Raw genomic sequence first — 70,419 nt, forward strand, 5'->3', positions numbered from 1 at the left:
GCCGGGGGGGCCAAAGCAGGGTGGGCAGGAACGAGTCCCCTGGGAGCAGGCTGGCGAGGGGGACGCCACCCAGCCCTGCGCGTGTGGGAAAGACAGAGAAGTAGAGACAGAGAAGCTGACCTCAGGCTCACAGGCCGCAGAGACTGGCGGGCAGGGTTGGGGTGCAGGGCAGCGGAAGGAGAGGGGTACAATCTTTCTCTGAGACAGTCTGCGGATCGAATGTCCCACACTGTGTTGTGTAACCGAAGGTGCTGACCGTGCAACTTAAATCTTCGCTTACACCCGCACCCAGGAAATACGGGCGCTGGTGGGGGTGTGGACTTCCCGGAGGGGCGGGATTCTTTCAGTGTAGAAGGACACCAGATCATCCCACTGCACCCTGTACGGTCTTCGGTTTGGTCCATTATACCTCCGAAAAGCAGAAGGTCAAAAGGACAAGCCAAGTGAGAAGCACCCTTGAAGAAGCAGCTTGAACCAGCCTCTGGTGGGTTTGTTGGCTACACACCAAGGTCGGAGTCCGTGTCGTGCAGTGAAATGCAGAAGGGGCTCAGGAGAGGAGGTGAAATGCCAGGCCCACCCTGGCCGGTGTGGCTCCGCGGTTAGAGCATGGGCCCCGCGGACCAGAGAGGCCCGGGTTCGGTTCCCGCTGAGGGCACGGACCTCAGTAGCACTTTGTTCCCGGCCCCGGGTTGGGGTCATGTGGGTGGCAGCCGGTCCATGTGTCTCCCTCCCATAGATGTTTCTCTCTCTCTTCCTCCCTCTCTCCCTCCCGCTCTATCTGAAGATAAATGCAAAAATGTCCTTGGATGAGGATTAAAAAAAAGCCAGACCCGCCCTGCAGCCTGCGGTAAGGTATTCTGATTGAAGTCAACGCCAGGGAGAGTCCGCACAGAGCAGGTGCCCTGCACAGACGGTGCTCCGGTGGGTGCTGGGAGGGGGCACGAAGGGCGGGGAGGAGGCCTGGGGTGCACAGGGGTCCAGAGGCAGCAGAGCCGCAGCACCGAGCCCACGGCCCTCGGGCCGCTGCGCCGAGCATGGACACCCGCCCTGACGGAGTGAGTCACACACCCTGGACGCTTGGAAGAGGAGACAGAAAGCCGCCTCCGCCCAGTCTGGGAACCTGGCCTCCCAGGACCTGCCGCCCTCCCTCTGCTTTGGCTGCGGCGGGCTCAGATCTGCATTTGAATCCACGGAGGAGGCTGAGCGGGGCCAGCTCTCTTTCTCACTTCAAGGGGAAATTCAAGTTGGCAACACTATTCAAACTGTGGGTCTTTCCAAGGGGACCGGCTCCAAGGATTTCAGGCAAAGGATCGAGCTCCTAAATCCGGGGAGGTGCTGCAGACAGGACCGCCGGCCAAGGTGGTCCCCTTCCAGCGGACCGAGACAGGCCTGGGCGGAGGGGGTGGGGCTGGGGGTGCTGCTGGAACCCCAGAGGGATCACGGATGTCTGCAGGTCCCACACAGCTCGGGGGTCTTCCCCTGGAGACTACAATCCAGCTACACGCAGAAAAACGCGCCACACCTGGGGCGGGTGGGTTTTGTGATAATAACAATAGTAGTAGGATTGAAAATAAACTCCAGAAGGCTAAGGCATTGCTTTAACACTTGGATGCCCTTCAAAACACCTGTACTAAACACGAGCAATGGAGGTTCAACAGCAAAAGTTCCAACTATATAGACTTTTCTAAAGTAAAGGAGCAAGAGGAGTTGTTAGCCAGTGTGACCGGGAACAAGGGGCTGTTTGTGGAAAATGCACTTTTCAAACCTTGCATCAAGCTTAGGGTCCAAGCAGCGGGCAGCGCTAAGGGACGCATGCTGCACAGACAGGCCCCTTACACTGTAGGACAGTGCCCCCTGCAGGACAGGCAGAGGCTCTGCATGTCACAGGAAGTTCTTGCACAATCTTTGCTTTGCTTTATATAGATACATATTTAAATCCTCACCCCAGGATATTTTTCCATTTATCTTCAGATAGAGTGGGAGGAACAGGGAGGCAGAGAGCGAGTGAGAGAGGGGGAGGGAGGGAGAGAGAGAGAGAGAGAGAGAGAGAGAGACAGAAATCGATGTGAGAGACACATCGACTGGCTGCGTCCCGCACGACCCTGACCAGAGCCGGGGACCGAACTGCAACCGAGGTACGTGCCCTTGATGGGAACTGAACCCGTGACTCTTTGGTCCACGGGCCGACGCACTCATCATGGAGCCTAACTGGCCAGGGCGACAATGTTTAATTTTCTTATGTGACCTTTGGTTACTGATAAACAACAGAAGTCTGTTGGGAGAGTTCATACTGAAACCACAGTATGTTGGCAGCACTAACTCGGATGGCTGACAAGTGCAAAAGGCATCTTCCGTTTCGTCCTAAGGAGAAAACGTTAACCCACGTTATAAAAGTATCTGCCGAGGGGAACTGCTTGCCCACTGTGTGCAACACACGGCCCATGTCGCTTGCAAAGGAACAAAGGCACAGCGAAGGGGCAGCCGTGCAGGTGGCTGCTGTCCCTGGGGCCGTCGGAAAGGAGGCCCATGGCCCAGGGCTGACTAACCTACGTCACGGTGTTTGCGCACGTGGGTTCTCGCTTCAAAGTAGCACCTCCGTCCTGGCCGGGTGCGCAGCTGGCTCAGCATCGTCCTGCACCGAGGTTGCCAGTTCGCTCTGTGGTCAGGGCCCCGACCTGGGTGCGGGGTTCAATGCCTGGTCGGGGAAGGGACAGGAGGCAACGGATTGATGCTTCTCTCTCATCGCTGTTTCTCTCTCTCATCGCTGTTTCTCTCTCCCTCTCTCAAATCAATAAAAACATATTCTTGCATGAGGATTTTGAAAAATAATAAAATAATAGCACTTTAGTTAGGCTATCAGTGAATTACCCATATACTGTGTTGATTTTAGATCAAATCTGCACGTCAACGCCCCCTCGGTAGGTACAGGGACGTCCTCAACGCCACCCTCGGTAGGTACGGGGACGTCGTCAACGCCACCCTCGGTAGGCACAGGGACGTTCTCATCGCCACCCTGGGTAGGTACAGGGACGTCCTCAACGCCACCCTCGGTAGGTACGGGGACGTCGTCAACGCCACCCTCGGTAGGTACGGGGACGTTCTCATCGCCACCCTGGGTAGGTACAGGGACGTCCTCAACGCCACCCTCGGTAGGTACGGGGACGTCGTCAACGCCACCCTCGGTAGGTACGGGGACGTTCTCATCGCCACCCTGGGTAGGTACAGGGACGTCCTCATCGCCACCCTCGGTAGGTACGGGGACGTCCTCAACGCCACCCTCGGTAGGTATAGGGACGTCGTCAACGCCACCCTCGGTAGGTACAGGGACGTCGTCAACGCCACCCTCGGTAGGTACAGGGACGTTGTCAACGCCACCCTCGGTAGGTACAGGGACGTTCTCATCGCCACCCTCGGTAGGTACAGGGACGTCGTCAACGCCACCCTCGGTAGGTACAGGGACGTCGTCAACGCCACCCTCGGTAGGCACAGGGACGTTCTCATCGCCACCCTGGGTAGGTACAGGGACGTCCTCAACGCCACCCTCGGTAGGTACGGGGACGTCGTCAACGCCACCCTCGGTAGGTACGGGGACGTTCTCATCGCCACCCTGGGTAGGTACGGGGACGTCCTCATCGCCACCCTCGGTAGGTACGGGGACGTCCTCAACGCCACCCTCGGTAGGTACGGGGACGTCGTCAACGCCACCCTCGGTAGGTACAGGGACGTCGTCAACGCCACCCTCGGTAGGTACAGGGACGTTCTCATCGCCGCCCTCGGTAGGGACGGGGACGTTCTCATCGCCACCCTCGGTAGGTACAGGGACGTCGTCAACGCCACCCTCGGTAGGTACAGGGACGTCGTCAACACCACCCTCGGTAGGTATGGGGATGTCCTCATCGCCACCCTGGGTAGGTACGGGGACGTCGTCAACGCCACCCTCGGTAGGTACGGGGACGTTCTCATCGCCACCCTGGGTAGGTACGGGGACGTCCTCAACGCCACCCTCGGTAGGTACGGGGACGTTCTCATCGCCACCCTGGGTAGGTACGGGGACGTCCTCAACGCCACCCTCGGTAGGTACGGGGACGTCCTCAACGCCACCCTCGGTAGGTACGGGGACGTCGTCAACGCCACCCTCGGTAGGTACAGGGACGTCGTCAACGCCACCCTTGGTAGGCACAGGGACGTCCTCAACGCCGCCCTCGGTAGGTACGGGGACGTCCTCATCGCCCCCTCGGTAGGTACGGGGACGTCCTCATCGCCCCCTCGGTAGGTACAGGGACGTCCTCAACGCCACCCTCGGTAGGCACAGGGACGTTCTCATCGCCCCCTCGGTAGGTACGGGGACGTCCTCATCGCCCCCTCGGTAGGTACAGGGACGTCCTCAACGCCACCCTCGGTAGGCACAGGGACGTTCTGAAAGGGAAGCCCTGTCCAGAGGGCAGATCTCTCAACGGGGGAGGAGCGGATGCTCGTTTTTATTTTAGAATGGTTTGTTATGAATCAAAGGTCCGCAAAACAATATATTACTTCATTCTCTAGAAGAGAAAAACACACAGAAATTGATAACACAAGGGCGGTGATCATGCCGACGCCCTCCTTCTGAGACGGAGTTCTGGGTGAGGGTGCCCGTGGCTCTGCTGGAAGCAGATGCTGGCAGGGCCCTGGGGCGAGGTCTGCTGTGGATCCCTCAATGCCTGGGACAGGGTGTAGGGCGGGGGCTGGACCACGATGCAGCCCCACAAAGCCTGGGCCACCCCACGGGGGCTCGGGAGCAAAGACGCCCAGCAGACGCGTCCTTGCTGGATTGCAAGGACTCAGCTTCCTAACCCCTCCTCCCGTGTGCCTGTGGTGTGGTCACCCTGGGAAAGCTGGCTGCGGCCCAGGGGCGGAAGGCACCGCCTCCTGACCCACCCCCGCTGGGCCCGGCGTCCTGGAAGGAGGGTCTGGGTGGCATGTCGGGAACCCAGCCCCGTCCTCCTCTTCTGCTGTGTTAGGGACCATGTTCCTCTAGGATGTGCACTTCCCTTCTGGGGGGATGTCGTCCCAGAAGGTGAGCAGGACCAGCTGCCACCCCTCTAGGGACCCGCAGGCTGGCTCGGGTCTCCTGAGCTGGCCGCTGGCTTTCCTGAGAGGACACGAGTCCTCCCCCCGAGGGTCTGAGCCCACGGGCCACGCTCCCCCGGGCCACGCTCCCCCGGGGACACTCTCCCCCGGGGACACTCTCCCCCGGGCCACGCTCCCGTGAATGCTGGGCTGCTGCTGTCTGGGGAAAGCACATCGCTTCCGGACGCACCTCTTCCTGTCCACCCTCACTGCTCGGCAGCACCCTCTTCTGTGATGCAGGTCAGCGTGCGGACCCTGCTTTTCCTGCCTACCCGCAACAAAGCCCTGCAGTGCCCAGGCAGCAGATGTAGCCTGTAGTCTCCTGGGACCGGTCTTGTCACCTGGCAACTGTGCGCGGCCTGTGTGGACCAGGACCTGTGATGCTGCGGTGCAGGGACAGGAAGCAGGAGGTCGGACGGGGGCGGGGTGGGGGCGCGATGGAGCGTGGGGACCTTCCTGCCCTCCCTTGGTCTCAGGACCCTGGCGATGCTCACTGGAGGCGGACCCTGTGCACCCCCAGTACTGAAGGATGCCGCTGTCTCCCGGGCTGCTGGCTGACCTGACCCGTCCATTTACTGTGTCCTTGGACAGCTGTGCGTGGTCCGGCTTCTCTCGGCCCAGTTTCTGTGCTTGGACAGCTGTGCGTGGTCCGGCTTCTCTCGGCCCAGTTTCTGTGCTTGGACAGCTGTGCGTGGTCCGGCTTCTCTCGGCCCAGTTTCTGTGCCTGGACAGCTGTGCGTGGTCCGGCTTCTCTCGGCCCAGTTTCTGTGCCTGGACAGCTGTGCGTGGTGCGGCTTCTCTCGGCCCAGTTTCTGTGCCTGGACAGCTGTGCGTGGTCCGGCTTCTCTCGGCCCAGTTTCTGTGCCTGGACAGCTGTGCGTGGTCCGGCTTCTCTCGGCCCAGTTTCTGTGCCTGGACAGCTGTGCGTGGTCCGGCTTCTCTCGGCCCAGTTTCTGTGCTTGGACAGCTGTGCATTGTCCGGCTTCTCTCTGCCCAGTTTCTGTGCTTGGACAGCTGTGCGTGGTCCAGCTTCTCTGATACAGGTCGGTGTTTAGCTTCTGACTCCCGAGCTGGGCCACCCTCAGACTCCCGCCCTGGCATGGGGTTTTGCTCCAGTCGCCCACAGCGGGAAGCTGTGCCCGCCGCCCAGCCCACCGCCAGGGGGCGCCTCACATGGACCACTTGGAACACGGTGCATCCCTCTCAGGACGGCCCAAAGCCATCCCTGCCGAATAAAGGGACACTGCTTCGTTCAGGAGCGCGGCTCAAAGACGCCGTTTTACATGGCGAGGCAGATGCGTGGAGAGGAAGAGATCGACGACGTCGCTGAGTTTTATCAGGGCGAACTGCTCCCGGGTCTGTGCCTTCTGGACATGCTGCATGGCTTCTGTATCGCGTGCACACAGCCACGAGCATTCATTCTCGTCATCTGCACGCCACCGTCAAAATCGCGCTGTCGCCTGATGTGAAGAAAAGGGTTTTTCTGCAGGCCCCTTCTTTGGCAGTGACGGGCCTACTTTCTAAACAGAAAAGATGACCAACTGCCCGTGTTTCAAGTTGCCTGGTTTCCACGTCACGTGCTCGGTGTCTCTGACCTCAGTGAAATACCGAGGTGCCTCTTCTGAGAAAAGCGGAGTTATGGCCATGCCTGTGTCGTTGGCAGGTGATCACGGCCTCCCCAGAACCACCGGCAGGTTCTGGAACTTTCCACGGGCTTTCGCGTTGGGTGGCCAGGGTCAAACAGAACACGCCTCGGTTTGGATGCAGATGCAGGGACGAGGCTGGGTCGCTGCAGGCTAACAGTGTGTCCTCCAGCAAGGGTCCCAGGGACGCAGGGTCGGCGGCGGTGTGCTAAGTACTTCATGTGACTGCATCTCACACGGTGCGTATGGGCACCGCAGGAGGACACCAGGGGGAGACCTCTACCCAAACAAAGCTAGGTGCCTCCTCTCCCTAAAAGCGGGATGAATAATCGTGTGCGCCTTCCACCATCACGACGATGCTCTGCAAATACCCGCCTGGCTGCCACCTCTCCTGGGCTTGTTGGACACACTCATTTCTCTGAACAGTGTCAGCTTGCTAAGAAACAGCGCGGGTGTGCCTTCCGAATTCCCCCGTGAAATCTGGTATAAATCCCAGTAATACCCACGCCACACTCGGCAGCCGTGGGCCTAAAATGACAAGTCTGACCGAGGGTGCTCGGATGGGTCACTCCAGGGCCCGCGCGTGTCTAAGGCATGCCGTGCAAAGGGTGAAAAAAGAGACCCAAACTGCAGGCGAGCCCCAGATGCCCACACTCGGCGAGGCCTTGGTGGGACAGACGCCGATGATTGACGGGAAGGGGACCCTGCCTCGGGCTCCTTCGGCTGGTTGTGCTCATTCCTGCACCAGCTGTAGACGAACACCTGCTAGACCCGAGGTATCGTCACAGCTCAGCTACGACGGCGCATTCAAGGGTGAGACGCAGACCGGCCCTCGCAGTGTGCAACAAGCCCCTTTCCGGAGATGCCCTGTGCAGTCACCCTGACCGCCTGTGGGCTGGGGAGCAGTGAGGAGGGGAGCAGCGACACCCCCACCACACACTGCATGCCCACAGGAAGCTGCCAGTAGTCGCTGGACGGAGGCTGGAGGGAGAAGCAGGAAGCCCAGCGGAAGGAGCTGGCTCATCCCTGGCCCAGAGGACCAGAGGAGGGGCGGAGGGAAGGCGGGACGTTGGGCAAAGGGACGGCCTCTTGGGGGTCTGTCTCACTGCTCTGTACATTAGCAATTAGCACTTCATGACGATGCACACGGCCCTGGACTCCGGCAGGAAAGGGCTGTGTTTCTGCGGTGAGACAGGCCGTGTCACTGCCGGGGACGAGGTGACGAACGCCTGGTGTCACCTCGCCGCCGTGACTCACTCCAAGGTGACCCCTACCCTTTCTGCACCTGCTCTCTGAACCTCTACGGGCACAACAGGCCTCTGCATGGCTAGCGGCTGCCCTGGTGGAAAAAGGGGGGCGAGACAGTATCTGGAGTTGAGAGATGTCTGCAGAAATGTCTGCAGTCTGAAAGGGAGGTGGGGGGCGGGAAGGAGGGAGACCGGCGGAGAGAGAGGTTGCACAGGAAGTTCCCAAACCTGAGAGTATTTTACACCTGGACCCAGGAGAACGCACTGCGGTAGTTACTGCCTCCTTGCTGTCCCCTCGTTGGCCAAACCCTGTCCCCGGAGCGAGGTCATCTGCACCCCAGCCCAGAGCTGCGTGTCATCTGATCTGCAACAGGAGTTCGGAAATGAGGTGTCCCCAAAGTGCCATGCCCTGACGCTACCCTCCTGGTACTTGGTGACCCGTCATTGCAAGGACAGTGGCCAGGCCCCGCAATGGGTTCCTGGCTCCAGAGGACTGTCCCTGCCAGCCAGGCCCCCGGGGGCGCCATGCTGTCAGCGGGGTGACCCGGTCAGGGCAGTCCTTCCTCGACGACCCTCTCGGGCACCAGAACCCAGGGTGGTGGACACAGAGTCCCATGACTGCCAGGAAGCGACGGCTCAGAGGATCGGGCTTGTTGGTTTTAACCCTTAAGCAACAGGCCTGAGCACCGTGCAAGAGGTAAGGGGCCGGAGAGGACCGTTTGCTACGTCTGGGCTGCAGGAACGTGCACGTACTGGAGCACCCCGTCCAGCCCGTGGGGCTGCACTGGCCGCCCAGCAGTCAGCACCCACAGTCCAGCACGCACTGTACTCGCTCGTCGCTTCCAGCGTCCCCTCGACGGCGGCAGATTCCGCCGGCCGGGCGCCCCCCCCTCGGGTGCAGGCCGAGGCTGGCAATATGTCAACGCACACTCCTGCCCCTCGCTGTGAACCACGAGCGAGCCCAGAATGCCCTCGGTGAAAACGACGTTTCAAGAGGCGGTACGGGGAATTCCCCACCGCCGCCAGCCGTGCCTTGCGGGAGGAAAGTATGGATAATTTGCACGCCGCTCCGTCCTACGCCTGAAGTTTAACTAAATGATCGTTAGAGCGTGGATCTCAGACAAAGGCAAGAAGACAGCAGTGGTTTGCAGAGCTCCCGAAATCCTTTTTGCAAAAACAGAGACAGCAGCTGAGAATACACGGGCTACTGTATCGGTTTCGCACGGCTGTGTGCCGACCACCGACCACAGATCCCGTGGCTGGAAACTGGAATCGACTGTCTTCCTGTTCTGCTCCGAACAGCAGAGCGTGTCCTGCCAGGGCCGTGCTCCCTGCTGGACGCTCGGGGGAGGACGATGTTCTTCAGTTTCTTTGAAGTCTCATCATTTGGGGAGAACATATCGCTCTTTATCATGAGGCGCTGCCTTCTCCAGCGCGGTGTGTGCCACACCGATGTGGAGATCCACTCCATCTCTTATTTCGAGGAAACATTTCAAACGACCGTTTTTAGTACTGATCGATTCCAGCGCTGTGTGCTTCCTCTCTCGACGGTGATCAGTAAGGCTATGCATCGCCTTCAACAATGGTTTCCTCTCTTGGAGACGAGATACATGGCAGTAGAATGGAATTGATGCTAAAGAGCATGAAAATCATACACGGGAAGAAAGAGACTTAGTAAACAGTAGCCGTCATCGGAACACGGACGAGTAGCTGAGGGAAGTTACAATCCAGCAGCACCTTCGACCTGAGCCAATTCTGTGGCCCTCTGGTGCCAGCCACCAGGAAGCCCAGAGACTGGGTCACGTGTCCTGTGGTGGAGGAGCAGAGAGGACGCCCCTGGAATGACTTCCGGCTCCCGTGTGCAAGTGTGCAGGTCAAGCGGCATCTGAAGCATGCACACGTCCTATTGCAGGGCGCGTGCAGGAGACTCCGCCATTACCACTGACACCAGCAGGGAATGGGGCAGAAGGCGCCCCACTTTACTGCTGCCCTGGGGGCCGGGCACAGATGGGTGAACTTGACCTGAGCCCGGGAGAAGCACTGAGAGTGGGCACAGCGGTCTGCTGCACTCCCTGTAGTGGAGCTGGTCCCCGCAGGAGCCACAGGCTGTGCCAGGAGCTCAGAGCTGCGCAGACCCTCCCTCAAACCCTGCAGCTGGCCCAGGACTCAGAGCTGCACAGACCCTCCCTCCCACCCTGCAGCTGGCCCAGGGCTCAGAGCTGCACAGACCCTCCCTCAAACCCTGCAGCTGGCCCAGGGCTCAGAGCTGTTCAGACCCTCCCTCTCACCCTGCAGCTGGCCCAGGGCTCAGAGCTGCGGGGACCCTCCCTCTCACCCTGCAGCTGGCCCAGGGCTCAGAGCTGCACAGACCCTCCCTCCCACCCTGCAGCTGGCCCAGGGCTCAGATCTGCACAGACCCTCCTCTCACCCTGCAGCTGGCCCAGGGCTGCACAGACCCTCCCTCCCACCCTGCAGCTGGTCCAGGGCTCAGAGCTGCAGGGACCCTCCCTCAAACCCTGCAGCTGGCCCAGGGCTCAGAGCTGCACGGACCCTCCCTCAAACCCTGCAGCTGGCCCAGGGCTCAGAGCTGCACAGACCCTCCCTCTCACCCTGCAGCTGGCCCAGGTCTCAGAGCTGCGCAGACCCTCCCTCTCACCCTGCAGCTGGCCCAGGGCTCAGAGCTGCACGGACCCTCCCTCCCACCCTGCAGCTGGCCCAGGGCTCAGGGCTGAGTGCACAGACCCTCCCTCAAACCCTGCAGCTGGCCCAGGTCTCAGAGCTGCCCAGACCCTCCCTCTCACCCTGCAGCTGGCCCAGATGTGCAAAGCTGCACAGACCCTCCCTCCCACCCTGCAGCTGGCCCAGGGCTCAGGGCTGAGTGCACAGACCCTCCCTCCCACCCTACAGCTGGCCAAGCCAGGTGGCAGAGTGTTGCCATCTCTCTGTCCTAGTTTCTCATTCGCTTGTCAGGTGTAAGCCTTTTGCACCTGGGAACCCCAGTAACTGAGCGCAGGAGTCGGCCAGCTGCTGAGAAACCGCTATGGCTGCCTCCCAGGTAGAAGACCAGGACACTCAGGAGGGGCCTGACCACCAGATGGGGCGGGCTGCTGTGGGTTCAGAGAGTGAGCACCCACTCCGTGTCCCTGTGTCCTCCCTGGGCCCTGAGCCACACTCCTCCTGAGAGTGCCCGCAGAGGCCTGGCCCCGAGGGGAGCCCCCGAGGCCGCCCGCGTTTGTAACACACCTGGGGTCTGACGGGCGTGCGTCCGAGACAGTGGGAGCCGTTCTCGCTCCAGGCAACAGCTCCTGCCTTCCGGACGCTGGAAAGACGCCCTATAACACAGGGCACACCCCTGCCACCCCTCCTGCGCTGGCTGCCTCCCCTCCCCGCCCGCCCCCACGAGCTCTAGGTGCCGGTTACCCCATCCCTGCCTCTCCCGTTCTTGTTTAAAAAAATATTTTTATTGACTCGTACAGAGAGAGGGAGAGAGAAGGAGAAACATCGATGTAAGAGCAGAACATGGACTGGCCGCCTCCTGCACACCCCCTCGTGGGGATCAAACCCACAACGAGGGCATGTGCCCTGACCGGGAATCGAACTGGCGACCTCTTGGTGCACAGGATGACACCCAGCCACCGAGCCACACCGGCCCAGCTCCTCTCGCATTCTTACATCTAAACAGTGTGGGAGAGAATCGAACCGGCAACGTAATTGTACATGGGATCTGAATAACACCGGTGGATTCTCCGGTCCCAGCTCCCCACCGCTGACGTGGGGCACACCCTTAACAACCACCCTCAACAGGCCTGCCATCCACTGCCCCTCCTCCGTGTCCCAGCGCCGGGGGTCTCTGTCCCGGTGTGCCCATGGGCATTTTCTAGTGCTAACCTGGCGGCTGGAGACGGTGTCTGTCCACAGTCACTCTGGCTGTCCTCTGCACGAATCCCTGTGCTGTGAGTACACCACAGATGTGGGAGTGGGGGAGGGGCTCCCCCGTGCTCGCTCTCCAAGGTCCTTCCCAGGCCGGCCCTCAGCCTCTCGGGGGTCTGCACAACAGCTCCTCTGGGCACATCCTTCCTCTCCAGGGTCTCCAGCTGAGGCCAGGCTTAAAGGCCGCGGGCACCCTCCAGCCCCCGGCCACATCGCGCAGTCGTCATGACGGAGCCGAGGCCGCAGGCAGCTTCTCCTCCTGTGTTCCCCCAGCCCATGGAGCATTTCAGGTTCTGCAGGATAAAAGGATCAGGGGAGGCTGAGAGGAAGGAAGGACGTGAAGGAGAGAGAGCCCTGCTGGACGGTGCGTGGACAGACAAGCAACTCGGAAGGGGCGGACTCACGGCCCTGGGCTCGGGCCTTGAGCTCCGTAAATGTGTCCTGCTCTCTTCTGAGCGTGATTCTTCAGCCCAACCTCCACGTGGTCCCCGAAGCGCTCGGTGTAACGTGCGGGTGGGTCTGGCCCAGCGAGGCCCTCTGCCCACAGCCAACCAATCAGCCACCCCTGATTCTGGCAGGCCGACCGTCCCCGCCAGAAAATGTCCCTGCTGGTGATGCTGAATGACGCAACAGGGAGCCCCCGGGCTGTCTTGTTTCTTGGCAGATGCACAAAACATCCCACGAGCCTTCACAGGATGAAAATGCACGCAACTCTAAAAGGGTGCCAGACTTCAAACACAGACAAGCGTGAGTCACACAAATGCTGCTGAATCAGATGCGACTGCTGCGCATGGTGGTTTAAGAAGATTTTTGCCAACTGACCAGGAACTCCCATTTAGGCGTCGGACCCTCAGGACCATGGAGTTTGGACCCGTAACAAACGATCTCAGGAACAAGGCCTCGGGTGTGCTGACCAGAGACAGTGGTCACACCCCAGACACATCCGAGCCTCTGTTGTGCTTCAGGCCCAGGCCCAGAAAAGCAGCCACGCCGGACAACATGACAACCAGCTGCTATGACTAGTGACCCCTCCCTGGCACCCGCTCATCACTAGAGACCACCATCCTGAGAGGACACACCTGGAAGCTGATGAATATTCTAATAAGATTCTCCCAGACCTGCAGAAAGACACCCTCAAGACCAAGGACCTAGCACACACTCTCTGTTTTTAAATCATTTTTTGTTTTTCAATTACGGTTAACATGGAATATTGTATTCGTTTCAGGGGTACAACCTAGTGATTAGACGAAACTTACTAAGTGATCATCCTGATAAATCTCACACCCATCTGACACCATATATAATTAATATAATTTTGTCCACTATTTTCCTATACTGGACTTTACATCCCATGACTGTTCTGTAACATGCCTGTGCCTTTCCCAGCCCCTGTTCCCCCAAGGCAGTATCTTTGCTTCCTTCTCGTCAACTCCAAGGGCCCCTGTTCTGCCTCTATAACTTGCTTCCTGAGCCCATGCAGCCCGGCTGGCTCACTGGTCCATGGCTCACTTCTCCCACCCCTGTTCTGCCTCTATAACTTGCTGCCTGAGCCCATGCAGCCCGGCTGGCTCACTCGTCCATGGCTCGCTTCTCCCACCCCTGTTCTGCCTCTATAACTTGCTGCCTGAGCCCACACAGCCCCGCTGGCTCACTGGTCCATGGCTCGCTTCTCCCACCCCTGTTCTGCCTCTATAACTTGCTGCCTGAGCCCATGCAGCCCGGCTGGCTCACTGGTCCATGGCTCGCTTCTCCCACCCCTGTTCTGCCTCTATAACTTGCTGCCTGAGCCCACACAGCCCGGCTGGCTCACTGGTCCATGGCTCACTTCTCCCACCCCTGTTCTGCCTCTATAACTTGCTGCCTGAGCCCATGCAGCCCGGCTGGCTCACTGGTCCATGGCTCACTTCTCCCACCCCTGTTCTGCCTCTATAACTTGCTGCCTGAGCCCACACAGCCCGGCTGGCTCACTGGTCCATGGCTCACTTCTCCCACCCCTGTTCTGCCTCTATAACTTGCTGCCTGAGCCCACACAGCCCGGCTGGCTCACTGGTCCATGGCTCACTTCTCCCACCCCTGTTCTGCCTCTATAACTTGCTGCCTGAGCCCATGCAGCCCGGCTGGCTCACTCGTCCATGGCTCACTTCTCCCACCCCTGTTCTGCCTCTATAACTTGCTGCCTGAGCCCACACAGCCCCGCTGGCTCACTGGTCCATGGCTCGCTTCTCCCACCCCTGTTCTGCCTCTATAACTTGCTTCCTGAGCCCATGCAGCCCGGCTGGCTCACTGGTCCATGGCTCACTTCTCCCACCCCTGTTCTGCCTCTATAACTTGCTGCCTGAGCCCACACAGCCCCGCTGGCTCACTGGTCCATGGCTCGCTTCTCCCACCCGTTCTGCCTCTATAACTTGCTTCCTGAGCCCATGCAGCCCGGCTGGCTCACAGGTCCATGGCTCACTTCTTCCACCCCTGTTCTGCCTCTATAACTTGCTTCCTGAGCCCATGCAGCCTGGCTGGCTCACTGGTCCATGGCTCACTTCTTCCACCCGTTCTGCCTCTATAACTTGCTCCCTGAGCCCACACAGCCCGGCTGGCTCACTGGTCCATGGCTCACTTCATCCACCCCTGTGACTTTCTAAATAGACTTGTGCTGGTATTTGAGTCTTGACTCTGAATTCTTTCACAGACAGACTCAAGGACTGAGGTCGCCCATCTGGTCCTGTCCCCTGCTAACGTTTCCAGCCGGGAGCAGTGGAAGCAAGGTGACCACCACTGTGCTTTGCTTCCCATCAGCCTCTGTGATGTCCTTTCTCACCATGGTGACTCCCAAGGAGGGGCAGCGTCCCCAGTGCACCATTTAACCGCTAGCCCCTTTCTTGCCTCTGGTACATGCCTAAAGTTGGCTGGGGAGCGGCGTGGAGAGAAACTTCCTGGAAGTCAGGGGTCTGAAAACTACAATCGGGGGAGGACAAATCCACCTCTGTCCGGTCGTTTGGTATTTTGAATGGCCAAAGAGCTAGAATGTTGTTATTTCTCACCCAAGGATATGTTATAGATTTTAGAGACAGAGGAAAGCAGGCTGGAGAGAGAGAGAGAAAGAGAGAGGAGGGAAGGACAGAGAGAAACACTGATGTGAGAGAGAAACATCCCTTGCATGCCTCCCAGAACCCAGCTACGCTCCCAGACCAGGAATCGAACCATCAACCTTTTGGTGTGTGTGACGATGCTCCACCCAGCTGACCCACCTGGCCAGGGCAGAGCTAGAATGTTTTTTAAAATATATTTTTTAATATATGTTTTCATTGATTTTTATACAGAGAAAGGAAGGGAGAGATAGAAACGTTGATGTGATAGAGAAATATCCATCAGCTGCTTCCTACACACCCTCTAGTGAGGATCAAACCCACAACCCCGGCGTGTGCCCTGATCGGGAATCGAACCGGCACCTGAGAGAGATGTTTGTCTCTCATCAACATTTCTCTCTCTCCCTTCCTCTCTTTCTAACGCATCAATTTTAAAACACCATAAAATATTTTTAATTGTTAAAAAAAAAAAATCAAAAGATTCTGTGACCCGGGAAGATTATTTAAATTCAGGTTTCGGCATCCTAAAACACGAAGCATCGCAAAGCAGCCAGGCTGGCTGGTTTAAGGGCTGCCTGTGGCGGGGGGAGGCTGCAGAGCCTAAAATGCTTACTTGGGGGGGGGGCTGCTGAGCCCTGGGGGCCCTTCCTTCCGCCCTCCCTTCTGGGGCGCGGGAAGACTTGACATTCTGGCCGCCCAGCCTCCCTTTTGATATGTAAAGCTCGCGATAAATCCCCTCTCTCTGGATAAAGCCTGACTTTCCAGATTGGCCGCTTCTCAGAAAGGAGCGGGCTTTGGAAGTGGAGGGGAACAATGACCTCATTATTGCTCCTTGGAACCCTTAAAGGCATTTCGGATAATGGATGGCTCTGCTTCGGTGGGGGAGGGGAGGTGTGCCCAAGGGCACCCAAGAGCACAGGAACACTTGTTAAAAGCACCACCTCCAGGGCAAACACGCATCCCATCGGTGAGGGTGGACAGAGGTGCCGCCACAAGCAGCTGCGGGGAGGTGGGGAACAAGGTGGCCGAGGGCATGACTGGGTCCCTGAAGGGCAGGCTGAGGGTCAGAGGCTGGTGAGAAGAGACAGGAAGAAAGGCTAAGGTCGCCGAGTATCACGTGGGCGAAGCCCGAGAGCCCAGGGGCTCAGCCGGTTTCTCCATCGGCCTGATGTGGGGACCGGGGACCCTGGACAGGAGGGGAACACAGACGTCAGTGGTAACTGCTGTGGCAGCCAGCCGAGGTCCCGCCGTCCACAACGTGACTACAGGACACACGACACATCGTGCGGCCAAGGGGCGCAGATCTAACTTCCCGGAGACAAAAACCAAGGGGCAGGGACAAAGAGAAAGGTCCGGAAGAGGGACCGTGGACGCGGAGCGCAGGTGGATCACAGCGCGTTATAACCCTCCCCCACTCCGTCTTCCCACCGGGCTCCGGCTCCCTCTCCCCTCCGCAGCTCGGAGTGGGCATCCGCCACAGCCTGGCTCATTTCGGTACCTCCCCAACACCTGCGTAAGTACTGGATAAATAGCACGGAAATTACGGGGCCACAATAGGCCCTTCCTAGAAACCTTCAAGGAATGAAAAGCAAGTCCACACTGTTGGGCGACCCCATGAAACAGGAACCCACACGGCGTCCTGTTGACCTGAACGTCTGAACAGACGGGCCCCGAGTTCCGGAGCTGACGCGTATGGTCAGCGATGGCACGTGCCTTCAGCAGGGGCCTGTGCAGAAGGGAAGGCAGCCTCCTGAGGACTGTGTGTGAGCACCAGCACACAAAACAGGGCTGAGGTGGAGAAAACATCCCTTTCTTCTTCCTCAACACGGAACGCGAGATGTTGACGGTGCTACCTGAACACAGAAAACAGTCAAGTCACAGAGCGTGAGTGACGAAGGGGGCCTCCGGGGGCGGCCCAGCCTGAGGGTAAGAAGGTTGCTGTTGTTGTTAATCCTCACCCCACGGGGGATATTTTTCCACTGAGCTCCTAGAGAGAAGGCAGGGTGGGGACATGACACACACCCACACCCACACACACACACACACACACATCATCATGGATGTGAGACACACACATGAATTAGCTGCCTCCACATGACCCCGACGGGGGCTGGGAATCAAACCCCCAACCTTCCAGTCCTCAGGCCAACGCTAACCACTGGGCCCACCGGCCAGGGCAACAATGGGGTTTTCATCCCTCGATGTGTTTGCCTTTTCATGGATGAGGTGTCCCCTCCCTGCACCCAGAAGAAGTGGGCAGAGGTAACCCTAAGGACAGGGGCCAGAGAGGAATGGGAACACGCAGCCTGGCTGAGGTCCCCCCACATTGCATGTGGCCCACTTTCAGCCACCCCCCACGGCCGGCACCCCTCATCCACCCCAGGTGAAAACACCGGGCTCCCGTGTTCCCTCCGCCCCCCTTCCTGAGGCAGGCTCCGTGGCCCGTGAAACGGTCCCTGAGGACACGTGGACACTGCTCCCTTGTTCGGATGTGTGGCTACAGGGGTCCCAGCTGTGACCCGAGGGCAGGAGACAGGGGTTCATCCTCCGGGTCCGAGGACAGGGATGAGAGTGACAGGTGCGCAGCCTCGGGAAGCCGCAGCGGTCATGTCCCGGGACAGACTCCGTGGGGTCAGACCACGCTGCGCATTCTCTAAGCAACGTCCGGGGATCTGGGTCGGATCGAGACGAACTGGGCCCTCTAACGGCCTCCTTCAGCTTCTGTCTGGGTGTCCTCCTCCTTTCTAGTTACGCTACCCCGAGCCGTGGGTGTGGTCGTGACGGGACCCACGCCCAGCCACCGAGAAGACGTCACTAAGAAACGCGTCTCCAGTTTCCTTCCGCTGTTCATTCTGCGGAGCGCCGTCCGGCTTCCTCGAGCACGGTATTGTTAGGTCGTCTCGGGGGACAGCGTGGTGCGGGAGACCGAGACATCTCTGTCTGAGCTCCTGCGGTATGAGTGCCGCTGCCTGGGGACCTCCGTCACAGCCGTTCGGTGGCACGTGCGATGTCCGCCTCCCCGTGGTCCCCTGCACTTGGCTGGGGTCACCAAGCTGTCAAAGCAGACCCAGGTGAGGCCCCGCCCCGCTGGTCGACCTTGGTGCTCCTGGCCGGAAGGCAGGATTTCATTCCACCTACCAGCAGCTTGTGTGATCGGCGTGGCACCGCCTGTGGTCCCGGGCGGCATCTCCGAATCACATGCTCTTAGACTTGCTCCCCAGTATTACAGTCACAGACGACCACCCCCTCCTTTGAATCTGAGACACAGGATTTAGCGGAGTTTCAGCCACGGCTTAAATGGCAGGACCATTCAGTGTATACCTGCAACCCTTCGGGAATGATTCCACCCACGGAACCTGGCCTCTGCTACTGTACCTTCCGCCACGCACCCCACCGAGGACAGTCCAATTTGCGGTGCATTGTGAAATCCAAGAACTTTCGGGTCCAGGAATACACAGTCCACGGGGAGCACAGTGTGCCGTGTGCCCTAAATCCGGCCGATCCAGGTGCAAAGACCTCATTCTCTCATTTAAGACCTTAACACCTGCAAAGAGTTGAGGTACAGGCATGTCCGGCCCCAGGGACAGGGACACCTCACTCATGTGCTCCTTCTGCACACTCACGACGTGTATCGTATGGAGCTCACATCATTCATTGTCCACTGCATCCTCGATGCTGACGTAGGAGCGGTTTCTACACTGCTTGTGAGAAGGGGGAGCATCCAGAGTGGGCGGGCACACTGGGGGAAGGGGGAGTGGAACCCCAAAGCCCCGCTCGGCGGTGCGCAGTCCTGCAGGGGTGAGCTCACCTTCCTGGCGTGCGTGTCTGCGCCTCACGCACGCTGGGTGTCCCTGACATTCCTAAACTATACTTGAAACAGAGTCATTACCAGACTTCACGCCGCACTGGGGTGAGCAGCCAGCTGCGTCACGGAAGAACACCCGTGCGTGCCGATGAGCAGGACACTGCTGTCTTCCGTGCACCTTCTCTGGGCCAGTAAGCGACGTGCCCCTGAGCACTGTAACCGCTCCTTCCTCCTACGTCCACTCACACGCCGCGCTGAGCACCTCTCCAGGGGCTTGTTAGTGACCCGTCCGACACGCTGCCTGTCCACGTGCAGAGTGGAGGGACGGAGGCACAAGCAAGGGGAAGGACTGCATTGTGCACGTCTCCCAACCGCCTCACCCTGTGCGTTGTCTCTCCGTAGCTGACACATACAGGTTGACACTCAGGGTTGCAGGAACAGAACAGGAGTCTGCCTAGTGAACTGTGACCCGAGCGGAGCCCGCGTGACCTTCTGCAACGGGCCGCTCAGCTTGGCTCCAGCCGCCAACTGTCGGCTCGGCTGTGATCGGTGGGACTCCTGCTTTCTGGGGCCGGACAAGCCCGAGGTCCGCCGAGCCCAGAAGGGCTCCTGCCAGTGACGTCCTGGAGGCCACACAGTCCCGAGGTCAGGTAGGAATTCTGGCAAACAGGTGGAGCAGAGAAGCAGGCTGATGGGAACTGCAGGACGAGCTTCCGGGAGGTGCCCGCTCCATGGCCGCAGGGCGCTGGGCGGTGCTGCCGGGAGACGGTCTTCTTCTCTGCTGACAGGTGCGCGGGACTCCTGGCCGCAGCGGGTGTGACGTGGCCGAGACCCGGTCCTCCCCTGGGCTTTCCCAAGGCGCTGGGCACAACCAGCAACAGGGCACGCCTCCCTCCAGCCCGTGGACAACCGTCCGGCACACTGACGAGTTCATGAAGAGCACTCTTGTTCAGCTGAGACTTCAGTTTCATTTCCTCTAAGCGTCTGGGGAAGACACTGCGTGTCATCACAGATCCATGGTTCCCCGGCCACCAGAGCTGTACGCGGCGGGTGAGGGGTGCTGCCTGCACGTGTTACTGATCCGCGAGCTCAGATGCGATAACCACCCTCATGTCATCTGCGTGCTTCCCCTTCGAGTGGGGGGATGACAGGGTAGGAAGGGCCAGGGGCTGGCGGGGAGGGCGGGAGAAGCAACCTCGTTCTCCTCTCTCAGTCTCTCCCGAACTACAGCGCTGGACAGGACGCACGGTGGACGCTCCCCCAAGCCATGGTGCTGGACAGGACGCACGGTGGACACTCCCCCGAGCCACGGCACTGGAGAGGACGTACACTGGACGCTCTCCCGAGCCACGGCACTGGACAGGACGCACAGTGGACGCTCTCCTGAGCTGCGGCACTGGAGAGGACACATGGTGGACGCTCTCCCGAGCCACGGCACTGGACAGGACGCACAGTGGACGCTCTCCTGAGCCGCGGCACTGGAGAGGACACACGGTGGACGCTCTCCCGAGCCGCAGCACTGGACAGGATGCACAGTGGACACTCCCCCAAGCCATGACGCTGGACGGACGCACAGTGGACACTTCACCCCTTGCCCCTTCCCCTTGGGTCTGTCCAGATGCACCCTTTGCCCAGGAGGGCAGCCTAATCCTGCAGGACGGTGTCCGCTGTGGATGGGGAAGCTGTCATCGTGCTCCAGGGAGGGGACCGCAGTGCTCACACCAGCCGTGTCCCGGGACACAGGGCAGCTCCTGCATCTCTACCTGCCGGGTGCGGCCCTGCAGCCCCAGGAGGGCGGCTGCTTCCTGGAAGCCTGGGCCCAGGAACAGCTGCTCCTGTTTCCTTCCAAAGCCCTCACCAGGGACGGCGGGTGAGCCTCAGGGGTCTGCTGTTCCCACACCCCCCATTGCTGAGGGCTCCTTCCTGTGGGCCTCAGGGGCTACGCTGTCCTCCGCCGGGATCTGGCCCCTGCAGGGGTCTCAGCCCTTCTCTCCCGCCTCTTCCATCCCAACCCTTGTGCTCAGCCCAGCGGACAGGCACCCGTTGACCATCCCCGCGGACCGGCACCCGCCGACCGTCCCCGCGGACCGGCACCTGTCTACCGTCCCCGCGGACAGGCATCTACCTACCGTCATTGCGGATGCTGTTTGAGGCTTCCTGTCCTGCCTGATGTGTCACAGGCCCCCAAACCACGGCTCAGACAAGTGAAGTCAACGTGGCCGAGAGGGCCAAGCTTTACCACAGTCCCCACCAAGTCCCGTCCTAGGCCCCTCAGAACCCCTCTCATGTCATCTTTTCTAGATAATCCGCACACCACACCTACTCGCTCAATATTGCTGACTTTTTTTAATTTATAAAGTAGAATTCCTCTCTAGACATAATTTTGTGAATTTCAAAGGGCCGGCCAGTAGTCACCGATTCGTTAGGAAACAGCAGAGAAGGTTGGGATCACACAAGCCACCTGAATACTAGCTCCACGGCAGTGTCTTTTTACTCCAGGACAAATGTGACCCTTGTGCAAGGAGCTCTGGTCTCCATTCGTCAAACTCACGGAAGCCTTACACATGACTGTCCTGCTGTCCCCTGGCACTGCCGGGAAAGAAATCACACTTCATTTCACTGCTCAAGGAATCATAGTCACTATTCGAGGAGCGCTTAATCGCTGAGGAATAAAGTCCTGGAAGAAAATGTATGTGTATATATATACTGCTATTGAAAGGAAGGACTGCCCGACTGGTGTGGCTCAGTAGTGGTTGAGCATCAACCCTGCACCAAGAGGTCGCCGGTTCGATTCCCAGTCAGGGCACATGCCCAGGTTGTGGGCCTGATCCCCAGTGGGGGACGTGCAGGAGGCAGCCCATCGATGTTCTCTCTCATCCATGTTTCCCTCTCCCTCCCTCTCCCTTCCTCTCTCTCTAAAATCAATAAAGGTAGAAAAATAAATAAATAAATAAAGCAAGGACCACATGATGACATCTGTAAATGGGCAGTAAACGCCGCAGCGGACGACGCTGTCCCACACGCGAGCTCGGGGGTGGGGGTGGGGGGCTCTTCACAGGCACCCAGTGTGGGGCAGTTAGTCCCACCTCTGCACAGACACGGGGCTGGAAGTCCCGCGTGGAAATGGGCTTGCTGACGCTGACAGGTTCAGTGGTCAACCCAGGCCCACACCGGACACTCCTAAATCATATGTTCTTTCACACGATATTATAAAATTAATTTATAAAAACGGTCTCTTACGGGAAAATATGTGACAGCAAATTATCTGTCATTATAAATACTGCTTTATAACCTTCAGGGTCATAAAACGTCAATCTGAATTAGCTATAAAATGGGATCTCTGGTACGCTTATATGCTAATGCTAAGAACACAACGATTTGAAGTGGCTTCCGTACGGGAGTCTACCGACGACCCACCTTACAACCAGTTATCGGTTCTCCCATCACTGGGATCAAACAGGTCTTTAGAAATCTAGGCTGGTATTACGTTTGCCCAGAAGTTGCGACTCTGCTATTTGAGGGTGGAGCACTGTCTAGGACCACGGCTGGACCGTGTCCTCTCGTGGGCGGAGTAGGAGCAGGCTGAATGAAGAGGTCGCTCAGAAGCCCGGGGCAACGGCACAGTGAGGGGATACAGACAAGGGCTGACCCGCAGGAGCTGTGGTCAGTTCTCTGCTATCGCCATGCTTGATGGTGGGGACGCTGACCCGTCGTGATGCAACGGGGCTCACCGCAGTGCCCAGACACCCGCACAGCACAGCGGAAAACGAGGAGGCCCTCCCTCGCTCTCTGCCTCCTGGGCCGGCGCTCACTCCGAGTGCCCCTGCAGACGCCCTGCGGAGCGAGCCTTCGCGTCACGGTGCAGGGCACGGTCGACCCTCTCCACGCTCTCTGCCTCCTTCGGCAGCGCCCACTGGCTCGCGTGCCCAGTCTGTCCATGCAGGTGCCATGCCAGCTGTCACCGGTCACACGCCCACAGGAGAGTCCGCCCTGAGCAACCTGACCCGACAGAGACGGCAGAGGGACCCAGGACAAGGCGCGGCACCTGGGCGTTGGTCAGTCATCGGGTGCCCCGGCCTCCTGTGATCATGGACAACAGGGGAAAGGCAGCATCAGTACCTGCCGGAGCTCAGGCTCCAGGCTCCCTCCCTGAGGCCATTTCCAAAGGCAGCGCGTTGCTTATCCAGGCTGCGTCGGCCCCATCTGTCCCCTTCCCCAAGAGTGCCAGGCACTGAGCTCCGTGATGGCCTCTGTGCCAAACCCACGTGGATGGCATCAGCTTCTCCAAGTCGTGGTCATGGGGACAAGAACACACTCTCTCAACACCTGTTCATCACCCACCAGGTCTCCTCACCGCCACACTGTCCATCCACAGCCCGAGAGGCCTCGTGTCCTCTCCACGTCCACCTTCAAGCTCCGTCTGCACAGGCTCTGAGCAACTCAACCACCAGCTCCCCAGTCACAAGCCCCCAGCCACAAGCTCCCCGCCCAATGCACTAACACAGTCCCCCCAGGCTGGGTGCTGTCCGAGTCCCACCCCCTGCACTAACACAGTCCCCCCAGGCCGGGTGCTGTCCGAGTCCCACCCCCTGCACTAACACAGTCCCCCCAGGCTGGGTGCTGTCCGAGTCCCACCCCCTGCACTAACACAGTCCCCCCAGGCTGGGTGCTGTCCGAGTCCCACCCCCTGCACTAACACAGTCCCCCCAGGCCGGGTGCTGTCCGAGTCCCACCCCCTGCACTAACACAGTCCCCCCAGGCTGGGTGCTGTCCGAGTCCCACCCCCTGCACTAACACAGTCCCCCCAGGCTGGGTGCTGTCCGAGTCCCACCCCCTGCACTAACACAGTCCCCCCAGGCTGGGTGCTGTCCGAGTCCCACCCCCTGCACTAACACAGTCCCCCCAGGCCGGGTGCTGTCCGAGTCCCACCCCCTGCACTAACACAGTCCCCCAGGCCGGTGCTGTCCAAGTCCCACCCCCTGCACTAACACAGTCCCCCAGGCCGGGTGCTGTCCGAGTCCCACCCCCTGCACTAACACAGTCCCCCAGGCCGGGTGCTGTCCGAGTCCCGATTCCCACCCCCTGCACTAACACAGTCCCCCAGGCCGGGTGCTGTCCGAGTCCCGATTCCCACCCACCGCACTAACACAGTCCCCCCAGGCCGGGTGCTGTCCGAGTCCCACCCCCTGCACTAACACAGTCCCCCCAGGCTGGGTGCTGTCCGAGTCCCACCCCCTGCACTAACACAGTCCCCCCAGGCTGGGTGCTGTCCGAGTCCCACCCCCTGCACTAACACAGTCCCCCCAGGCCGGGTGCTGTCCGAGTCCCACCCCCTGCACTAACACAGTCCCCCCAGGCCGGGTGCTGTCCGAGTCCCACCCCCTGCACTAACACAGTCCCCCAGGCCGGTGCTGTCCAAGTCCCACCCACCGCACTAACACAGTCCCCCCAGGCTGGGTGCTGTCCGAGTCCCGAGTCCCACCCACCGCACTAACACAGTCCCCCCAGGCCGGGTGCTGTCCGAGTCCCACCCCCTGCACTAACACAGTCCCCCCAGGCCGGGTGCTGACCGACTCCCGTGTCCCACCCACCGCACTAACACAGTCCCCCAGGCTGGGTGCTGTCCGAGTCCCACCCCCTGCACTAACACAGTCCCCCCAGGCCGGGTACTGTCCGAGTCCCACCCCCTGCACTAACACAGTCCCCCAGGCCGGGTGCTGTCCGAGTCCCACCCCCTGCACTAACACAGTCCCCCAGGCCGGGTGCTGTCCGAGTCCCACCCACCGCACTAACACAGTCCCCCCAGGCTGGGTGCTGTCCGAGTCCCGAGTCCCACCCACCGCACTAACACAGTCCCCCCAGGCCGGGTGCTGTCCGAGTCCCACCCCCTGCACTAACACAGTCCCCCCAGGCCGGGTGCTGACCGACTCCCGTGTCCCACCCACCGCACTAACACAGTCCCCCAGGCTGGGTGCTGTCCGAGTCCCACCCCTGCACTAACACAGTCCCCCCAGGCCGGGTGCTGTCCGAGTCCCACCCCCTGCACTAACACAGTCCCCCAGGCCGGGTGCTGTCCGAGTCCCACCCCCTGCACTAACACAGTCCCCCAGGCCGGGTGCTGTCCGAGTCCCACCCCCTGCACTAACACAGTCCCCCCAGGCCGGGTGCTGTCCGAGGCCCACCCCCTGCACTAACACAGTCCCCCAGGCCGGGTGCTGTCCGAGTCCCACCCCCTGCACTAACACAGTCCCCCAGGCCGGGTGCTGTCCGAGTCCCACCCCCTGCACTAACACAGTCCCCCAGGCCGGGTGCTGTCCGAGTCCCGATTCCCACCCACCGCACTAACACAGTCCCCCAGGCCGGGTGCTGTCCGAGTCCCACCCCCTGCACTAACACAGTCCCCCAGGCCGGGTGCTGTCCGAGTCCCACCCCCTGCACTAACACAGTCCCCCAGGCCGGGTGCTGTCCGAGTCCCGTTTCCCACCCACCGCACTAACACAGTCCCCCCAGGCCGGGTGCTGTCCGAGTCCCACCCCCCTGCACTAACACAGTCCCCCCAGGCTGGGTGCTGTCCGAGTCCCACCCCCTGCACTAACACAGTCCCCCCAGGCCGGGTGCTGTCCGAGTCCCACCCCCTGCACTAACACAGTCCCCCCAGGCTGGGTGCTGTCCGAGTCCCACCCCCTGCACTAACACAGTCCCCCCAGGCCGGGTGCTGTCCGAGTCCCACCCCCTGCACTAACACAGTCCCCCAGGCCGGTGCTGTCCAAGTCCCACCCCCTGCACTAACACAGTCCCCCAGGCCGGGTGCTGTCCGAGTCCCACCCCCTGCACTAACACAGTCCCCCAGGCCGGGTGCTGTCCGAGTCCCGATTCCCACCCACCGCACTAACACAGTCCCCCCAGGCCGGGTGCTGTCCGAGTCCCACCCCCTGCACTAACACAGTCCCCCCAGGCTGGGTGCTGTCCGAGTCCCACCCCCTGCACTAACACAGTCCCCCCAGGCTGGGTGCTGTCCGAGTCCCACCCCCTGCACTAACACAGTCCCCCCAGGCCGGGTGCTGTCCGAGTCCCACCCCCTGCACTAACACAGTCCCCCCAGGCCGGGTGCTGTCCGAGTCCCACCCCCTGCACTAACACAGTCCCCCAGGCCGGTGCTGTCCAAGTCCCACCCACCGCACTAACACAGTCCCCCCAGGCTGGGTGCTGTCCGAGTCCCGAGTCCCACCCACCGCACTAACACAGTCCCCCCAGGCCGGGTGCTGTCCGAGTCCCACCCCCTGCACTAACACAGTCCCCCCAGGCCGGGTGCTGACCGACTCCCGTGTCCCACCCACCTCACTAACACAGTCCCCCAGGCTGGGTGCTGTCCGAGTCCCACCCCCTGCACTAACACAGTCCCCCCAGGCCGGGTACTGTCCGAGTCCCACCCCCTGCACTAACACAGTCCCCCAGGCCGGGTGCTGTCCGAGTCCCACCCCCTGCACTAACACAGTCCCCCAGGCCGGGTGCTGTCCGAGTCCCACCCACCGCACTAACACAGTCCCCCCAGGCTGGGTGCTGTCCGAGTCCCGAGTCCCACCCACCGCACTAACACAGTCCCCCCAGGCCGGGTGCTGTCCGAGTCCCACCCCCTGCACTAACACAGTCCCCCCAGGCCGGGTGCTGACCGACTCCCGTGTCCCACCCACCGCACTAACACAGTCCCCCAGGCTGGGTGCTGTCCGAGTCCCACCCCTGCACTAACACAGTCCCCCCAGGCCGGGTGCTGTCCGAGTCCCACCCCCTGCACTAACACAGTCCCCCAGGCCGGGTGCTGTCCGAGTCCCACCCCCTGCACTAACACAGTCCCCCAGGCCGGGTGCTGTCCGAGTCCCACCCCCTGCACTAACACAGTCCCCCAGGCCGGGTGCTGTCCGAGTCCCACCCCCTGCACTAACACAGTCCCCCCAGGCCGGGTGCTGTCCGAGGCCCACCCCCTGCACTAACACAGTCCCCCAGGCCGGGTGCTGTCCGAGTCCCACCCCCTGCACTAACACAGTCCCCCAGGCCGGGTGCTGTCCGAGTCCCACCCCCTGCACTAACACAGTCCCCCAGGCCGGGTGCTGTCCGAGTCCCGATTCCCACCCACCGCACTAACACAGTCCCCCAGGCCGGGTGCTGTCCGAGTCCCACCCCCTGCACTAACACAGTCCCCCAGGCCGGGTGCTGTCCGAGTCCCACCCCCTGCACTAACCCAGTCCCCCAGGCCGGGTGCTGTCCGAGTCCCACCCCCTGCACTAACACAGTCCCCCAGGCCGGGTGCTGTCCGAGTCCCACCCCCTGCACTAACACAGTCCCCCAGGCCGGGTGCTGTCCGAGTCCCACCCACCGCACTAACACAGTCCCCCAGGCCGGGTGCTGTCCGAGTCCCACCCACCGCACTAACACAGTCCCCCAGGCCGGGTGCTGTCCGAGGCCCACCCCCTGCACTAACACAGTCCCCCAGGCCGGGTGCTGTCCGAGGCCCACCCCCCTGCACTAACACAGTCCCCCAGGCCGGGTGCTGTCCGAGTCCCACCCCCTGCACTAACACAGTCCCCCAGGCCGGGTGCTGTCCGAGTCCCACCCACCGCACTAACACAGTCCCCCAGGCCGGGTGCTGTCCGAGGCCCACCCCCTGCACTAACACAGTCCCCCAGGCCGGGTGCTGTCCGAGTCCCACCCCCTGCACTAACACAGTCCCCCCAGGCCGGGTGCTGTCCGAGTCCCACCCCCTGCACTAACACAGTCCCCCCAGGCCGGGTGCTGTCCCAGTCCCACCCCCTGCACTAACACAGTCCCCCAGGCCGGGTGCTGTCCGAGTCCCACCCCTACACTAACACAGTCCCCCCAGGCCGGGTGCTGACCGACTCCCGTGTCCCACCCCCTGCACTAACACAGTCCCCCAGGCCGGGTGCTGACCAACTCCCGTGTCCCACCCCCTGCACTAACACAGTCCCCCAGGCCGGGTGCTGTCCGAGTCCCACCCCCTGCACTAACACAGTCCCCCAGGCCGGGTGCTGTCCAAGTCCCACCCCCTGCACTAACACAGTCCCCCAGGCCGGGTGCTGTCCGATTCCCACCCCTGCACTAACACAGTCCCCCAGGCCGGGTGCTGTCCGAGTCCCACCCCCTGCACTAACACAGTCCCCCAGGCCGGGTGCTGTCCGAGTCCCACCCCCTGCACTAACACAGTCCCCCAGGCCGGGTGCTGTCCGAGTCCCACCCCCTGCACTAACACAGTCCCCCCAGGCCGGGTGCTGTCCGAGTCCCACCCCCTGCACTAACACAGTCCCCCCAGGCCGGGTGCTGTCCCAGTCCCACCCCCTGCACTAACACAGTCCCCCAGGCCGGGTGCTGTCCGAGTCCCACCCCTACACTAACACAGTCCCCCCAGGCCGGGTGCTGACCGACTCCCGTGTCCCACCCCCTGCACTAACACAGTCCCCCAGGCCGGGTGCTGACCAACTCCCGTGTCCCACCCCCTGCACTAACACAGTCCCCCAGGCCGGGTGCTGTCCGAGTCCCACCCCCTGCACTAACACAGTCCCCCAGGCCGGGTGCTGTCCAAGTCCCACCCCCTGCACTAACACAGTCCCCCAGGCCGGGTGCTGTCCGAGTCCCACCCACCGCACTAACACAGTCCCCCAGGCCGGGTGCTGTCCGATTCCCACCCACCGCACTAACACAGTCCCCCAGGCCGGGTGCTGTCCGAGTCCCGATTCCCATCCCCTGCACTAACACAGTCCCCCAGGCCGGGTGCTGTCCGAGTCCCACCCCCCTGCACTAACACAGTCCCCCAGGCCGGGTGCTGTCCGAGTCCCACCCCCTGCACTAACACAGTCCCCCAGGCCGGGTGCTGTCCGAGTCCCACCCCCTGCACTAACACAGTCCCCCAGGCCGGGTGCTGTCCGAGTCCCGTTTCCCACCCCCTGCACTAACACAGTCCCCCAGGCCGGGTGCTGTCCGATTCCCACCCCTGCACTAACACAGTCTCCCCAGGCCGGGTGCTGTCCGAGTCCCGATTCCCATCCCCTGCACTAACACAGTCTCCCCAGGCCGGGTGCTGTCCGAGTCCCGATTCCCATCCCCTGCACTAACACTTGTGCAGCGGTGGTTGATCTTGTTTTCACTTGCACGCCCTCGACACCATGAGACGGTGGCATCTTTTCCTGAGCTGTGGGCCCCCGCACTCGGCCAGATGTCCCTGAGGGAGATCCATCCCACAGTAACAGAAATGTCGCCAGGTAGGACAGATGAGCTGGGTTCAGTACCGAGGTTCTGCTCTCCGTCTGACCCTGCGTTGAACAGGACATGCGCGGGGGGCTTCTTCCCAGGGAAGGTCAGCCACACACTCAGCCTGGGCAGAACCGAATCGTAAGCACCCCGATGGGGTTACCCCTCCTGCTGGTTCCTTCGAGGCGGGATGAGGACACACCAACAGCCCTGGTTGGCACCTGCAATTTCCGCGTTAGCAGAACACCGGTGCATGCCGGGAGAAACACGCGCTGTGGGAGAAAGCAGTGTTCGGGAACGGGAGGCCACAGCCTACCGCCGTCTTACTGGAAGGCTGAAGAAATGAACGCGTTCTCCGGTCTTGCACTCCCCACAGACGCTGTACCGAGCCTTTTCAAAGTCGCCTCTAATAAGTTCTCCCGCAGAAAGGCAGATGCTCTTCACGTTGCTAGAGCGGGAGGCAGGGCTGAAAGGAACCACCTCCAAATGTACTTAACATACTGATCTCCTCCTCGGGCTGAATTCCGGTGTCCTGCCTATGACACTGCTAGTTTCCTTGTATGTACAATGTTTTATTTCCGGGACGTGTCATTCAATGGCTTGTGCCAACGCCACACTGTACGCCTTTTTCCCCATCATCTCGGAAACCTCTCTTCAGAACATTAGCACGGGCCCAAGCAGAAGCACCTCCCTCGAACACACGACGTCCTTGGGATGAACACGCGGGAAGAAAGACGGAGTGTGGAAATAATGGAGCCAATCGCACGCAGAGGGATGGGTTTGCAAATCAAAAGCAAAACCCCTTTATCCGAGTCCCACGGCAGAGTTTCTGCTCTTGGTAAACCCTGCAGTGGGTTCTTGGCAGGATTTTCTACAAAGGGGATGATGGCGAGGCACAGACAAGCCCCCTTCCTCGGGCAGAAAGGCAAAAGAAAGGTCTCGAAGGACGCGGAGGCGGAGGGTGACCCCTGCCACCTCGCCGCCGCTAATTTCAGGGCAATTTCCCCTCGGGTGTGGTTTGGAACAGCAACTTCGCTCCAACTGCCTACTGGTTCGACAGGCCAACAAACATCTCATGGCTCGGGGGTCAGAGCTCGTGTGCTGCGGGCCCAGGACGCGGGGGCCCCGAGGGGGTCCCGAGTGCTTCTCGCGTCACACGCTGGTCCGTTTTGGTCCTCCTGTAAACAGGTAAAACCACAAAGGACTTCAGGGATGTATCACCCATTACACAAGAAGGGGACTGGTGTACCCGTGGAGGAAAAGCCCCCCAGCACCCTGTCGGCATCAGGAACTGCCAAGGCGCAGGTGCGGGCCTGGGTACGGAACGTCCCCGGCGCCACGGTAGGTGCCCGGCCGGACCAGGGTGCGCACGACCCTGCCACAGCGTGACTGCGCAGCAGGAAGGGCTGGAATCTGCGCCACGGGGCGTGCGTGGACAGACACGTGCGTGGACAGACACGTGCGCGGACAGACACGTGCGTGGACAGACACGTGCGTGGACAGACACATGCGTGGACAGACACGTGCGTGGACAGACACGTGCGTGGACAGACACGTGCGTGGACGGACACGGGTGGGCGCAGCAGGTGGCGTGTGCTCCTCGGAACACACCGGGGACATCACAGCCTCCTCGCAACCCCAACAAGCACCTCCCTGTTCCGGAGCCAGAGTCTACGCACCGCTCTCCCCGTCTGCCCGGAAGGTGGGACGAACAGCTCAGAAACAAGCCTCTGTGACTTCAGGGAGTCACGCTAGATGGCTACCGGGCTCCCTGGGCTCGGCGTCCCCACGCGCGGAGCTGACAGACCAACGCTCGCTCCAGGAAGGGCTGTCACAGGTCAGACCCTGCACGCAGCTCACGGTGGCGTGAGCAATTCCGTTCCCTCTTCTACGCTGTGATTCTCCCCCGGCAGTGAGACCGGCTTTTCTAGGACTCCCTGGAATCTTGGCATTGGCTCACCTTGGCCGGTCGCATCATCACATGATTTCAGAAAGTGTGGCCGTGAAGCTCGGGCCATTTGACGGTGGAAAGACACTCCACGCCGACTGGATTCACGCGCGAGGAGCTGAAGAGCATCCCAGTCGGGCCATTAGAACATGGATCAGTCCGAGCAAAACCGGACTTCGGTAAGGTCTCCCCACCTCCCCCATCCTCCCCAGCAGGTCCGGAAGGAGCTGCCTGTCTGCAAACCGGAGTCAGAGTGCCTTGCTCCCACGCAACGTCTGTTTTCCATGATGCGTCCACGGGCATCTCCACTTCAGCCTAAATGTCACAGCGCAGGGACGACGGGCCCTTTGTAAGGACACCAATTCCGGCTCCACGCTCAGCGCCCTCAGGCTGTCCCCGTTACTCATTCACGCAAGGGGCTTCGCAGAGCCAGGGGGCGTCCTTCCTCGCTAAGCGCCAGGGAGGCAGATGTAAGCATGACGTGGTTTCCGCTCTGTCCAGGACCCGCCAGCAAGGACCGGCAGCGCAGCGGGTACGGGTCACGGTGCAGGGTCGCTGAGAACGGGCGGAGGGACGCCAGCGGGTCCTGGGAGAAGCGGGGTAAGCTCCTGCTACGGCGTTCCGTGTCCCTGTGAACTGTCCCTTTCTGCACGCAGCCTCTGGGGGAATCTGCTGCCCTGACTCCGTCAAACGAGGTTTTTGTGAGAATGCACAGGCCTTGGACTCGAACCCTCGCAAGAGCGACCCTTCCCGTTTCTGAACGCGGCAGCCGGGCGACGGCCTGCAGAGGGTCTTGGTCTTCCTGGGCCAGCAGACTGCGGTTACGCCAACCTCGGCGCCGAGGAATCCAACGCTGGCTGAGGTCTCCCCAGGAAGCCTGCCTCCCTGGCTGCAGCAGAGACTGCGGGCCGGGGCTCTCGGTCAACGGCGAAGTCAGAGGTTCCATAAATGCCGTCACTGGGCACCTCATCTCCAGCAGGGTGCACACTGCACGCACGGGACCGGAACACCAGTATGGAGACCGTTGATAAAGCTGCGACTCGTCAGCGAGATCTGACTTCCTTAGTAACAGCTGACAGCATTCACGAGAAGGTGCTTTCAGCCACTATATTTACGTATTTGGTATGGATTTTAGGGATGGAGGAAGGGAGAGAGAGAGAGAGAGAAACAAAAGTGTGAGAGAGAGACATCAATCAGTTATCTCCTGGACACATAGCTGGGATCGAACCCGCAACTTTCTGGGTCACACCGGCCAGGGCTCAGCAATGATAAACAACGATCGAAAGGTCATCCCATCGGCGAAGGACGTGGGTGAGAGACCCCAGTGTTGCAAGATGTAGCTGGGTGCATGCTTCTATTTTAAAGAGCCCTTATTTTGACAAAAAACAAAGAAATGCTACTTCTCAGCTTAAAACTCCGCTGCCTGGTGCTCTGGTGTTTACCACGGTCCAAAGCAGGCCCTGGAGACCAGGGGAGACACTGTCCCCCTCCTCTCAGCAGAACACACCCTCCCAGAGCCTCCCTCCGTCATCAGCACGAGGCCACACAACACATCATGCAACCCCAGCACTGAGAGGGAAAGGGGGTCGTCGGATGGGGCACCGCGTGACAAGTGTCAACGGGAAGGGGCACAGGTGACCACAGTCCCCAATCAGCAGAAAGAATCTGTTGGTGCAAGTCAGTCATTTTCACCCCCGACTACACATTGGGAGCACACACGCACACACAGAGAGACACACACGCACACACACAAAAACACGCACACAGAGACACACATACACACACGCACACACGGACACAAATACACGCACAAAGAGACGCACACACACAGAGACAAAGACACACAGACACACACACACAAACATGCACACACAGACACACGCATACAGACACACATACACACACACTCAAAGAGACACACAGACACACACACACATGCACACAGAGACACAGAGACAGCATACATATACACTCATATGCACACACACTTACCTGTACAAATACACGTGCACACAGGTATGTGTATCTATTTCGGTGTCTGAGCCCCCTGCAGACCAATGAGATATGACTTCTGAGAGCAGAGTCAGTCTTGGGCATCAACAGTGTCCCAGAGCTCCCCCAGGGGCGTGCAGCTGGGTGGGGAGCCAGGGACGGGAACCCCAACGCCCTGTCCCGCGCACATGCGGCCGGCGTTCCTGACGCGCCCCCCAGCACTCCCTGCTGCTCGGCCCTACAGCGGCTCCCTCCTCTCCCTCCGAGAACCCAGAACGTTTCATAGCAGTAGGACCGTCGCCCACGTTCATTGATGAAGAGTGGACAGTTCACAAAACACTTTCTCAACATCGACTTTTTTTCCTCCTCACAGCGACCCCGCGAGAAAGTGAGGTTGGTGATGACTCCTGTTAACGTCCCACCGGTGAGGACACTGAGGCTTAACAGAGTCAAAACATAGTTCCAAGCACTGTCACAGGACGAGCCTCTGAAATAACGGAGCCCGCGTCACGACCCCGGGCGGGACGCCTACTGCACGGCTCTGCATTCCTGGCGACCGGGTATGAGCCCGATCAGCGGCGACAAGTGACTGACCTTCTCTACGCACCGTCTCTACGACTCGAGGACGCCTGACATTGCTTCCTAAGTGTTGCCAGTCCTGCCTGGGAGCGTCCCCGGCAGGTCCCGGCACGACGCCCCACAAACACGAACAATTGTTCTTCCTCTTCTTGTTGCTGCTACTCCGTCCCTTCCCCTTCCCCTCCTACTGGAATGACGACTGTCACCACGACTAGCACTCACAAGCCCTGCCGGCCACAGCGGGAATGGTCCTACGCGCTCAAACACAACCTGAGACGCCAGTGTCCTCTCCCAGTGAGACACCACGTGGCCAGACGCCCCAGAAATGTGCACAGAATGAACTCTACTAGCCCCTGGCATCGCCAGCAAGTACTCAGACTCTAGGTAGATGCTAAGGTGGATTTAAAAGCCGGGCTGACCAGCAGCCTTGCAGACGAGCTGCTGGGATGGGCCTGAGACGGAGAACTTCCCGGTCAGCCTCCAGGAGCGGGGGCTGGCGGCCTCCAGGTGCTGCAGCGGGACCTGCTGCCGTGGTCACATCGCGGCCACCCTCTTCCTGGGGAAGCTGCCGGCCGGGGGTGCCGATGAGCCTCAGAACTGGTCTGGCCGCTGCTCCCGGCAGTCCCTGTGCTGGGCTCCCCAGGGACCAGCCCACCCTTTCTGGAGCTGCAGTGCATCTGGGCTCGTCCTACCCAGCCTACCAGACTGCACTGTGGTGTCAAGTCCCCCCGCTCACAACAGCTGCAAGTACCCCTAATCATCTCAAACAACGGACCAGGGCAGTGGGGTTGTACCCCAGTCCACTCAGAAACAGGGAAGAAGATATATTCTGAGCAAACATTTTGCATGGAAATTCTATTACTTTATGATCTTTTTCTTAGGGTTTATTTATTTGGAAGGTTCCATGGTGTTCTTTGACTGACGAGTCTGTCGTTCTAATGGAGCGTCTACTGCATGAGGCTTAGGGGGGGGGAAAGTGATTATGGATCATGTCCTATTCATGTCATCTTTGCTGTGAAAATTAAGTTTGGGATGCCACATTAGCTCAGAGAGATGAATATTTTAATAATGCCAGATCAATAAATTGCAAGAAAAATGAATTAGAATTCTAAAATGGATTCAGTTCCAAGGATTTGAATTTCTTGGAGACATAGTTTTCATCTAAAGAGAGAAAATGTATTCTATATTATTGCATTTCCATTTTAACCGTATAACTGCATTGCCATTTTAATAATTTGTTTTCAATATACTTAAAAAACTGAAAAATAATCAAATGCTTCATGCCAATGTTAAAGTGTTTGAAAATATTAGTTTGATGTAGTAATCTCGATGTTTTTGACATAAATATGATTGTGGTTAAAGATAATAACAATAATATAGTTAAGTATGGGACAAACATCATTCTATGCTCTTTGCATATATTAATTCATTTGGACTCAGAAACATTTAAAATTTTAAATATAATCATTATCCCCTTGCATAGGTTAACAAGCATTTTACAATTATTTTGAGCTGGTAAACGAAATGCATTTAATGTTAATATGGTCATGGTTCAGGATAATAACAGTCCCACAGTTACACAGTTCTTAGCATGTGACATACAGCATTCTATGCTCCTTACATACATTAACTCATGTGACCTCATACACATGCTACAATTTAGGCGCATTATCCACAATGTGTAAATTAATGAACGGAGGAACAGAGAGGTTAAGTAACCTTCTCAGGGTCACACAGCCGTAAGTGGCGGAGTCCGGTTCTGAATCAGACTCGGCATGAACCAGCAAACATAACTGCTGACTTACCTCCAGTGCCATCGAGTGAGCTTGCAGTCTGTGACTGTGCCAGTATGTAATGTGTCCACAGCCACACCAAGTGAGGGACTGTAACTCGAGCGGCTTGGATTCAGACGGAGGTGTGTGAATTCTAAAACCCAGATAGACACGGCCCTTGTCCACGCACTCACCGGAGACCCCTGAGGCATGTGCAACACGCCTGGCAGCCCGGCCTCTCTTGCACGTGAGTGTCCATCGCTCCAGGGCTCCTGGAGGTGATGCCAACACCCCCCAAAACCCCCCTGGGCTCACACCCACCTGGTTGCAGATGGAACGAGAATCCTGCAGCCCTGCGCCAGTCATTCTGCCGGAGTCCTCGCAGTCGATTCGCGATGAGCGCTCACCGAGCACCGACTGCATGCCTTCCCTCTGCTCCACTTGGGGCTTTGCAGGGTTCAGTGAGAGTCTATTGCTTCCCGGCCCAGCAGGTGTCCACAGTCTTGACTTGGGCCTGGATAGAAAGAAACCAATTTACATCGTGTTTATCATTTGCCTCTCCCTGGGGTATTTAGCCAAATACCCTAACCTTCTGGAGACAATGCCAAGAGAGCCAGTGCCTTTTTCTGCGGCTACGGTGCAGCCCCAAATGATGCGCTTGGCAAACCCCTGCCCTACTCCCTGGACTCCACTGGCCAGTCTTCAGCCTAGAGGTCCTGTGGTGTCCACAGGGGGCCTGACGCCAGGGGCCGGGCTGCGTAGGGGCCTGTATGACCTGGTGTCACCTTCCACTTAAGGCTTAAACTCCTGTCCTGCAAGGCGAGCTGTCTCGTTCTGACCAGCCCCCAGGGTTGGGGCAACGCTAGCGCGCAGCGCACTTCTAGGGGAGACCGCTGGATGAGCACATGCGCAGACACGCACACGGGGATCACGGAGACTGTGAGCTCGCGACAGGACTGTGTGGATGAAACCCTCGCTCGGAAGCCTACGTTCTGATAGGGGCGCCGAAAGCTCCATGACTTTCTACGCATCCTTGCTCTTCATGCATTTGGTGCCTGTAGCACCGAGACACGTGGCGAGTCAGAACGTGTCCACTTCCTGAGCGACCCTTTCAAACAGTGGGCGACAACGACATCGTGAGTCAGACAGGTCCGAAACACGCAGCCTGGAGACTCCTCGCTCTTCCCCACGCTGGGGACACCGCGGGCTGCAGGAGCTCCCTGCTCCAGAGGAAGCCCACCCCGGCCCAAAGGGCAGGGCCCAGGAGCCACGCGGGACAACGGAGAGGCTGTGGTCAGCCCCCACAGCCGGTGGCTGAGTGTGTTCCCAAAGCGCCTGGAAGGCAGTGGGGCCCCCTGTCCGCCTTGGGAAGGAAGCGGGACCTCACGGAACGGAAAACTGAGCAAAGCCATTCCAGCAAGAACAGTACTGAGTTAAACGTGGAGTTCATCTTAAGATTAAAAAAAAAAAAAAATTTTTCTAGGGCTTAGTGCCATCCTTGTCGTATATTAAACACTAAATAGGCCAGCCAGAGTGGCTCAGGGGACAGAGGGCCAGCCTAGAGGTCCGGTTCAACCCCCTCAGGGCATAGGCTCAGTCCCCAGTAGGGGACGTGCAGGAGGCAGCCAATCCGTTTCTCCCATCGGTGTTTCTACCTCTCTCTCCCTTCCTCTCTCTTAAAAATCAATGAAAACATATTAAACACTACATCAAGTTCATTTAAATTGTGAGCAAAAATATGAAGATAGGTGATTAGGCACATGATTTATTTAGACTTCAGGCCTTGGACAGGGAAATGATCCCCTTTTATATCTTTTATATCTTTGCTCCTAATGGAAATGACGATCTCTTTCCAATAACCTGCGTTATGACAGCTTCCAGGAACAGGCGTGATCAGGCAGACTTGCTGCTGTAACTGACACACGGACAAACGGTAGCTTTAAAGTTATTTGAAGGATAACAAGGATGAGTTCGGCCCCTCTGTACAAACGGAGGTCCAGGGACACCCAGGTCAAGCGCACAGCTATTTTGCAACAAAGTATACAGGGTGCAAAACAAAGACATCTTTTATCAGGGCTGCTAAAAACATTTAGGAGTCTGTAATGCATTTGGTATGGCCACCCCACAACACCAGCACCTGGCTACCAAGGATCTGAACCCCTCTTCTCTATTAAAGATATTGTGGAAGGATGAAAACTTTGCAAGCTTATGCGCTCTTACAATTGTACAGAACATCAATGGCAAACACAGTAATTCTAATACCATAACAGAAACACAGAAAACCTTTACCATCTCTATTTTTCAACTCCATGTACAATATTATATCGGGAACCTCTCACACGTTAAATTAAAATAAGGCTTATAAGTAAATGCTACATTTTATTTATTTAAAATTTTTTTTTTTTTTTTGCATTTATCTTCAGATAGAGGGGGAGGGACAGAGGGGGGAAGAGAGAGAGAGAGAAACATCGATGAGAGAGAACACTGATTGGCTACCTCCTGCACGCCCCCCATTGGGGATCAGGCCCACAACCTGGGCATGTGCCCTGACTGGGAATCGAACCAACGACCTCTTGGTACAGGGGTCCACGCTCAACCACTGAGCCACACCAGTCCCGGGAGCAAATGCTACATTTTAAAACTGTTTCTCATTAATAGAGATGACTTGATATTTAGTTTCCATGCCATGTGTGTCAGACCTACAGATTAGTGTATACTCTCGGATGTATCTAATTATAAAAGTCAGTTGTAAGGAGTTTAAGACAAGAGGGTGGGTGCAGAGAGGGAGGGAGTCAGGGATGATCCCAGTTGCATTCACAGGCTCAAGAAATGCCAGCAGGCCTAAGACCTAGCAGGTCTCTCCCTCTCCCTCTCCCTGTCTCCCTCTCCCTCCCTTCTTCCCTTCCTCTCTCTTTCCCTCCCTCTCTCTAAGAGCCTTTATTTGGGGCTGCTTCCCTCTACCTGGCGGGGTTCGTGGAAAACAGCTTGTGCTTTGCCCTGAGGTGGGAAGGGGTGCAGCCTCGTTCTCTGGGTTCAGAGGCACGTTCTACTGCATGACTGCAATAGAATTCCCTGGATTCTGGTCTCAAATGAAGGGAATGGTTCCACTAGGTGCAGAGGGCACGCCAACACGTGTGATACCTTCATGCCCCCAAGGAAAGGGCACGGGCGTGTGCTCCAACAGCGTGGTGGCCACGTTCCCCTGAAATTAAAGTGCACGCCTCCAGTCCTTACAGGGTCAGCACGCAAGATGCTGAGCAGAGGTGACAGGGATGAAGAGTCAGCAGCAGGACAGGGATGAGGGTGTTTCAGGGCAGTGACTTCACGTCCCACGGTGGTATGAACACATGTTAAGAGGCCAAGATTAGAAAAGAAAATCACACCATTTGGGGAGTAGACTGGAAGCAGAGATTACACTCGGATTCTCAGATAAGGTCCTCTCCTTGGGGCAGAGGTGTGGCACCTTTGCCCCTTTTCAGGGGACACAGGATAAATCTTGTGGGAGGAAGCTGGGGACCGAGAGAGGGTAGCCGGGCTGGGCACTCTGTTTTCATGCCAGGTGTTCCTGTAGGTACGGCCAGGACTAAGGGTTCCCCACTCCCTCGCTCAGCACCCACATCCAGAGCAGCAGCGTATGGCTTTGCAATTGCACATGCTCAGGCCTCTGTAGCTACACACCTGATGTCTGCCTACCCACCAGGCTACATCCCTGATGAAGAGGAACGGAACACCCGTCAATTTTGCATGCCCTGGACCAGCTCCGTGTTTGCTATGGAATGGATACTTAATAAATGTCTGATAAATGACTATACAAACAAACCACTCCAAAACTACATTACTAAAGAAAATAGAGAAGCAAAAGCAGGCGAATAAATCACTGGAAAATGTTCTTATGGGGCAATTAAACTGTTATATAGTCGCATCACAAGAGTAATTTACTTAAACCCAACATCGAAAACAAATATTTATTGATTATATACTACGCTCCAAGTGTTATTCCTGGTGCTGAGATTACAATGACAAATGTGAATGAATCTCATATTCCTCCTTACCTTAGAGAGCTGAAAATGTAATCAATTGCATGAAAATATACAGCGTGGAAGGGGGGAACAAGGAGTTTAAAAGCGTATGGGACTTTCTGAACCGTTTTTCCTGCGAGACAGATTCCATGAGATCTCACTCACCAGCAAGTGTGGTCGCAATGGGTGAACTGGTCTTTCCGTTGAGCAGAGGATCGCGTAGCCATGGTGTTCGCCCAGACTGCCCAGCTATCCATGTTCCTCGTCTTCTGAATCAACCCTCTGGCAGTGCCCAAACGCAGGACACAACCCCTCTGCCACCCGACTGTGGCTCTGCGGACCCGTCTCTCCTTACATGTGCTGTATCACCACATCAGTTCCTACCAGACCACCCCGTGAGTCGGAAGGCTTCCAAGTTCAGTAGGCAGAGCAACCCCTAGATTCTGGGGAAATGCAGATTCTGCTTCAGATCTGATTGGAGGGGGGCCGGGGATTTCCTTTCTAATAGGCTTCCTCTGTGGGAAGACCCCACTAGACCCCTCTAGACCACAGCTAGAGGACAGTGGGAGCGAGAAGGAATGAGTTGCTGTCCTGTGGTTCGTGGACGTACATGCCAACATCCATTCACTAGACTCCAGAGGTTCAGAGTCGTAGGGTAACGGGAGGTGCTTTGGCATCAGGGTGTCTTCAGGCTCGGCTGTCTCAGGGGCTATGCATGCAAATGAAAAGCAAAACCCCCAAATCACGCATCCTGCCCTCTTGCTTGCAGTGCTGTGGGGCAGAGGCCAGGGGGCTGGCACCCTAAATAAGCGAGAGAGAGAAAAAGGTCAAGGCTCTCTGGGGAGCTTCCCCTTCCTCTCTGTTGCTTAAAGCAAGAGGCAGCCTTGCATTGCCCCCCTCTCTTCTGTGGCTTCAGTGAGACGTCAACCTGTCCTTCAAAGAGGGAACCTGGAGCACCTCCAGGCAGGTGGTCTGGGACCCCTCCAGGCTTCCTCTGAGCGTGTGGACGGCACTTCACGGAGAGAAGGGACGTGTCAGTCCTTTGAATTGGGGGGGGGAGGTCAGCCTGCTGGCCACCACTGCCAGCTGCTTCTGACGTCTGTCGGCGGCCAGCAGTCCCAGCAGACAAACCAGAGTGCAGCGGGCATGCTCTGCAGCGGGCGCTTTACAGTTCAGCCCAACTCAGACGCCACCACCCCTTCTGCCCTGACGTCCCCGGGGGCTCAGAGAGGTTATGCAACCTGCCCGAGGTCACACAGCCTAAGGCTGCTGGGGAAGGGTGCTCCCCGGCCGCGGCCCGGCCTTTCCAGGGACGCCCAGGTAAACTCCCGGGGCACAAGCTGGCCCCTGGGGCCCGCCCGCGGAGCCAGCTGAGCCGCCTTGAGGGTGGGGGGGGAGAGAAGAGCCACTTCCGGGAGCAGGCGCGAAGAGGGCGAGCACTTCCGGTGCGCCGAACCTGAGGGTCGTCGGGGTCAGCGGACCCGCAGGAAAGGGCCGGCCTGCGGGTGGCGCTCACCGGCGCACAGGGGCTGAAAGGGATCGCTAGGTCTCGGGAGAATTGAGGACTCCGGACGAGACAGTCTCGTCCCTTAATCGTACTCGGACACCCCTGGGTCAAGCGGCACGCTGCGCGCCGCCATGATGAGCGCAGCCCTTTAAGTGGAGGGGGCTGGGCCCAGCGGATGCCCGCCTCGGCGCGATGACGTCACAGGCCCTCGCGGTGGGCGGGACCTTTCTGGATGGACGCACGGCGAACGTGGTTCGGCCCTGGTGGGCGTGGCCGCATTGAGTGACGGCCCGGCCCCGCCTTCCGGTTAAGGAGGGGTGGGGGGCAATCAACACGGAACTGCCTCAGGCCTGCATTGGTAGGGCGGAGCCTCGCTGAGTGACGGCCCGGCCCCGCCTTCCGGTTAAGGTGGGGTCGGGGGCGTTCAACACGGAAGTGCCTCTGGCCTGCATTGGTAGGGTGGAGCCTCGCTGAGTGATGGTCCGGCCCCGCCTTGCGGTTAAGGAGGGATCGGGGGCGTTCAACACGGAAGTGCCTCTGGCGTGCTTTGGTAGGGCGGAGCCGCATTGAGTGACGGCTCGGCTCCGCCTTCCGGTTAAGGGGGAGTGAGGGGGGGCGACCAACACGGAAGTGCCTCCGGCCTGCATTGGTAGGGCGGGGCCTCGCTGAGTGACGGCTCGGCTCCGCCTTCCGGTTAAGGGGGGGTGAGGGGGGGCGACCAACACGGAAGTGCCTCCGGCCTGCATTGGTAGGGCGGAGCCTCGCTGAGTGACGGCTCGGCTCCGCCTTCCGGTTAAGGGGAGTGAGGGGGGGCGACCAACACGGAAGTGCCTCCGGCCTGCATTGGTAGGGCGGAGCCGCATTGAGTGACGGCTCGGCTCCGCCTTCCGGTTAAGGGGGATGAGGGGGGGCGATCAACACGGAAGTGCCTCCGGCCTGCATTGGTAGGGCGGAGCCGGGTGCGGGCGAGGGGCGTGCGAGGGGCGGGCGAGGGGCGTGCTTCGACCCCCAGAGGTTGCTTGGAGATTGGCGGGTCGATTTACTCCCCCGGGCCGGGTATGGCGGCCGCCGGGTCCTGGGCCTGCGCGGTGCAGGCCGGGCACCTGGAGGCTGACCCCCCGTCCCTCACCCCTCCATCTCACTAATTAACAGAAAGCGGGGCCCGGCTGCAACGCCCGAGCTCCCAGCTCACAGGGCTCCGCCAGGTGCAGCAGAACGAGGGTTTCGGCTCCCGAGTCGGAGGACGGGAGGCCTGCGCCATGCGCCTGTGCGGATGGCCTTGGGATGGGGGTCCTGGGGCCCCCAGGGCCGCCCGGGGAGCAGCACTGGGCAGATTTCACCCCGTGGGGCATCCTCCCTCTGGGGCGTGGGCGAACCGGCTCCTATAGTGAGATTGCTAATATTGTGAGATTGCTAACGGGTGTCAGGTGGTGCAGGTCACCTTGGAGCCCCCAATGCCCTTGACCTCAAATGGTCCTAAGAAATTTGGCTTGGAAATCGATCTCATTTACTGCATAATTGTGGGCATTTTTTTATTTTTTATTAAAGAAAATCTGGATGCCCCACAGGGACAGGGGTGGGGAGGAAGCCAGGAACCTGTTTTTGAAACGGACTGTTCACTTGCAAAAACCCAATATGTGCACCATTTGATAATTGCTATGGTCTATGATTTTACGTAGACCATTCCCCTCAAAAGTTCCAAAAGGTCGAGAAAATAACCGAATGTATGGACAGTTGGAATGTATCCCTCCCTCTATCTTTCTTGCCAAGTAAAGAAGTAATTACTAATGAATGAATAAATTGCACATTTGTTCAGTGGATTGCAAAACCTCCTGAACAAATACGGCATGGGGTTATTATTTAATTTTAAAATGAATAAAACTCCGGGTCAAGGGGAAAGAGGGAGGGAAAATGTTTCCTCGAAGGATTTGCATGTTTAATTAGACTTGAATTGCAAACACTGTGCTTCGAACAAAGGATAGTTTATTCAGAGAAAGGCTTGAAATCATAATTCGCATACTATACCCATTTAGAGCATTTCTTTTCTTTCTTTCTTTCTTTTTTTTTTTTTTTTTTTTGCGTGTGTGGCCAATGTCGCAGCAGGAATGAAAGGAATCAACTTGTCCTTTTCGGCGTGTGGGTTTCTGGGCATATACCACTTGGGGGCAGCATCGGCGCTCTGCAGACACGGCCAGAAACTCCTGAAAGATGTGCAGGCCTTCGCTGGAGCTTCTGCAGGGTCCTTGGTTGCATCGGTCCTGCTCACAGCACCAGAAAAATTAGAGGTAATTAAGTAGTAACTAGGCCGTGTTCTTGGGCAACCAATGAAGATTGGACAACACAGAAGAATGTTAGCTCTAAGTTAACTGCACAGAAATAATCCTTTGCCGGGGAAACATGAAAGGCTAAAACTTCTCTTTCAAAATGGAATCATTAGGGATGTGTGCTCTGGATTTGGAAAAGAAGATCGTTTGGGGGTGCGAGCGAGGCAGGAGAGAGAATGCCTTATTTCACTCTTGAGGGTTGATTTAGTCGTGAGATTCTGGCTGTTTCTTTCAGGCAAAGGCCATTTCTTATCTGACCACGAGAAGAGCCCAGGGCCCCCTTTCAAAGCCTTGAACATGTGGCCGATCACTCTGCTCCTCCCCATTCCCATTACCCACGAACACGGGTGCCTATAATTTATATTAAGTGGAATGGTATTAGAATTTAATTTGCTTTTCATTCTCTCAGTACGCAAAAGCCTTTTATCCAGAAGTAATAAAAACAAGCCCTCGTTACGTATTTCATTTAATGCAATTTATGTTTTTGAAAATCAGTGTTCTGCTTCCAGACAGTGATTATGCCTTCACTGCCGTGGAGAGCTGACTTCTGTAGGTGGAGAGTATTACATTTGTTAATTGCTTCCATACGCAATTGGCTCTGAACAGTAATCAAGTAACGATGAACACATTCATGCCCACGGATGCATTTAAGTCACATTTACATTTTCAAACCTACATGTTACACCTCAGAAAAAGTCTTGTTTTCCAGTCTGTGCTGAGCTGCACACGAACGTGAAACTGGATTGGAGGCCAGTTGTGCAGAAATCCACGTGTCTTTTCTTCTAGTCGTTAACGTGGTTGCTACAATGGGAAGGAGAAAAGGAAGAAGTTTGGAGATTGCAGAGGGTGAGAAGCTAATCGGGGAAAGGGGACGGCAGGTGTGAGAACTCCTTCCAAAGTAGCAGAACCACAGGCCTTGAGCCGTCGGCTTGGACTTTGTTTTCTTTTTGAAGCAGGGGCTACTGCGGGGTTACCCCTCCCCCGCAGTGTGGTTTTCCACTGCGGCGGGGCAGACTGAGCTGTGGAGTCGGGCAGCCTTGGTTCCGAATCCTCAGCTGAGTTAGAAACATGCCGAGTTAGGATGGACAGGATCAGGAAATACTGCAGTGACATGGCCACCTACCAGAAATTCTGTGATGGCCAGATGTTGAATGGTTTACCCGGAGGTGAGACTTGACTCACCACAAGTTAAATCAGATGACCTGCTCTCATTTACTTTTCAGTACACTGGGGGCCTGGTTGTATGGCCCCGTTGTGCTGGTAGAACGTAAGGGGGGTCTTTATTGCTGCTCGCAGTGGAGGCTGGAGGGTGACTCTCTCTTTGTGTTCAGGCCTCCTCATTTCTGCTGCGGACTACATGTTCAGCCTTTTGGCTTCAGGCTATTTTCTGTCTTTTCAGCATTGGAAATAGACCTCCCGTAGGCTGGCTTTGAGTTTTTTTGAGCCGACTGCTCCCTACCCACTCCCGTCGCGGTTAGCTCTGCTCACGGGTGGCGTGCGTTCCTCCCGCTTTGCGGTGTTGTGACAAATGGAGTCATGCATCCAGTTCTGAGCTCTGCATGCATAATTAAGGGCAGCACCTGACGCCGCCGGCCGCGCATTGTGGGTGCTGGGCACATCTCCACGTTGACATGGGAACACTGCAAGCCTTTCCCCAGCCATCATACTCTGCAGGGCCTGGTGGTAGACAGTGGGGGACGCGTTCCTTAACAAGTCTCAGACCTGGTCAGGGGTGTGTGTGTGTAAGTAAATTAACACAAGAAGATAGCCTAAGTGCAGTCTCACTTAGGAGAAAGGGCACGTGTTTAGGGGGACGCCCTCATTTGTCACCTAGAAGCCAAGAGCAGCTTCCCAACAGATGGGCCGACATCTGCCTTGAGGCCCGCGACCCAGCCACCTCGGAGCACTTACTGATTTTACCCGAACACAAGTCTCATGAGCTCACTGCTGACCCCCCCCAGCTCACTGCCAACCTCCCCCCGCCCCCAGGTTCACTGCCGACCCCTGCCCCCCCCCCCCCCCGCGGGAGCTCACTGCCACCCCACCCTCGCCCTGGGGGCCCCCCATTGAGTCAGGACAGGTCTGGGTTTCTCAGTGGGCCTCTCGGGGCCCCCTATGTCTGAGCTTTTCCCTGGCTCCCTGATGATGCCTCTTGCATCTGTGCCCTCTCTGGATGTTGTCACCCTAACTCCTCCTCCTGTGCAACCCCCATTCCTGTTCCAGGTTGCAGCCTGGATGTCAGGTTGGAGGGCAGCCTCTGGTGACCCCTGAAGTTGGAGGTTGACGTCCCTGGTACTTGTCCAGTCACTGCTGTGACAAATGACCACAGGCCTAGTGGCTTGAACACAGCACATACCCATCCTGTTGTTCCGGAGGTCACGGGCCTGCAGCGGTCTCGGGGAGCTGACATGGAAGTCTGGGCAGGGCCATCTCTCCGCAGGCCCTGGGGACCACCTGATTCCTGCCTCTTGCGCTTCTCAAAGGTGCTGCCTGGCTCGTGGCCCTGCCCGTGCTTAAGGCCATAGCATAGCATCTCCAGATCTGCAGCGTGGACCCTCCTGCCTCCCCGTTTCACTTACAGGGACTCTGATGACACTCGGCCCAGCCGGGTCGTCCAGAGTCGTCTCTGCAGCTCGAGATCCCTAAGGAATCGCATCTGCAAAGTCCCTTTGTCTCGAGGTCACACAGTCACAGGCTCTGGGGCGAGGATGTGGGCATCCGCAGGGGGCAGGAGGCAGGGGGCTGGGTTCTGTCTCTCAGGTGCTCTTGCAATCCTGCGGGACCTGCTCACTGAGCCCAGCCCGAGTGTCCGCAGGGAGGGCTCCTCCAATCTCGTTCCCACCGTGTTCCCACGCCCTGCCAGGGCCTCCTGCCCGGCAGGTTGCTGAATGAGTTAATTGATACATGAAGGACAGGCCTGGGTTCCAATCCCGCCTGCCTGTGACCCTGATTTTTGATGACATATCAGGCAAGATACTTCATCTCTTGAAGCCTGTTTTCTCACCTGTCAAGTGGGTGGTCACACCTACCTTGAAGGGTTGTGAGCTGGCGGGGCCGAGTCCGTGGGTCCCAGTCTGCACGGATGGGCAGACCCCCGTGGGGCCCTTTCATGAAGCAGCAGAGATCTGCAGAGACTGACGGTGCTGGCGAGGGGCAGCGGCCCGGACTCCCCGGTCCGCCCGGGTGTGGTCACGAGTACGCGCTGTGTGCAGGCCGTGGGTGCCCGGGAGGAGGCTGGCGGGGTGGGAGAAGGCTGGAAGAACGCGCTCCCGTGGGCCTGCGGACTTCTCCAGGTGTGGGCAGTGCCGCGTGGGGGTGAAAGCCCGACCACGGTGGGGCTTGGGGCACACAGGGCTCGCTGGGGACAGCGGCGGGTGAGGCCCGGCGGGGTCAGCGCTCCCGCGAAGGAGCGTGGCCTGCAGGACCGGTGCACGTGCCCGCGGTCCAGGCGCACGGTCCTCAGGACGGAGGCCGGGAATCCGAGGGACTGGACAACGCGGTCGCCTGTTACGTTGCTTCCTAGGAGTGCGGTGAATTCACCTACGTGTTTGCTGAGGAGATCCGCCGGCAGGCCCTCGGGGCAGCGACTCCCGGCTACGACTTCATGGCCCGATTGAGGTAGGGACGCTGCAGCCCCAAAGCGTGCGACGGTGTGGAGGGCGCCCCTCCCTGGGGCCGGCCAGCTCGGCCGTCCGCACGGGCGCTCGGTCAGCCAGGGCAGGTGACGGCTCCCTTTCCTTCCGCAGAAGCGGGATGGAGTCCATTCTGCCGCCCGACGCTCACACGCTGGCCTGCGGCCGCCTGCACGTGTCCATCACCAACGCCCGGAGCGGGCGGAACTGCCTGGTGTCCGCCTTCTGCTCCAGGGAGGACCTCCTGCAGGTAGCTGCCTGGGCTCGGGGTGCCCGTCTGCGGTGCATGCCCGTCACGTCTCCCTGTGCGTGCCCGTCACGTCTTTCTGCTCGTGCCTGTGACGTCTGCGGTGCGTGCCTCTGACGTCTACCCGTGCGTGCCCGTCACGTCTGCGGTGCGTGCCTCTGACGTCTCCCTGCTCATGCCAGTAACGTCTGCGGTGCGTGCCTCTGACGTCTCCCTGCTCGTGCCAGTAACGTCTGCGGTGCGTGCCCGTCACGTCTCCCTGTGCGTGCCCGTCACGTCTGCGGTGCGTGCCTCTGACGTCTCCCTGCTCGTTCCAGTAACGTCTGCGGTGCGTGCCTCTGACGTCTCCCTGCTCGTTCCAGTAACGTCTGCGGTGCGTGCCCGTCACGTCTCCCCATGCGTGCCCGTGACGTCTCCAGTGCGTGGCCGTGACGTCTCCCCGTGCCCGTGACGTCTCCCCGTGCCCGTGACGTCTCCCTGTGCGTGCCCGTGATGTCTGCAGTGCGTGCCCGTGACGTCTCCCCGTGCGTGCCCGTGACGTCTCCCTGTGCGTGCCCGTGACGTCTGCAGTGTGTGCCCATGACGTCTCCCCGTGCGTGCCCGTCACGTCTTCCTGTGCCCGTCATGTCTCCCTGTGAGTGCCGGTGACGTCTCCCTGTGCACGCCCATCACGTCTCCCTGCCCGTGCCCCTGACGTCTGCGGGTGCATGTCCGTCACGTCTCTGAGTGCGCGTCCGTCACGCCTCCCTGCGCGTGCCCGTCACATCTCCCGGTGACATAAGCTAATCGGTGTGACTGGAGAGCAAATTCTAAAAAGCACGACAAGTGTGTTCTAAACGACAAAGCCCTTTATGCCCGTGGAATATAGCCAACGTTTAATAAGTAATGGACAAGTCGGAATAAACCACCGGGCCTGCCAGTGTGGCTCTGTGGTTGAGCGTCGACCCTGCACCAAGAGGTGGCTGGTTTGATTCCCGGTTAGGGCACAGGCCCAGGTTGTGGGCTCCATCCCTAGTGGGGGGCGTGCAGGAGGCAAAATCCTTATTGTCTCTCATCGGTGTTTCTCTCTCTCTCTCCCTTCCTCTGTCTCCAAAATCAATACAGAAAAGCAAAACTAGTCAACGGACAGCAGGCGTCCGTGCACCACAGCTGTCTTCAGAAGCCTGGGGAGCTTCCCCCGCTTCTCACACTCCTCCCGCCTGACCCTTGCTGCTCGGGTCTGCCTGGGGGCAGCTGCTGGCTCACCACTGTCATGTCCCAAGACACGTGGGCCTCGGACTTGACCTCGTGTCCACAGCCTTCTCCTTAAAGCGTGTGGGATGGTTCCGACTGAGAGGACGATGATTAACGTCCCTTTCAGTGACGTGAGAGCAGTCTTTCCTTGGGTGACCGCAAGGACAGTGGATGGTTTTCTGAGACCCTCCGTGCACCGATGAGTTGGCCCAAAGATTCGTTTTCTTCGGGGTTACTTTTCCGTAGTACTGTATTCTGCATCTTGTGGCCACGGTGATTGAATCAGGGCCATGGACGGAAAGTGTGTTCCCTTCCAGGTTCACACTTTGAGTGTTAGCTCCCACGGCATGGGATGAGGATGGGCCTGTGGGCGGCGATGAGCTCGTGAGGGTGGAGCCCTCGGGCGCGGGGTGAGTGTCCTTGTGAAAGAGACCCAGAGAGTTCTCACCCTTCCACCTCGTGAGGACACTGCGAAGCTGGTTCTCAGCACGCCCTGAGCCTGCTGACCCCCTGACCCCCGCAGCAGAGTGTGAGAATCCACTTCTGCTGTCAGTCAGCCACCCAGTGTGCGACGTTTATTCCAGCAGCCCGGGAGGTGTAAGCCCGGTTCGGGTCCGGAGAAGCAGGGTGCTGCTCTGAGGGACACCTCCAGGGGTGCACGAGGTAAAGGGCAGAGGCTGGAATGTTTTTGAGGTGCCAGCTAGAAACACCCTTTGTTTCTGCAGACATTCTCGGGGGGGGGGCGGCGCACGGCAGAGCCCCCACCGTCTGGGGGATGCTGTGGGCCTGCAGAGGGGGTGGGGCGGCGTGTGGGGGTGAAGGCCGTTCATTGAGCTCTGGGACGGAGATGCTGACAAGCTTTCAGACCGTGCGGGATCGGCTCCTTGGGGGAAGCGGGCAGAGGACTCGGCGGGAACGTGTCCCCATCCCAGCGTGCGTAGAAAGCTGAGTGACCCGGGATGAAGTCGGGCCCTGGATGACACAGTCTGTGAGCCTAGTGCTGAAGGGGGGGGCTGGTTTCTCTGGACTTGGGGCACAATGCAGGAAGGCGGAAATGACTTACAGATGGAGCCGTTCATCAGAAGCAGAGAGAACGTAGGGGTTTGGGACGTTCTTGGCCTATCCTTACAGAAAGAGCGAGAGAGCTTGTTCAGGACCGAACAGGAAGAGAGTGGCCAGGTGGCCCAGTGACCATCGGAGGACATGAGTCACCATGGAAGCAGAGGCCAGGACCTCTCATGCCGACCCAGGGAGGATGGCCCCACCAGTTTCAGAGGTCGTCGGGACGGCCGCTGTCACGGGGCCACTGCGGAGGCCCCAGCAGAGCCATGGGCATGGGGCCACCCCGCGCTCCTGAACCCCAGACCAGAGAGCAACCGGCGTGCAATGATTCCAGTCCCGGGGCCTCAGGCAGCAAACCGCGTCCAGAGGCAAGTCGCTTCCGACTCACTAATGCCTTGATTCCTGTGCCCCTCACGCACTGTCCCCTGAAAGCCCACGTCTGTCTGTTTTACAAATCAGCTCGTTTGCTGTAAGTTCCACATCTCATTCTGGGCTGTATTTTTTTCAGAAGGAAACACGCAGTCAGGAAATCCAAGCACATTTCAACATTTGTCTGCAGCAAAGCCTCCTGGGGGGGGGGGGGAAGAGGGGTGCGCCTTCTGGTGAAAAGAAAGCGGGGGTCTCGGCCACCCGCCGCGGAGCCAAGTGACTGAGAGGCGGCGTGCACGGACGCCGCTGGACCTCCGCCTGACCCTTCGCCCCAGTCACTGCCTGCCCCACGCTGCAGGCTTTGCCTTGGCGTCTGCAGTGGCCTTTCTGCAGACACGCACCCTCTCGGCCACATACGCCCGGGGGCCTTGCGTGCACAACGCTGTCCCTCCTGCGAAGAAGCGCCGGTCCCCGTCACGGGATGTCCCGAAGGCCGGTGCACACAGCCGGATGCTCTGGCACAAGAGCCCACACTTCGCTGCCGCCGGGACGTGAGCACAGAATCGAAGATGGGTCGTTATCCGGGAATCCGGTTCTGACTTCCAGCCACAGCACCGGCTCTGCACCCACAGGCAGATCCTCATGAAACCCGCGGTCGACTCGAGGCGCGCAGGCGGCCTGTCGGGAATCGGTTCTCGGAGGGAGCCCGTCCGTACAACCTCCGAAACGCCCCTGGTCCACGAAACGGGAAACGAGAGAGCCAGTCGGGATGTGTGCCGGACATGCGCTGGTTGGGGTTCATGCCGTCGCTCCGGAAGTCCCCACCCTTCATTCGTATCACCGTGTAATTAGCAAGCGTGAAACACAACCCAGATCCACGCTTTAACATTTGGATCCTGTTCCACTGCGGGGGCGAGGCAGGCACCCCCGGCTTTGTACATCAGTCTTCTCCCCGCACACTGTCCGCAGACGGGGTACGTGTTCCGGGGTGCGGGAGGGAGGCTCAGACACCCCCACAGAGCCGCTGCCCTGGATGTGTTGCGAGTTCTTGGTGAGAAAGTGCCCGGGGACGGCGGGGACAGCGCAGGGCTCAGTGTAACACCTCATCCAGGGGCCCGAGAGCCAGCCTGTCTCTTCCTCAGCACATGCTCCTCGCTAGCAGTCAGAAGGCGCCAGCATCTGCATAAGAGCCGCCATTCAGTTCTTAAGTATCCAGAGCTAATTTCCCCACCGAACCGCCTTTGATATACCCAGCGCCCGCCAATATCAAGGGAGACCGAGCAGCGGCAGAACAAATACGCTGACTCGGGGTGACAGGTCCTTCCCAGCTCCCTGCACCGCTCGCGGCTTCCACGGGGACTCTTCCTGTCATTACCTGCGGGAGAGTAATTGCAGAGCGTTTTTCATCCAAGCGCTTCAAAGGGCCCCCGGCGTCAACTTGTGAACCTCAGTTAGACTTGGACACAGCGGAAGCACGCGCACGATGCTGGTTCTCAGGGGCGGGGTTGCTGTCCCTGGGCGCCTGTGGCCCGGCTGCGCACGAAACGAATCGTTACATGCAGAGAGTGTCTTCGGTTCAGAAGCCCCGTGAGGACGGCAGTTCCCAGCGCGCGTGCTGTCCACACACTGTTCCGTGTCCTGCTGTGGTGCACGGTGCGTGTGCTGCAAGCCTTCGTGCGGTGGCCCCGCGGCGCTTGCAGACACGCCCGGGCTCCGTGATTCTTTCAAAGGTGCAGCGAGCTGGTGAGACAGCCACGTGTAGGTAGGGTGACCATGCCTGTAAACGCCTGTGTCCGAAAAACACCCACTACGGATGTCCTTGCAAACACTGGGCCTAGAAGGTCGGGGCTGCGGGTCCTGGTTTCTATCCCGTCTGCCCCCGTCGCTCCATCTGCTACGTGGCCCTCCGAAGGCTCCTGGCGTGACGCTCACGGCCGCCCCGCCTCTGCGGAGTGGGCGTGGTCCATGCCCTGCTCACCCGTGTCCGGCTGCCCTGGCTCCCGGGACACTGGGCTTTGGAGAGGAGGGCTGAGGGGCAGGCCTGTCTGCACCGACTTCTTTGTAGCAGCCTGGCCAGCCTCCTGCGAGGTCGTCCTTGCGGCTGGGATTGCGCTGTGCACACCTGGCCCTGCGGGGCACCAGCATGCCCACTTCACCCCAGGCCGGCGGGCCACGCAGGCGGCCTGGCACCCGCTGCGGCCTGGCACACGGGCGCAGCACGCAGCGTCTCTCCCCTTCCCCTGCCGGAGCCCTCGCTAGCTGTCACACCGCCCCGTTGGCTGCTCTGCCACCTCTGCGGCCCGGCGCCCTGGGCCACCTGTCCCCAGCAGGGCGTCTCCTGCACGCAGCGTGCCAGGACCACGTGCGGGATCTCCAGTCGCCCCCTGCGCGCGCACGCGGAGGGCAGCGGCAGGGGCGGTCAGCTCTCCCTCCGAGGGGCAGACAGGACAGGGGCGGTGGCTGACCCCGCGAGGACGCACAACCGCCAGGGGGCGCTGGCAGTGGGGGGCCAGGAGCGGGTGGGGGAGGAGAGCGCTGCAGCGGAGGCCAACGCCAGGCCCCGGGACAGCAGCCCAGGGTGCCGGAGTAAGTCCCTCCCGCTGGCCGGCGGATGTGCCCACGGAAGGCGGACGCAGCCTCTGGTCCCAGCCTTGACTGTCCCTGCGGATGAGCAGCCTTTTGGAGCCAACCTCAGAAACCGGGCCTCTGACGCTGTTCCTTAGGGGGAGATGCCTCCGGCTTCTCAGTGGTTCCGGACGCGTGGTTCACCCATCCGTGTCGGGGGCCCCGGGCATGTCCAAACGTGCGGAGAGGAGCCCTCGTGCCCTCGGACAGCGAGCCGGGGGTGACCGCTGGGCGGCCGAAGGACGGTCGCCTGCGTGTTCAGGGTCCAGGAGAAGCCCGAGGGGCAGAAACCGCAGTGCGCACAGCGGTGCCTGTGGGGACCGCCCAGAGCCAGCCGCCGTGCCGGAAGAGAGGGGACCTGTCCGCACGAGGCTTCCTCCACTCTGCACGGACGCTCGAGGACAGCCGCGTCCCTGCCGCCGCTGTGTCGCCGGGCACTTGGCTCACAACACCTGCTGCCCCCGCAGCGGCCTGGTGGTGGGAGAGGGACACCCTGAGCTGCTAGCCGTGTCCCTGAGAGGACCCAGGGTGGTGCTGTGGGCGTGTCTGCCCCTGGACACACTGGAATTGAGCTTCACTGGGCCTCACCTGGCAGGGGCCTGGCTGGTGCAGCTCAGACGCCCACTTCGCTCAGGGGACTCGAGAGAGCACACCGAGCCGTGCCTGTGTCCTTAGGGTCTTCTCAGACACTCACTCCACCCTCTACTTCCCTGCGGCTGCGGTGCCCTTGACCTGGAGGCAGCTCGTTTCATTTCCTGTAGCAATCTGACCTTTCATCGGGAGGACTTTGCATAGACACATGTGAGAGCTGTCCTCTGAGTGTGAGCCCTCCACCCAGGTGACGGCTGTGGGCCTGATTGTCAAGGTCTTACAGCCGAGAAAGATGGACTGGGATGCGCCTTCGGATATCTGCTTAAACATCTGCACCCGTTTCTGCCTCCCCCAGGTTCTCTGCGCCAGCAGCTTCGTGCCCATCTACGCGGGGCTGAGAGCAGTGGAGTACAGAGGGCAGGTAACGCTCTTTCTATTTACTCATTCTTTCTTTGTTGATTTGAGACAGAGAGGAAGGGAGAGGGGCAGAAAGACAGAAACATGGATGAGAGAGAACATCGACTGGCTGCCTCCTGCACGCCCCCCACTGGGGATCGGACCCACAACCTGGGCCTGTGTCCTGACCTGGAATCGAACCAGTGACCTCTTGGTGCAGGGTCGACGCTCACCCACGGAGCCACACCTGCCGGGTGGGTAACACTATCGTAACGGCCGGGGTGTCAGTGACGCCGTAAGCGTACACATCCTTCAAAGGACCCAGTTTTATGATATGTGTTCTGGCGGCCTCAAATCAGTCTGTAGGGTTTTCTTCCTACACGGGCTGTCTCTGTTGGCCGAAACAAAAGTCAGGTGACGGCTGTGGGCCTGCTTGTCCAGGTCTTGCGGCTGAGAAAGATGGACTGGGATGCCCCTTCGGATATCTGCTTAAACATCTGTACCCGTTTCTTCCAATGGAGTAAAAGACTTTTTTCCTAATGCAGTCTTATTCACGGGCCCTTGTATAAATAGCAAGGAGCAGAATGGAACTGTTGGGGAGAAGGCAAAGGGGCGTGCACACCGGGGCCCAGCAAAGCCTGGGGCTCCATCCATCCCACCCCAGGGACCCGCGGCTGGGCAGCAAGCCCGTTGCCTTCCACTCACAGCTGTGCCTCCCGGAGGCCGCGCCCCAGACAGCTCTCTTCCGTGGGGCTGGCCTCCGGCAGGACCCCCAGCCTTACAGGGGCATGTGGAGGGGAGCCCCACTGCAGGCTGCCCTCAGCACGACCCAGGGACGATGCCGCCAGCTCCCTCTCCTACCACACTGCGTGTGCTCGCTGTATACCACGCACCCCCCACCGCGCCAGCAACGTGCCCTTGTCCCCAATCCAGTGTCCACCTGACACACACCACAGATGCACCGTAGAGTCCATCCAGTGTCCACCTGACACACACCAGAGATGCACCGTATAGTCCATCCAGTGTCTGTTGCCTATCGCCACTCATAAACTTATTTGAGGGGTAACCCTCTTTACAGAACTATTGGAAAGCAAGCTAAGTAGCAATTCCCTCTTGTTATATAAGTAAAAACCAACATTTATTTTTCCATATAGATTTTGAATAAAGGTGCTATCATCATCCACTTTATGTTGTGAACTAAGTTTTACAATATTCTGAAATGTGATGTGGCCCTGTGCCAATAAAACTTTATTCGCAGAAGCAGGTGGTGGGCCGGAGTTTGCCAGCCCCTGACCTCGAACAAGTAACTGTCCAACCCTTGATTTCCTTTTCTGCAAAATGAAGAAACAGTGTTTTGTTTCTTTTAATTCTCACCTGAGGATATTTTTCAGTTTATCTTCGGACAGAGTGGGAGGGAGGGAGGGAGGGAGAGAGAGACACACACATTGACTTCAGAGAGACACACTGACTGGCTGCCTCGCACAACCCGACCAGGACCAGGGACAAACCACAACCAAGGTCCGTGCCCTTGACCGGAATCGAACCCATGACTCATTGGTCTGCAGGCTGACGCTCTAACCGCTGAGCCAAACCGGCCAGGGCAGGGAACAGTGCATTAACATGACCTTCCTACCCAATGACATTCCCATTCAGACTGAACGCACTGGCACACGAGAAGTTGTTTTATAAACCACTAGGGCCCAGTATTTATAATGAGTTCAGGTACCAACATCTCATTTCTTCATGGGGCAAGGAGTGTTTACTCACATGCCTTTTGAGCAACATAGCCCTGGAGAAAAGTCAGCTGTGCACAGAGCCCCCACCAGAAGCGCATCTGGGGGCTAGCACGCGTCCCGGTCGCTTCCCCCGGGTGGAGATCACCTTGCTGGAATGCACACCCTGGCAGCCTCTTCTTCACGGGCTGACTGTGCCAGGCGCCCGTGAGCTGGTCCGGATGGGACAACCTGCTGGGTGTGAGGGTGCTGCTGCCGCCTTAGGGTGCTGCTCCCCTGGGCTCAGGCGGCACCGTCGCACCCTGGCGCGCAGACCCCACCCCGAAAGTGTCTGTTTCCTGCTGAGCAGCTGTCTATTCCCCACTCCTGGACTCGACGTGAAGGTGGAGCCCTGCGGGACTGGTCAGAGGTTCGGTGTGAGCACACGGACTGTCACACCGCACTGACCATGCGGGCCCCGGGCCGCGGCGCCAGCCCGCCGCAGGTGTCCCTTTGGGAGCACATGGCGGGGGTGTTCTTGGAGCTGGGCCTTCCCTTCCCCGCAAGGACCACGGAGCCGTGCACTCACAAAGGCAGGGCAACACTGTCCAGGGCCCAGCAGCAGATTCTGGTCCTGGAGGGCCGTGTGGGCGCCCCACCAGCTCAGGGCCACAGCTGCCAGCTCATGGACGGCGGCCCCCGGGTGGGGTGTGGGAGGGACTCACGGGATGTAGCACACAGCAGACCATGTGCACAGAAGTGTGGAAACGCATCCTCAGCCTGGCCAGTGGGGCTCAGTGGTTGAGCGTCGACCCTGCATTAAGAGGTCCCAGTGTGCCCTGTCCAGTTTGGCTCAGTGGTTGAACGTCGGCCTGCGGATCAGAGAGTCCTGGGTTCGGTTCCCGCTAGGGGCAGGCACCACACACAAAAAAAGAGGTCGCTGGTTTGATTCCCATTCAGGGCACATGCCCAGGATGTGGGCCCAGTGGGCGGCATGCAGGAGGTGACCAATCGATGTTCTCATCAATGTTTCTGTCTCTCTCTCCCTCTCCCTAAAAAATCAATGAAAATGTTTAAAGAGATGCAGGCCTCTCCACGGTCAGTATCACACGAGGCCCCGAGTGTTTCCTACTTCAGTGAGGAGGTGGACGGATGCTCCGTGCTGTGACTGTCCTCTCCAGAAACCTTGCTAGGGTGTGCCAGGGTGAATGTGTGCTGGGGGCCATGTGGCTGGGGACAGTGTCACTCGGGGCATGACAGGCAGTGCGGAGGGAGGGAGCTCGTGCAGCTCATCGAGCCCCCGGGAATGTGTGCTGGGGGGCCATGTGGCTGGGGACAGTGTCACTCGGGGCATGACAGGCAGTGCGGAGGGAGGGAACATGAGCAGCTCATTGAGCCCCCAGGAAGCAGTGAGCTTCCCCGTCCTGTGTCCACACAGAATTTGGAAGCAGGATTTCCTGGAACAGCAGCCATTACCCCGCAGCACAAGGGCCCCTCAGTGGCAGAAGGCAGGGAGGCGTCTCTGAGCGTGTGACGGGGGCACCCCGCCTCAGTGCCCTGGGGGAAATTGAGGCCTGTGCACCCCTCTGGCTGGGGTATGAGACTGTGGGACGTCATTTGCAAGGCCTTTCTTCCTTCCAGTCCAGCTGTGACCCTGTTCCAGAAATTGGTACCCAGGCCCCAGCAACCAGGACACAGACAGGAAGGAAGTTCTGGGAGAATAAGACACACACACAGATATTTGGGGGCTTTCGTATTGTAAAGCTCCCCCTCTCATGCTGTTTCCATAGCCACATGCACACATGTAATCATATGTGCACACACATGTCATACACACACACGTGACTGTGCTTAGATACACACAGACACATCCACATGTCTCGTCCTCATAATTACATAGTCATGTGTATTATGTTCTTTAAAAATAAGGGCAGTATACAAAGTTTCCACGTCAGGTTCTTTTCCATCTAATCTACCTGTTTTCCTTCACCAAAATGCAGTGCCCTCAAAGACACATCCATCCACATCCACTCTGGGTTGAGTTTTATTCCCTGTAAGAGTTGGCAGCTGGCCAAGGCCCCCGTAAACACTGCAGTCTCGGCCACGTGGTCCCCAGCGTGAGAAACAGAAACAAGTAGAAAGAGGTTTAAATAAAAGACACCAGAGGTGGCAGGAAGGACCTGTTTGGACTGAGTTCAGGACAGGGTGCTCACTTTTCTCTGCGCCTCCCTCCACCCCCAAGCCGAGCAGCCCACTTGGCTTTCCTACAGCACCGTCAGGTGTGCGAGCGCAGCCCCGTGTACACGCTCCTCCGCACACCCTTCTCCACCGCGACCAGGCTCTGCTTTGTGCATATCGATGGAAGATCTTTTGGATGGGAGACAGGAAGGAAGAGCCCGTCCCCTTTGAGACGACATGGAGGGACCTGGAGGGTATTACGCTGAGTGAAGTAAGCAGTCAGAGAAAGACAAGGACCGCATGATCTCACTTGTTTGTGGGATATCAGGAACAGAAAAAGGGGGTGAACAAAACAGATGCAGAGACATGGAAGTAGGGAACAGACTGATGAACCTCGGGGGGGGGAGAGAAACAGCAAAGAATTTATCAGCATATGTGCACAGCCTGTGCACACAGACAACAGTGAAGTGCAGGGGGGATGGGAGCCGGGGGAGGGAGCAGGGGGGGAGGAGGGGCATCAGTGATACCTTTAACAATAAAGATAATTTTTTTTTTTATCCTCAACCGAGGACACTTTTCCATTTTTTGTACAGTTAGAGTGGGAGGGAGAGGAAGAGAGAGAGAGAGAAACATCGACGTGAAAGGGACACATCGAGTGGCTGCCACCCGCACGACCAACCAGGGCCGGGGACAAACTGCAACCGAGGTACGTGCCCTTAGCGGGAACCGAACCCGGGTCTCTCCGGACCGCAGGCCGATGCTCTAACCGCTGAGCCAAACTGGCCAGGGCAATAAAGATAATTTTTAAAAGTGATTTAAGAACGCACGATTGTGTCAGAGGACAGAGTCCTTCCCGCTGACACGTCACCCTCGCCTCCTTCATGGGGGAGTTGTGTCAGGGACACAGGTTGACTGGTGTCTCCTTCCACAGAAGTGGGTGGACGGCGGGCTCACCGACAGCCTTCCCATCCTGCCAGGGGGCCGCACAGTGACCGTCTCCCCCTTCACTGGCCGACTGGACATCTCCCCGCAAGACGACGGGCGGCTGGGTTCCTATGTCCGCGTCGCCAACCAGGACGTACTGGTGAGCCATCATGTTCCCGGGTGTTTGAAGGGCGTTAGGCTCCTAAGATGTCCCACCCACCTCCAAAACGGGGGAAGCTCGCTGATAACGTTTGTACACACGACATCCTTCATTTACGGCACGTGTCTGGCCCTTGTACCTCCAGACGGTGAGTGTGAGGTTGCCTGCAGTTCAGTGATGGTCTGTGCAGAAGCATCTTCTGTTTCTTTCTTTCTTTTTTAATCCTCTCCCGAGGACATTTTTTCATTTTTTGTACAGAGAGAGTAGGAGGGAGAGAGAGGAAGAGAGAGAGAGAGAGAGAGAGAGAGAGAAACATCGACGTGAAAGGGACACATTGAGTGGCCGCCACCCGCACGACCAACCAGGGCCGGGGACAAACTGCAACCGAGGTACGTGCCCTTAGCGGGAACCGAACCCGGGTCTCTCCGGACCGCAGGCCGACGCTCTAACCACTGAGCCAAACCGGCCAGGGCTGTTTCTTTCTTCTTTCTCATGGCAATAGGCTTGGTGGGATTTCAGCGCCATTGTACATGAGACCGTTGATTGCTTTAAAAGGAGCCCGTCATGAAGTCTATAAAACACTGGAGGAAACTTAGGGGCTTTGCTGAATGGCTTACATGAAAGTATCGATGGCTGTCACCCAGTTCTCGCCAGGGCGGCCCCGTACGCAGGAGACCAAGCAGGGTCTGGAGACAGGCTGGCCGTTGGCCTCTGCGGGGTGGAGAACAGGGGTGCTGCTCAGCCCCCCACAGCGCCCATGACAGGACAGCCTGGCCCCAAACACCCACGGGACCAAGGCTGACACACCCTCACCTCATTATGGGTGGCGGTCACTGTTCACGTTGAATTCCCTCCTATTTTTAAGTTTTCATTGCTGATGGTGCCTATGATGTACCTGCATCGACCGGGTCGTCACACCCGCAGCTCCACCTTGTCTTCCTGTCCCAGGTGTCCCCGGGGAACTTGGTGAGGCTGAGCCACGCCCTGTTCCCTCCGAGCCGGAGGGAGATGGAATCCCTGCACCAGCGGGGCTTCGAGGACGCCCTGAGGTTTCTGCGCAGGGAAAACTGGTTCGAGTAGGGAGCGTCCCGGACGCGACGCAGAACACCTGTCCGACAGGGTGGGCTGGAGCCGTCGCGTGAAATCCTTTTTAAAACACTGTCCGAACTCCGTCAGCTGCCTTCGTTCTTGTAATAGTTTTCATTGTTTGTAATATTTAAATTTCTACGTGGGGCAAGAAGTCAGAGGCGTTATTATTGGGAGTTGGCGGCGGCGTTAAGGACGACTCGGGTGCTAAGCTTCAGATCCACCGCCGCAAAGACGGAGGAGCCGTCAGCCACTGTCCGGACGCCAGGTCGGCCTGTTTCGGGGAGTTCTGGTGTACCTCGGAGCGCTTGTGGGTTCCTCCTCACCCGTGGGCACTGTCTCAGGTCTTAAATCTGTCTTTATTGGGCTTGGCCAAGCGTGATCTCTTAATGACTAAGAAGCAGTTACAAACCTTCAACAGTCAAGACACATTCAAAACAATTAAAGTGCAGATCATTATTTCTGTTTTTATATTTATTGATGTTCATCGTACAAAAGGTTCAGATGCGTTGTTCCTGTAGCCGCAGAACCAGTAATGGGAGCTTCGGGGTCTGGGGGTTTCTCTGGCCCAGGCTGTGTCTACACTGCGGCCAAGTGAAGGTGAGGTTGACGTGATGATCCGCGGAACGTGGTGCGGGCGGAGAGGCTGCCCCTGCGGCGCGGGGGGGCGATGACCGTCCCAGCTATCGGTGCTGTTATTGCCAGAGCGATGGGTCACGGGGTGAACGCACCTGGGCTCCCATGCTCGGCTCTGCCCAGCAGGCCGCCCCCGGACCGGATCCAAAGCTTTGCTTACCCCGTGCGAACACGCCCCCTCACGTATTCCTCACACACGTCCCCTGGGGGCGATCCCCTGCTCCTGACCGCCTGCAACACAGGCAGACACGGCCTCAGTCTTTCCCGTGACAGGCAAGGCATTTCCGAGTAAGTGCGCCCACCCACCTCCACATGCGAGCGCGTCGCCTTCATTGGGAAATGGGTGGTTTTCACCTGTGACCACGGGCGAACACACTTAGGCGTACGTGTGTGTGCACCCGCCTGCACCCCTGCAGGGCAGCAGGTCCTGGCCAGGCATCTCCCTGCGCAGAGGTGCACCCTGCCTGCTGCCCAGTGCCAGCATGCTCACACGCCCTCTCAGCGTGTGGACGCGGACGCGCTTTCGTGGGTGGGCCAACTGAAGTACAGAGGGACACACCAGGTGCTCCCTCCTGGGACACTGCACAGTTCCCGCCCATCCGGGACAGCAGGCGCCCTAACTCAGGTTCACCAGCCTCGCCGTGTGACTTCCACACTTATGGTAGGCACAGCCAAAGCTGTGAGGAGACCACCATGGTGATTGTGTGACCCTACACAGGTCCTCCCAGCACAGAGCGCTGGACTCCGTGTGTGTGTGCATACCATCATTAACACATATATGCATATGTATATACTTACCTATCTACATACTATCATCTAGCTCTTCATCTATCCATCCATTCATTCACCCATCATACACCTAAGTATCCCTTCATTATCTATCCATCCATCCATCCATCCATCTATCCATCTATGCATTTTCCTATCTACCCACCTTTTATCTATCGATACCCATCTATCTATCTATCTATCTATCTATCTATCTATCTATCTATTTATCTATCTCTGTCTGTCCGTCCATCCACGTATCTTATCTATCCATCCTTCCATCCTTCTATCTATGCATCTTCCTATCTACCCATCTGTTATCTATTGATATCCATCTATCTATCTGTTGATCGATCGAGCCATCCATCCATCCATCCATCCATCCATGTATCTTATCCATACATCCATCTATGCATCTTCCTATCTACCCATCCATTATCTATCCATCCATCCATCCATCCATCCATCCATCCATCTTATCCATCCATCCATCTATGCATCTTTCTATCTACCCATCCATTATCCATCCATCCATCCATCCATCCATCTCATCCATCCATCCATCTATGCATCTTTCTATCTACCCATCCATTATCCATCCATCCATCCATCCATCCATCCATCCATCCATCCATCCATCTCATCCATCCATCCATCTATGCATCTTCCTATCTACCCATCCATTATCTATCTATCTATCCATCCATCCATCCATCCATCCATCCATCCATCTTATCCATCCATCCATCTATGCATCTTTCTATCTACCCATCCATTATCCATCCATCCATCCATCCATCCATCCATCCATCCATCTCATCCATCCATCCATCTATGCATCTTTCTATCTACCCATCCATTATCCATCCATCCATCCATCCATCCATCCATCCATCTATGCATCTTCCTATCTACCCATCCATTATCCATCCATCTATCCATCCATTATCCATCCATTCATTCATTCATGTATCTTATCCATCCATCCATCTATGCATCTTCCTATCTACCCATCCATTATCTATCTGGCTGTCCGTCCGTCCGTCTGTCCATCTGTCTAACATATAAGTGCTCCTTGCTTTCCTACTTGGTTGTGATGTCTCTTTGTCCATCATTCGATAACTGGATTCTGAAAGTTCAACAACAACCCTCTAAATTAAGTCACTACGCAGACTGCCTAAAGGGAGAAAACAAATCTCTTGTCAGAGACATCAGAGCAAACAACTCTCCGTCTGCATGCTAGATTAATAAAATAGCAACACCCGACTGAGAAGTGTAATGTGTCAATAACGAATTCATTTAAAAAGTCATTCACACGCAAATGACAAGCCTATACCGAGTCATAACGTGAAAAACAAAGGTCACATCAGGAAGAAGACACTGTGCCCGACATTTCTGTCACCCTGCCCATGGTGGTGGGGCCTCTAGAAAACAGGGAAAGAACCATAAATAGATAAAAGCCAAACAGATGGAAAAAACCGCACACCCTTCTCCTCTGAGTGTTGTGCGTAACGCCCTGGACATGTCCCCGCTGCATCCCCTCCGGAGTAGGGGAGATGAACGCGTCAGCACCTGGACACACCAGGTGACACCCCGAAACAAGCACTATGGGAACTGAAGAAGGCTTTTAAAAGTTAATTCAGAAAGTGAACAGTACTTTTACACCAGCAGAGTTTTCATCGTCCGACAATGCGCTCGCGGTAGCAAAAGAATCGTGCGACATCTACAACGTAGGCAAGACACCTCTCCTTTTCCTCAGTGCCCCGATAATGACACGACGTCCCGAACGGGACGACTGCCCTGGGGTGGCCCGGTCCCCTCTAGGAAAGCACCCTGTTTACAGACCTCCAGCATATTGGCAGCATGTTCGTTTTCAAAAACGTGACCAAGAATGGCCGCGTCCACCTGGTGGCATCCACGTGCAGCGAGAGCAGAGAGAGACAAACTCATTTCACCACCCAAGTCTTCTTCATCCTCGTGGGAATGTTCTCGCACTGTCTCTGGGCCGTCGGACTAGGAGGCACCAGAGACGTTCCTGTTTCCGGGACGCTGGGGAAGGGGATCCTTGGTCGGACCGCGCAGGGCCAAAGGTGGCGGTTGCCCTGAAGGAACGCGATCCCCCTGCCCTTCCCTGGAAGCAGACAGCAGGAGGAGTAAGGAATAACCGTCCGGCTGGACGCGTGTGGCACAGCTGGACACAGCTGCCCAAAGGAAGTCGTGAGCTTTCACCTGTCTCCCGAGAAGCTTTTCTGCAGATGCTCAGTAAGGGGGCTGCTGGCGGAGAAAAACCCATCTGTCACCGTATAATTGATCGCAGGGTGTGGGGAGAATTTTATTGCACTTTGTTTGCTTAGGTACGTATGCATATACTTATTTAATGTTATTTTTATTAATTTATTTTTGTTATAGATTTCTCCTTGCCCCCCCCCATAGACACCCTCCTCCCTACCCGCTCCTACCCCGTCCCCAGCTTTGTTGTCTATGTCCATCGGTTACACGTACATGCATGTAAGTCCTGTGGTTTATCCCCCCCTTCTGAGGAATGTCAGTCTGTACCCTACTTCTATGACTCTGGGTCTATTTTGTTCATCAGTCTATGGAAATAGCCCAAGTGTCCATCAGTACTTGAGTGGATAAAAAAGCTGTGATACGCCTTGGCTGGTTTGGTTCAGCAGTTGGAGCATTGGCCTGCAGACCGGAGAGTCCCGGGTTTGGTTCCTGCTAGGGGCACGTACCAAAAAAAAAAAATTTTTTTTTTAAAAGCTGTGGTACATATACACAATGGAGTACTATGCAGCTGTAAAAAAGGAAGATCTCTTATCCGTTGAGACGACACGGAGGAACCTTCAAAGTATTATCCTAAGCGAAACAAGCCAAGCAGAGCAAGACAAGTATCACGTGATCTCACTGATTTAATGCTTTTAGCGGACGTGACAGAAAAGTGCGGGAGAAAGTCCCCATCGGGCTCAGCTGGGCCGTGTGCAGTCTGTGGTCTGCGGCGGGCTGGGGCTGGATCCTGACCGCTCGGGCCGGGAGCTCGAGTGTGCAGTGCCCCCTTCGCGGAGGTCCAAACGGAATGGAAAGAGGTCAATACTGAACGATGTGTGTTATCATCAGCTTTTCCGCAAGAACAACACGGACGTTTGCCCAGGGTGCTGTTAGAGGAATCGCTTCCTCCAGGGACACCGAGGGCTGGCCGCCTCGCTGTGGGCGTTCTCTCCTGTGTTGAATTCGGCAGAGGAGCCGTCGGGGAAGACGGCTGGAGACAACCCAGGAGGTGACCTCGTAGGGACCTCCGGGAGCGCCGATGCGGAGGGACGGGCTCAGGCCACAAACACAACTGTCGAACCGTGAATACAGGCCGACGAGATTCCAGCTTCATAGCTGGCAAAACAGAATGAATGCCCCTCTGATGGACGACGTTTCAGATCCTTTCGTTTCCAGTCGCGGCCCGCGGACCAACGCAGGGGCAGCCCTTGGGTCTGGGAGAAACGCGCACTCCCAGGCCGGACCCTTCCCCACTCGTGACTCTGCCCTGGAACCACATCCCCAGGTGATTCACCGAGCTCGGAGCAGTGCAGCTGCGATGCTGGTTTCCATAGTGACGGGAATAAGACCGTGCTGGAGGAGGGCGATTGTGATAGATTACCCTGGCAACTGGCAGATTCTATACATGGGGTCCCCCCAGATGCTTGGTGTTAAAGGGGTGGAGAGAGGACGGTAACTGGGACTCAGAGGTGCGCATGGGTGTGATTTTTGGTTGGGGACAGTGGGAGAGGCGGAAGGAAAAATTAGACGTGTTTGTCAGCAATGAGGGAGGCACAGTGACTGTAGCAACGGAAGGGAACCCAGGGGTGTCGTGTATTGGTCAACACGGCGTAGTGGCAGCTGGCGTAGTCCGGGTAAGGGTCCCGGTGCCCAACAGGAGGAACTCCTCCCGGGACGCACGGTCTCAGGAGGAGAGAAAAGTGGGCCCCCACAAAGGCATCTGGGGGGCGGAGACAAGCCAACAGGGTGCTGGTGTCCATGTCAGAATGGAAGATGCGTCATCTCAGTTTACAACATCGTGTCAAAGTCGCGGGGCTGCCAGGCCGCCTGAGGCCGCCCGAGACCACCTGTTCTGACGGCCGGTGAAGCCGATCGTTACTTTTGTAGCTTCTTACCACAGGGGAGTGAGTGTCTGGTGCCTGGACAGGGTCCCGTCTGAGGGCGAGAAACGGGACGAGGGAGGCCGGAGGGCTGTGCGTGAAGGATCCGGGCCACTAGCCCTGCGGTCTGCTGTCACCTGCCCCAGACTGGGTGTGGGGGTGACCGATTACAAGACACGAGGTGTGACACCCCAGGAGACGGAAGTGCACGTGTGCATCACTATGGAAATCTTCTTCCTTTTTCCCCCCCTTTATTGATGTTCTAGAGAGAGGAAGGGAGAGGGAGGGATGGAAACATCGACGAGAGAGAACACCGGTGGGCTGCCTCCTGCACGCCCCCCACTGGGGATCGGGCCCACAACCTGGGCATGTGTCCTGACCGGGAATCGAACCTGCGACTTCTTGGTGCACGGTTGATGCTCAACCAGCCGGCTGCAAGGTCCTTTCTGATGCAAAATTCCTGCAACACCGTGAGCTCAGCTGCAGCACGAGTGAGCACACTTGCTGCGAGCGTGAGACAGGACCGCTCCGCCTTGCACACGAACAAAGTGCGTCCCCCAACTCTCCTGCCACTGCAGACGCGCGCCCAGGAGGAGGTGGCAGGAGGTACGCAGTAACTTATTTTAATGATTATTAATGATGCTATTTTATCTTCCTACTCCCCACGGCAGAATCCCCGTAGCAGTTTGCTCAATAATTTAAAGTTGGAGACTTGACAGAATAGTTTATACGCGAGGGTTTAATGAGACCCGAATTTTTCGAAAATCTTAGTCTTCAAGTTCCATGAAATTCGCTCGGATGTCTAAAAAGACGGAGTAGCTGCCCTGGCCACTGTGGCTCAGTCGGATGGATGTCGTCCTGTGCACCAAAAGGCCGAGGGTTCGATTCCCAGTCAGGGCGCATGCCCAGGTTGTGGGTTCCATCCCTGGTGGGGGGCGCGCAGGAGGCAGCCCATCGATGTTCCTTCTCATTGATGTTTCTCTCTCTCTGTTTCCCTCTCTCTCTCTAAATAAAAATTCTTTTTAAAAAAAGGAGCGAATAGCAAATGTGTGCGAGTCATCCATCCTGCTACCGCACTAGAAGGGTTGTGTTCCCTGTGTCCTGCTTAACCACCACTTTCCCCTGTTCTCAGTGGCCTCGACCTCCTCCTGCGCGGGGAGGAATACAGGGCCTTCCTGCCCTTTGTCCTGACGGGCTACTCAGTGATCATACGCTCCGCCCGGGTTCCTCTTGCTGCAGTGGACACCCTGTGTGTCCCACACAGTCCGCAGGATGGGCTCACTTCCTGGCCCATCCCCTTGGTTTTTCCAGGGGCTCCGCCCCTCAGCCGTCTCCTCTCTCCTTGCTCACCCGCCTCCCTTCTCCGTCTCACTTTCCATCACCAACAGGCTTCCGCTTCCGCCACGTGAAGGACGGAGGCTCCCCGAGCCCACCGCCACCCCACCTCTCTGCTCACCTGCGCAGACAAGGCGGTGCAGATGGCCCGCCCCCTGCATGACGGCCACCTGGCCCGGCTTCTGCCCACCCCCCTGTCCAGCTGGCTCCTGCCCAGCCCCCACCGAGGACCACAGCAAACACAGGGGCCTTTCCCGGCTCATCTTCATCCACTCCTCCTGGTACTGTGGCGGGCGCCGTCCCCAAACACCACTCCCCCCATCGCAGGGACACACCCCGCGATGTCCCTGGCTGCCCTGCCGAGTGTCCTGTGTCTGCTGTTCCTTCAGCACGCTCTCCGAGCCTCGGGGCTCAGCCCCTCCTGTGAGCCCTCGGCCTTTCCCACGTGCTCGGCCGGTGAGGGGGTCTCCACGGTGCTCAGCTGGGCATGCCCATGATCTGGCTTCTGCAGGTGGCCCCTGCCGCCTGGGAGGGCCTCCACTGGGGGCTCCCACGCACCCCCACACACAAAGGCCCCCAGCCAGCTCCCAGCGTCCTCTGCAGCCCTTCTCTGACACCCCCGTTCGCGTCGTCTTCCTCAGGGGCCCCCCCCTCCCATGCAGATGCAGGAGTCAGCATACGGGGAGGGGCCTACGCAGGCGACCGTTGTGGGTACGCAAGCCTGTTATTCTTGAATCGTTATTGATCAATGATTGCACGGGTTTCCACGGGAACAACTGCAAACCTCCTTTCGCCCCACCCTGCAGACTTTCCAGTGTTACCATTTTCCTGTGGGTTTTCCTTCTCTGCTCAGCTCTTACCGGCTGAAGGACACCCTGTACGTGTACGTCAGCGGCGACGGTCTCTGCACGCACAGCCCACGGACACAGACGACAGTGCGCACGGCCAGTGGGCAGGGGCGGGGGCCGGCGCTGGGCGCAGGCGGGTAGAGTGGGGGGAACCAGGGACATCTGCAACAGTGTCTCCAGTAAAAAATGAATAATAAACAAAGAAAACACTAGCAAACTACAAAAAAAAAAAAAAATTCTGTGACTAGCCACAAAAATATGTCCGTGGAAGCCGTATTCCTTGCTTCCTGTGACTGATGTCAGGATTTTTAAACCCCCGTGGTCAGGGAGTGAGTGTGTCCTGTACGGTCGCTGGGCCCTGCTTACCACGTTCCCCAGGGCCATCGACCCTCAGTTCCAGGTCTGCTTGGCCAGCAGCGATCGGGAATTTCATTCCAGTGTCATCATTTTCTACTGACTATACTCAGGGACGTATCGATGCACCTGCCCTTCTTAATGGTGATAAATTCCTTCGTACCCACGACGTTTGTGTTCACGGAGCACACCCCTCCTTTTCGCTTTAATTTCTATATAAAGGACTCTTCTCCCCACATTTTATGGAGCGCACCAGGAAGGCAAAGCTTACTCATTAAACAAATTATATTTCCGTAGACGTTCAAAACGGATTGCGCGCCTCATGAAAATTCTCTAATCATTTGCTTCAAGCCAGACTCTGATAGAGGTGATTTTCTTAAATGCATCACACCGCGTGGAAGACACACTGAGCAAGCGCACGATTGAACGCTTTGTTTGTGTTTTTTTTTTAATTAATTTATTTTTGTTACAGATGTTTCTCCTCCTCCCCCACCCCACTGAATCCCCCTCCCCCTCCCTCCTGACCCTGTCCCCAGCGACTCTCTGGTCCGCAGGCCAACGCTGCCACCGCTGAGCCACATCGGCCAGGGCCTGACGGTGTTGCTTGACTGTGCATTTGTTACCCCTCCTGCATGTTCAAGGTTGTCTTTCTCCCATTTCCCTTCTCTCTCAATCGCACCCACGTGCGTTGTTTGAAGACTCGCACACACCCGAAAGGTGAAAGAGAACCCAGGTGTCCCACGGCGGAAGGGCCTGGTCGATCCACCCGTGTGTCCCTGGTCTCCCTCCCGAGGAATTTTGCACTGTGCGAGGTGATCTTACCCGAGCTGAGGACTCCGCGGCCGAGGTGCCATTTCCCAGGGAAGTTCTGTCCTCTCCACAAGGAACGGTGCCCTGTCCTCCTTCCTCCCGATGGTCCTCGGTGCGCTTTGGGGGCCTCGTTGACCCCAAACTGGCACTTGGCCCGGATGCCTCGTCTCCTTGGAACAATTCAGTGCAAGAGAGTTTGGGAGTGACCCGCCTTCGTCAGACAAGCTGGCCCCCCCTGCGGCCGCTGCTTGTCCTGCAGGTGACCGGTCAAGTCCGGTGACATCCGAAGGTCACGCTGCAGGTGGAGATGGCTGAGGCTGTCCACCCACCACGTACTGCTCAGTGCTGACTCCGTGGCCGTTAGCATCAGGGACCGGCCCTCCCGGCGTCCGCACCCCGGCCGAGGCACCCCTCACGCACAGCCTCTGAGCACACGCCCTGCCTGTTCACACCGCAGGCTTCTGCTCTGCCCCATGTTTGTCCAGGTCTGTGCAGGCGGGAACCAGTGAAATCCTGACGTTGCTTTTAGTAGCCCTGTTACAAAGTGTGAAATCGCCCTGGCCGGTTTGGCTCAGCGGTGAGAGCGTCGGCCTGCGGTCCAGAGAGACCCGGGTTCGGTTCCCGCTAAGGGCATGTACCTCGGTTGCAGTTTGTCTCCGGCCCTGGTGGGTCGTGCGGGTGGCAGCCACTCGATGTGTCCCTTTCACATTGATGTTTCTCTCTCTCTCTCTCTCCCTCCCACTCTATCTGAACAAAAAATGGAAAAATGTCCTCAGTTGAGGATTAAAAAAAAACCACAGTGTGAAATCCCTGCCGAGAAGGAGACAAGGCAGAGGTAACGGAAGCGCGGGACGACGAGGTGGTGATTCACGCAGGCGCGCCCTGAGCTCCGTGTGGACCGGACTGCGGCGGCGGCGCGTGTACACAGCCCACGTGCGCGTGGCTCGCGGAACACCCCGGCTGAATGCCGTGTTCACGTCCTACACACTCCCTTCACCCTCCGGCTTTCCGTGAGCCCAGGGCCCCTGCAACAGCGTCCGCAGAACACGGTCCGAGTGTTGGTGAGGGCAGGGTCATTTCCCTGCACCGCGGTGTCCGACAGGCAGAGCACTTCCCAGCTTACTCCCTGGGCTGCGGCTTTCGATCAAACACGCTCGTCTCAGGGGGCTACTTCGTGCGAGTCGGGAGACCTCCTAAAACACGTGGGCAGAGAAGGCTGGTGGGAACCCACACATTGCAGTGGGCAGCGGTCCATGCCCAGGGGGCCCCTGTCCCCCTACCACCTGCACTCGCAGTCCTTCAAAAACTCTGAGTCTCCCGCACAGCTCACTTGGAAAATGGTCTTTTAAAAGGATCCACGCCCTTTTCAAAACAAGGACAAACCTATTTGGGAGCCAAGAATCATTGTCTTCACGTCAGTTCGCATGTGCACACATTCCGAATCCTCGCTGCTTTGTGTTCGGTATGGAGCACGTTTTTTGAGATGAAAATGTAGATTCGGTTCATCTTTTCCGTGGCGTGTTTATTCTTCTCCTGGGTTCCTCTATTCCCCCGTCCAGCGGCGTGACGCAGAAATGACTCCCTCGGATGAACGTTTGCTTTCTTTAATTTTTTTTTTCTTTATTGATTCGAGAGAGAGAGGAAGGAAGAGAGAGAAAGAGACAGAAACATGGATGAGAGAGGACATTTATCGACCGGCTACCTTGTAAACGGCCCCCACTGGGGATAGGCCCCCAACCTGGGCATGTGCCCTGACCGGGAATGGAACCGGCCACCTCTTGGTGCAGGGTCGACGCTCAACCCCTGAGCCACACCGGCCGGGCATGAACTGACTCTTAAGTTGTCCAGTCTGAACTCAGGAGGTCATTTCTCACTCGCGGCCGCTGGATTCTGTTGCCTCTGAGCATCAGCCTGTGCACACAGCAAGTACTCCCACAGAACGCAGCCCCGGGCAGAGTCCCTGGCTCCCCAGAAATGCAATTAAAATTCTGAGAGGTTCTAGGCAAGTTGCCATTCCCAAAAAAGTGTACGAAGGTAAGCTTTCTCAACAGTTTCTCAGAACACCTTTCCCCCCACCTTCACCCCACAAGGGATAC

At 58.2% G+C, this 70,419-nt stretch overlaps 1 protein-coding gene across 10 annotated transcripts; it reads left to right on the forward strand.

The window, feature by feature from the left end:
• Positions 1 to 41,246: 41,246 nt before the first annotated feature.
• Positions 41,247 to 59,870, forward strand: PNPLA4 (patatin like phospholipase domain containing 4). 10 transcript variants are annotated; one of them, XM_036271631.1, is made up of 8 exons: positions 41,726 to 41,829; positions 42,989 to 43,170; positions 46,733 to 46,827; positions 46,956 to 47,091; positions 53,324 to 53,389; positions 57,319 to 57,525; positions 58,186 to 58,338; positions 59,287 to 59,870. In XM_036271631.1, the coding sequence occupies exons 2-8, from the start codon at positions 42,991 to 42,993 to the stop codon at positions 59,416 to 59,418; spliced, it is 969 nt and encodes a 322-aa protein (XP_036127524.1). In that variant the 5' UTR covers positions 41,726 to 41,829; positions 42,989 to 42,990; the 3' UTR covers positions 59,419 to 59,870. The 10 variants fall into 10 exon arrangements, with proteins under 10 accessions (XP_036127523.1, XP_036127521.1, XP_036127524.1 ...); XM_036271630.1 differs by lacking the exons at positions 41,726 to 41,829; positions 59,287 to 59,870 and adding an exon at positions 41,247 to 41,339 and having other exon boundaries at positions 58,186 to 58,589; XM_036271628.1 differs by lacking the exons at positions 41,726 to 41,829; positions 59,287 to 59,870 and adding an exon at positions 41,524 to 41,534 and having other exon boundaries at positions 58,186 to 58,589.
• Positions 59,871 to 70,419: the final 10,549 nt, after the last annotated feature.

This window comes from Molossus molossus, unplaced genomic scaffold (assembly GCF_014108415.1).
Source record: "Molossus molossus isolate mMolMol1 unplaced genomic scaffold, mMolMol1.p scaffold_m16_p_2, whole genome shotgun sequence".
NCBI classification, from domain to species: domain Eukaryota; kingdom Metazoa; phylum Chordata; class Mammalia; order Chiroptera; family Molossidae; genus Molossus; species Molossus molossus.

Bases quoted from the DNA above. Each gene is read 5' to 3' on its own strand.
- PNPLA4 (XM_036271630.1), top strand. From the start codon at position 42,991: ATGAAAGGAATCAACTTGTCCTTTTCGGCGTGTGGGTTTCTGGGCATA. The intron at 46,828-46,955 runs GTAGGGACGCTG...TTCCTTCCGCAG, and splicing joins GACTTCATGGCCCGATTGAG to AAGCGGGATGGAGTCCATTC. The intron at 47,092-53,323 runs GTAGCTGCCTGG...TGCCTCCCCCAG, and splicing joins CCAGGGAGGACCTCCTGCAG to GTTCTCTGCGCCAGCAGCTT.